Source organism: Mya arenaria, chromosome 14 (genome assembly GCF_026914265.1).
Source record: "Mya arenaria isolate MELC-2E11 chromosome 14, ASM2691426v1".
Lineage (NCBI taxonomy): Eukaryota > Metazoa > Mollusca > Bivalvia > Myida > Myidae > Mya > Mya arenaria.
In genome coordinates, this window is record NC_069135.1 from 57,483,645 (window position 1) to 57,555,733 (window position 72,089).

At 35.9% G+C, this 72,089-nt stretch overlaps 1 protein-coding gene, 2 long non-coding RNA genes and 2 other non-coding genes across 5 annotated transcripts; 4 read left to right on the forward strand and 1 right to left on the reverse strand.

Moving 5' to 3' along the window:
- Positions 1-7,133: 7,133 nt before the first annotated feature.
- On the forward strand, positions 7,134-11,572 carry LOC128218050 (uncharacterized). The gene is made up of 7 exons (XR_008258306.1): positions 7,134-7,318; positions 7,651-7,721; positions 8,113-8,201; positions 8,626-8,701; positions 9,845-9,921; positions 10,155-10,269; positions 11,472-11,572. It is a non-coding gene; the product is annotated as an uncharacterized LOC128218050 (long non-coding RNA).
- Positions 11,573-18,318: 6,746 nt separating this feature from the next.
- Trnal-caa (transfer RNA leucine (anticodon CAA)) lies at positions 18,319-18,400 on the forward strand. The gene has a single exon. It is a non-coding gene; the product is annotated as a tRNA-Leu (tRNA).
- Positions 18,401-18,540: 140 nt separating this feature from the next.
- Positions 18,541-18,622, forward strand: Trnal-uaa (transfer RNA leucine (anticodon UAA)). The gene has a single exon. It is a non-coding gene; the product is annotated as a tRNA-Leu (tRNA).
- Positions 18,623-26,638: 8,016 nt separating this feature from the next.
- On the reverse strand, positions 26,639-29,132 carry LOC128216628 (uncharacterized). Its single transcript, XR_008258104.1, has 5 exons — positions 29,005-29,132; positions 27,924-28,109; positions 27,245-27,324; positions 26,896-26,973; positions 26,639-26,763 (listed from the first exon to the last, which is right to left on the reverse strand). It is a non-coding gene; the product is annotated as an uncharacterized LOC128216628 (long non-coding RNA).
- A 1,076-nt stretch (positions 29,133-30,208) lies between these two features.
- On the forward strand, positions 30,209-44,397 carry LOC128217832 (mesoderm-specific transcript homolog protein-like). The gene is made up of 12 exons (XM_052925238.1): positions 30,209-30,286; positions 31,462-31,627; positions 32,460-32,539; positions 35,452-35,529; positions 36,526-36,656; positions 37,642-37,697; positions 39,219-39,259; positions 40,720-40,787; positions 41,658-41,759; positions 42,216-42,292; positions 42,577-42,640; positions 43,707-44,397. Exons 2-12 carry the CDS (start codon positions 31,474-31,476, stop codon positions 43,831-43,833), a joined length of 978 nt encoding a protein of 325 aa, XP_052781198.1. The 5' UTR covers positions 30,209-30,286; positions 31,462-31,473; the 3' UTR covers positions 43,834-44,397.
- Positions 44,398-72,089: the final 27,692 nt, after the last annotated feature.

The following is a 72,089-nucleotide window of genomic DNA, read 5'->3' on the forward strand; positions in this document are numbered from 1 at the left end:
TCTTTCAGTTGGGCTGGGCGAGGTAACCAAAAAGCTCGTCACCCTAAATTATTTGTACATCGTCACCTGGTTTGCTTAAATTTGTGAGTCGATTTGTCATAAAAGAGTAAAATGTATGATAAGATGCTTAGCATCTTCAAATAATTTGACATTCATCTTTTGGTTTGACAAATAATACGAGTGAAATATATGATAAACTGCTTAGCATCTTCAAATAATTTGACGTTCATCTTTTGGTTTGACAAATAATAGAGTGAAATGTATGACAAATGCTCAGTGTCATGAATCGATTTGTCACTTAGTATTTGGTTTGACAATAAATAAAGAGCATTAAATGATATATGTTCAGTGTCATTATTCGATTTTACATTCATCATTTGGAATGACAAATAATAGAGTGAAATGTATGACAAATGCTAAGTGTCACATTGGTGTGAAATAAATTATGATATGAATTATGTTTGTTTTTCAAAAAGTATTTAACAGAAATGGTATGTAAGGCTAGTGTAATTGCTTTTGATTGTCAATTGTAATCAGAATGACACAAAAAAGAGGATATTGCTTTACAATGAACGATTACAACGAAGATGATTTAAAAAAACTAAAAGATATTAAATGTAAATATATCATCATTTGCAAAGTAATTGGAGATAATGAAGTACGGTTACGAGGTTATATTTACTACCAGGGAAGCGGAAAAACCTTCACTGGCGTCAAAAGAGATGTAGGAGATAAAGCACATATCGAACCAGCGGAGGAAACACCAGTGAAGAGCAAAATGCATTGTAGCAATGGAGGATTAGTGATATTTGAAAATAGTAAATTACCTCAAAGGGAAAAGAGACAAAATGAAGTTCGCACGTCCGAGGTGAAAACAAATGTAAAATCGTTGAAGCCTAAGTTCGATGATGATAAATATGTGTGTGCTACCAAAGCTAAACAAGACTTTTTCCTTTCTGTGACAGACCTTTTAAAAGTACCATTCGTCAAGTTCGCGACACAAAAACTATACAATCGAGATGATATACAGGGAATAGTGAGTAAGAAATATGGTTCTGATGACCCGACCGAGATCTTGAAAATATTAAAGCATAAACGAGAAAAACGCATCGCTATCCGCCAAGCTAAATCACAACAGAGACAAGAACAGAGACATTCACATCTGAGATATCTTTTATCTCAGAGTGGCCTCGAGCTCCGAGACGACAGTACTCTCTGTCAGAGGTATATCAGAGGGGAAATCAAAGAACAAACTCCAGAATGGATTGTCAATCGTATGTGTCAATTGAAGTATCTGTACCAATATCTCGATATGAAAAAAGCATATAAAGAATCACGGAAGCTTAAGGCTGAACAACCTGACTATCCTCAATCAATCAGTCAACTCGCAGAGCACATTGCTCTACGCAAAGTAGGAGGTTCATACCCTGATAAATTTCCATGGCTTTGATATTATTCACAAATCTGTTGTTTTTCCATTGTTTGTGATTTTCAAACATAATAAACCAATAAACCTGATATTTCGGTTTTGTCTCATTATCAGATGATGAAGAGAGAAAAATAACACTATATATATATATGGCTTTAAACAGAACGTATCATTTGTTACAATGGAGTATTCTTTCAAACAAGTATCGATTCCAAAACATCAAGAATATGATAATTTCACTGCTCGATTAGCAACATATAGTGCTTGGTCGATCGATTTCATTGATCCAGTTGACTTGGCAAAAGCAGGATTGTTTTTTACCGGTTTTCGTGATGAAGTAACTTGTTATTTTTGCGGAAATCATTTACACTCGTGGGAGCGAGGAGAAGTCCCAGAAAATGAACATGCACGTTTTTTCCCCAATTGTAAGTTAACACATAACATGGAATCTGAAGATCTTATTAACGAAGAAGATGACGATGCATATGATCCTGATCCCTTTTACAGACAATTTTTCAGCGAGTCAGCACGACTCGAAACGTATAGAGATTGGAAATCTGTGATAAGTCAAGAAGAGTTGGCAAAAAATGGATTCATTTACCAACACACTGGGGATCGCGTTCAGTGTGTGTTTTGTCGAAAATGTTTTTCTGACTGGAAGCCAGAAGACCGAATCCCAAATGTTCATTATCGTTTCAGCCCAGAATGTCCCTTTGCTGCTGGATTTGAAACAAGAAATGTACCTCTGGTATGCATTTCAGAACAACAAAATATTGACAAAATCCTACTTGAATTTGGGTTTCGCATCGAGGATATTAGTAACGCCAAACTGGTCTTTCGCAGAACATACGGCAGTGAAAAGAGTTATGAAATCAATGACATTTGTAACATTTTGCTCGAAACGAATGTAAAGCACGAACCATCTGAAAACCATGAACAAGACACAAACCTTGATGAACGAAGACAGTGCAAAATTTGTTTTGACGGTCTCGTAGACATGGTACTTTTGCCTTGTGGGCATCTGTTTTGCTGCAGAGTGTGTGCCAACATCCTGTCAAATTGTTCCATGTGTCGGAAGAAAATCACAGGCAGAGTACAGGCTCTATTGTGATGGCATTAAATGGCTACATCGGATGGGACCAAACCACAGTCAACTGCGCGTTTACACAGAGCAAACTGGGAAGTTTTGTTTTGATGTTTGAAAAATGAAAATGGAAATGGAATGGACTTGGGGAAATAGGCTGATAGAAAAGGCCCCCCCCCTTGTTGAAAATCCCCCCCCCCTTATTTTCACCCCCGTTTTCTGTATTCCATTATTTGTGGTGGCTACAAAGAACTCATGCACACATACAAACACACAAACATACATATGACAGCCGATACAGCCGATACAGATCCAAACATGTCAAACATGTCAAACATGTCAACATGTCAAACACGTCAATATTCGTATGATAAGAGATTCGGAAAACGTTTTCGATGTTGTGAGTGGTGTGGTGGTTACAGTAACATTGACTATCTCCTACTCGTTATGAAAAACTGTGTGTTCGAACATTCCGCGTGTCCAAGCTGTTTCGATAAATACAATGGCTCTTGTCCTGCTTGTTGGTTGAACCATCCAGTTGCGTTAGCACACATTAAGGAAAGGAAACGATACTACAAGAAATTGGGTAAAATAGAAACTAACGACTGGTTATTGAGAGAGATGAGGCATGATTACCTCGCCACCATTAAGAAAAGCACAAGGGAAAAGTTCAAAAGTGACGTGTTGATGTTCGCCTTTTTGTAATGCAAAGAAGCTCTAATTGGTATAAAAGCAAAAGACTGCAAAACATTGCAAAATACTGCAAAGCCAAACTGCAAAGAGATCATGGCAAAACCAAACTGCAAAGAGATCATGACAAACAACTGCCAGTGTGACGACTGTAAGTTTTTCAGATTGAATTATTATGACTGTATCCTTTTCAGATTGAATTATTATGACTGTATCGATAACTGCCAGTGCGACGACTGTAAATTGTACAGACAGAAGATGGATTTGAATGATTCCAATGCCATGAACTGTGAGATGGATGAGCTGGCTAACACCGTAAAAACACAGAAATCAGACAACAGCAATACCTTACCGCAACAAACCGAATCGATGAGTGTTGATATGTTGGATAAGGAAATGTTCATGAATTATTATGAAATGTTCAAACCGCAGATGGATTTAAACGATTCCAGTTCCAATGCGGGAATGAAAAGAAAAGTGGAAAATGGTGAGATGGATAACATTGTAAAAAGACAGAAAATAGAATACAGCAATACCTCCCCCCAGCAAACCGAATCGATGAGAGTTGGTATGTTTGACAAGGACAATGACTGTATGGATCTTGTTTGATATTTATGCAAAAAGCTACAATGTGCTTCTATTTGAAATAAATGAACATAAAACCAATATGAAAGTGAATATCGATGAATTATTTTTTTGCTATTATAAGGTCTCCAAATTGTGCACTGGTTACAAACAATCTACAATCTACAACATGTCAAGCAAATCATCTCCTCAGCACTACTCAACTGAAGACGAAAAACTACAAGCAATGGCAGAAGACTATTTGCGAGATGCGGCAGAGTCTTGTATGGATGTGAGCATGGATGAGAAAGAATTCAGCGCAGTAAAAGTAAAAGCAGACGTTCTTACTCCACCTGCTAGCCCGATAAGGAAGAGGTTCAAGGCATGGGAAGGAAAAGATGAAGCTACAGCTGTTGTCCTTTCAGATGATGACGATATCGAGGATGGGAATTTTAGCGATGATCTTGAAAATTCTTCGCCGGCTTCCCCTTTGGATCATGATAAAGTTGCGAAAATACTTGAACAAATATACACTATTCAGGAGTCAAAATATGAGGCAGACCAGATCAGGAGGTGCGTTGAAATGTACAGAGAGATCAAGTATTGTGAGACGGAAGAAGCGAGGACAGCACTGAGACACAGTTCAAACGATTATGCTGAACCTGAGATTCTAAACGATTTTCTGTTGAAGCACATAGGCTATATGTGGGAAACGATAAAACCGTATTATATGAACAATGAACCTGGGGACTCTGAGTATCAGACTTTGGAGACATTTAGTGTGTTATGATGTTTCAAGTTTTTGTAGATAACGATTCAATTGTAAAATAAACATGAAAAAATGAAATATTCTTTGTCTTGTGTTTTCGTAAATGTGTAAACGCAGCAAATATAGACAATAGTTTATTGTGTCACCAACGGTTAAGACTTGCCATGTTACTGTTGTCAAAACATTTGAATTACATAAACTGAATGAAATTGACTTGACACTATATTAGTGAAATATTTTTGAACCTTTTAAATAAAGTATGGCTCACAACAACGGTAAAAAAAACTCAAAATGTATTTCGTATGATAAGAGACTCGGAAAACGTTTCAGAGCTTGTCATTGGTGCGGTGGCTACAGTAACATTGACTATCGCTTGCTCGTTATGAAACAATGTGCATTCGAACATTCCGCGTGTCCAAGCTGTTTTGATAAATACAACGGCTTTTGTCCCGCTTGTTGGATAAACCACCCGGCACGAAAAATGAATAGAAGAAACATTAAACGTTACTACAAAAGATTGGGTAACTCAGAAGGAAAAGATTATCTGGCCAGAATCAAGCAAAGCGCAAGAGAACAGTTTAAGCAAAACGTACTGAGATTTGCGTTTCTAAGACTTAGGATAACAAAAATTAACATAAAAAACGAATGCTTTGAAATTGCTTTTTATTGAACTTCGTAATATTCACTTGTAAGTGGCAGAAGTAAAGTAATTCATGAAAAATCTTGAGTGTTTTCGTTGAATAGTTCCATACAGGCAGCTTCGTCTAAGGATTGCAGGTTGTCTGTTTGAGATTTCAAGCGCAAAACTTCGTCTTCCAATGCCGTGTTATTTTGCTTAAGCTGATTGTTTTCCGCAGTCAGCTGTGACAGATTCAATGTCAAGCGTGTAACTTCGTCCTGCAATAGTTGACTATCGTCCGTATTCGAGTTGTGCACATGAGTTTGCTTATACCGATCGTTCTCTCTGATCAACCTAAACACCTTTTGCTGTAGTGCGCCACATTTCTTGCGATACTCGGTCGTTTCCAGTTTGTTTTGCAGAAATGTTTTTTCGATATTGTCAAGTATCGAGACGATTTCTTTGAACGTAGACTCGTGCTTGTTATCACCCATACATAGTCTCGCTACGAAGCCGGTAATTTGTAAATTAAGGTTGCTTATGTCCGTCATATTTCTATTGTGAGCGAGTTCAATGTCAGTTTTATTTTCGATTTATATCATGGAATGCGATTTACTAGTGAATTATTTTATTCTTATTATAAGGGCTGAAAATTTGTTACTTGTCATACACATTCTCAAACAATTATGTCCAGTCAAGCATCGACACAGCAAACAACGCCTTGTGAGAACACCAGTGAAAACTAGCAAAAAAGCGAATCTTGTTCTCAGCAACCCATGAATGATATCAATGAATATGAAAAAATGATGGAGATGGCAGAAGATTATTTGCGAGATGCTGAAGAACAAAAATCGAGCGAAATCGAATCCATGCAAGATGACAACCCAGACGGGGCAGTTTGTTATATGAGAAATTGCTGCGTTTGTGACGGTTACTGTTATGATAGTGATAATTTTGAAGACATTGAGACCGTAGACGAGGAAGTAAAAATTGACGAAATTGAACCAAGTATTTTTGTGAGCGAAAACAAGAATTGACATTAGTTTTCAATCCGCTCAAACATGATGATACTTCATTAAGTGCTTTCCGAATGAAAAGGTTCAAACAATTGTTTTGATGTTTTAACTTTGAATAAATGCGTTGAAATGCAATTTGATTGTTTGTTTTATCGATTGAAAAATAGAAGCATAGTAACATAGTAGCAAGCACTGTACCTAGCATTGTAGATTGCATGGTCCATGGCTTAAAATAATGCAATGAGTGGAACGAATATAGTTCATATATAAACTTATCTTTTCTTCTCATGTCATACTTGTCAAAACCTACTGATCTAGTATATATACAAATTATGGGAATCAAGAAAATCATCAAAACGTGTTTGAAGAAGTTGCTCAGAAGGTCTGATGCAAAACAGAAAAACATGGACAGTGTGCAATTGAATGCAAACATCAATATGGCAATTGAAATCCACACGTGTCCGAAACTATATCCGTGTTTGATTTGTTTCAAAAACGGAGAGGCTGAACAGAAAGCAGAACAGAGAGCCCCAAGCCATCAGTGCCCTGAACTGTACCCCTGTTTGGTGTGTTTGGTGCAAGAAGACTCGTCGAGTGTTGACAAAACTTACAAAGTTGTTGAAAAGCTCAGTAGCAGAGACTTAGAGAGAAATGAGAATCACGAAGCACTTCGCCAGTTCTTCGCCAGGCGTGGGAGGCAATTTGTGCCAAAACAGTTTTAACAATAAATTGAGTGATGAACAGACAATGATAGTAACAAAATAAAATGTATGAACTGTTCGTGTTTTATTGTGTTTATCTATAGTAATCTAGTTGGATCACTTAAGCTTCAAGAACAACTATGCTTGCACATAGTTATCAAACGAGTAATGGTCATATGGTCATATATATGTGCAAATCGCTATGCATAACTCCTCAAAGATACACAGAATGTATCGTAAAATGCTACAAAGTACGATACTTAAGCAAAATAAAACATGAAATAAAGTAAAACAATCACAGAATAATGTTACGATTTTCGGTACAAGCTATACTGAGCTGATTATTATAAGGGAAAGTGTTGTCTGTCGTATTCACTTGGATACGGTTGAACCATGTAAACAATACTCTTTGTGTGTAAAATTTGGGATATTTTCTGTGTTTGAAGGTACGACCTTGGTAGTTATAGTTTCTATAATGTGTTCGCGATTGAATCAAGCCGGGTTTATGCATATACAAGAGATATAAATGATTTTACGAGGTTTTAAACATTTCCAATTTCAGAAAATATTTCTACTTTCGATTTCGTTTTTCTGAAAATGAACAAACTTTTTTTTCCTATTGTTTAATTTCATAAAACGATACATAATACATGATTAAGATAATTTTAAATTATTTTTAATGAGTGTATTTTCTTTATTTTCGTAAAAGTTTAAAAAATAAATAAATAATGCAATTCATGGAATGATATGACGTGATATGTATGACGTCATATTGCAGAGTTCTCGCTGTGCGCTGGTCGGCCATCTTGAAAAATAAATTGTGAAGGTCGTATTTCCAGCTTTCCTGCGGTAAGTATGACATGAATGTTTAAAAGTTTTATGAGAAATTGTGTCTAAATATATGATGTATCATATTACCAACAAGTTTTGTCGATGTGTGCATTGAATTACGTAAAAACTTATGTCAAAAGAAATTGCTCCCAGCTCGTTTTAGAATGTTTCGAACATTCTCGAAGCCGATTTTAGAAACTTTAATTCTCGGCTAGATATGTTGAAAAACATAGTAAGCAGTGTTAATTCATATCTCTTGTCTTGTTTATGTCATATTTTGAATGATTTTAACTTTGTTTAGGGACCAAACTGACAGAAATAAGAAATGACAAATCATGCAAGATTGATAAATATCTTCTTCTATTTCTTTGTTTGAAAAATATGTTGAAAATTATTTTTTTTAAACCAGAGACGGCAGTTCAGATGCAGTCGTCCTGTGTGTCAGAAAGCTGGTGATCAAAATGGTTGAAGGCAGTACCCAAGAAAGTACATTTACAAGTAAGTAAAATCACTGAAAATTAATTCCATGAATTGAACTGTCATATCATAATCTCAGTGCTTAGTCTGCTTGGAATAATTTTTATAAACTGATAATTTATCTAATAACAGACACTGTGTTTGATTTATTACATTGAACTGCTATTAGATAAATTTTCAGTTTGTGTTTGATATCTACCAATGCCATAAATGCATAATTTTGTTCCTGTTGTGAATGATAAGAAATGTTGGGAACATAATACCTTCTGCATGTGAACAGTTTTTCTGTTTCTGTTTGTATGTAGGAAGTATTTTGTTTTCAGGATTATTTCAACATTGTTGATGTGGATGAAATGTGCACTTAGCCATGCTTTTAATGGAATGAAAAATGTAAAAAACTAACAAGCAATATGTGCAGTTTTGTTGATAAAATGTTTTGTTTCAGAGTTGTGAGGAGTAACCTAGCCTATATAACCTGAAGCTCACCCAATATGCAGTGTGTTCTGCTCTGTCAATAACAAGTAAGTAATTTCACCAAATTTCATCAGAAACAAATCTCAAAGTTGCAATGAACAGTAAAGTTAACTCATCTTGGTACTTTAATACTGAAACACTGAACCAACATGATTTGATTTTGCTCTTTGTACTTATTTCACATTATGGTAGCAAAATTACAGCTATGTGTCAGATTCGTGACATTTAGCATTTGTCATACATTTCACTCTTCAGTTGTCAAACCAAATGCTAAGTGTCAAATCGATTCATGATATTTAGCATGTGTCATACATTTCACTATATTATTTGTCAAACCGAAAGATGAATGTCAAATTATTTACACATGCTTAGCAGTTTATCATACATTTCACTTTTTATTTGTCAAACCAAAAGATGAATGTCAAATTATTTGAAGATGCTAAGCATCTTATCATACATTTTACTCTTTTTATGACAAATCGACTCACAAATTTAAGCAAACCAGGTGACGATGTACAAATAATTTAGGGTGACGAGCTTTTTGGTTACCTCGCCCAGCCCAACTGAAAGACTTATATATCTATAAGTGTTTTAGTTTGGTCGGGCGAGCGAGCCAAAATCTCGTCATCCCAAAATATTTGTACATCGTCACTTTGTGTGCTTAATTTGAGATTCAAATAAATCGTTCTAAATTCAATGTAAAAAAAAGTTTCATAAGGGGGGTACTCAGTGAAAAAACTACATCGCTTAAACGCAAATGCGCTTTGGTAGGTATATAGCTAAAAAACGCGAATGCGCTATGGTGAAAATCCAAAGTCAAAAATTTTGAAAAGAAAAAATTGAAAAAAAAATCATAATTTTAAGCACGTTGTTAGTGTACTGCTCTGTCATTTGTAAATCAAAACTGAGAGAATGGTTAATATGTTTTGAGACTAAGCATTTACAACTCACTGCAAATATTCTTTGGTGGTCAAAGACTTAATAGAAGTTAATTAGCCAGTGTTCATATTTAGTAAATGAAAATTAGTGAGTTGAAGCTTATATTGTTAAGTTTTATTGTATATCATCTGGCAGGGAAAACAAGATCATTTAAGATTCATGTTTTTGGTGGCAAACAAATTGAACAAGTATTGTTCTTATTTTACTCATTGATGTTTTCATTTTTCAACAGAAATGTTTTGTTTTTTCAGCTCTGTATGGCTGGTCTGACCTCAGTGGAAGTTGTTCGTTTAAATGGTTTCGGGACATTGAAGTAAAACAACACGAGGTAAAATACAAAGTGCTTATTTATTTTTTAACTTGTTTATCCAGTAGTATATGATAAACAGTTTTTGAACTTGTTCATCCAGTATTATATGGTACATACAACAATAATGTAGAATATTAAATCACTGAGTTGCGGCTTCTCTGAACAAACATCTGTTCACTTTATGTCCACAGTTTTTTGAGAAACAAACAGGGCATCTGTTTTCCCAGTTTGTAGATTTTCTCGTTTTGCAGAATGTCCCACCAAGAGTGAAGGGCTGCCTGTTTGCTTCAGATTCCCAGTCCTCCTCGCTGATGATTTCTGAAGTCCTTACGCAGTCACCCCAGTCTTCAACCTCAGTTTGTACAGGTGATAATGTTTTTGAACCATAGTTCATTGTCATGTCATTGGAGTTGTTCAGCTGCTCCAGTTCTGACTGTAACTCTGTTTTGAGTACAGCAAGTCTAGCCTCAAGAATGGCAATTCTCTTAATTTTGCGATTAAGTCTCTCCATTGTACAGATCATAAATTGCTGTAGTTTTCAAGTTTTGTAATGATATTAAGTATGCGTTACATATTAAATATGCACAAAAATAATGCATTCGATCTGCATTTCACAAGTGTAAAACATCACAAATGAATGGTATTTCAATCTACTTTTTTGTCAAACCATATGACATTATTTGTTCATGACATTTAGAAATAGTCATACAATGCAAATTCTTCTAGTACACAATCGCAAATAAATAATTCTTTCAGTTGTCAAACCAAATGCTAAGTGTCAAATCGATTCATGACACTGAGCATTTATCAACATTTCACTCTATTATTTGTCAAACCAAAAGATGAACGTCAAATTATTTACAGATGCTAAGCAGTTTATCATACATTTCACTTTATTATTTGTCAAACCAAAAGATGAATGTCAAATTATTTGAAGATGCTAAGCATCTTATCATACATTTTACTCTTTTTATGACAAATCGACTCACAAATTTAAGCAAACCAGGTGACGATGTACAAATAATTTAGGGTGACGAGCATTTTGGTTACCTCGCCCAGCCCAACTGAAAGACTTAAAGTATATCTATAAGTCTTTTAGTTTGGTCGGGCGAGCGAGCCAAAATCTCGTCATCCCAAAATATTTGTACATCGTCACTTTGTGTGCTTAATTTTGAGATTCAAATAAATCGTTCTAAATTCAATGTAAAAAAAAGTTTCATAAGGGGGGTACTCAGCGTGAAAAAACTACATCGCTTAAACGCAAATGCGCTTTGGTAAGTATATAGCTAAAAAACGAATGCGCTATGGTGAAAATCCAAAGTCAAAAATTTTGAAAAAATTGAAAAGTTGTCAAAAAAATCATAATTTTAAGCACGTTGTTAGTGTACTGCTCTGTCATTTGTAAATCAAAACTGAGAGAATGGTTAATATGTTTTGAAATTAAGCATTTATCATTTCTGTAAAAATCCAATGTTATAAATGAAACCAAAATTTACCAGAGTAAACATTAATGTGCTATTGTATGTAAGAATGTTTCGTCTTTTACACGTTTCATTTCATTTTTTCAGATGAGATGCCATACACAGGGGATCCGACAGAAGACAGCAGGCCGAATTCGTCGATCTATTTGAAATGTCATTGTTTATTTGAAAAAAGATACCTATCCACACTTGTTCGTTTTAAAATATTGTTTGTATTATATGTGCTTTGTACCGTTGCTTTGTTTCATCAGTAATTCTCCAACACTTGTTTTTCGTGTTTTACATGAACATTGAAAATTTATCATACAGTAAATCATTTCAAAAAATAAAAATCAAATGGAGAAATACTGATTTATCTGTTTGCTTTTAATGTTTGTGCTGTCTTGCTTACCCCAGTAACGCGGGTCTTGTTTGCTATTGTGAGTACTGTTGTTATTTTTTTTTGGGCCATCCAAAGTATTGTTCACGAAAGATAACACATTTTTTTCATAAAATTGGTTACATTTTGGTCTGTCGATTTTTTTCAATGAAACCACAGTCAAACGGTTTTTCACTATATTTTTTTTATGAGAAACAGCCAGACTTGGTCACGGCTGAAACCGAGGAACATTTGTGATTGAACAAAATTTTAGCAGTAATGCTGCTTGTAATTCATAAATTTATTAAGCTTTGGTCTTGTCATATTGATTACGATATTGGTTGGAACATAACTTAGTAAAATGGTAAACATTTTGATAGTGTGCACAAGAGCAAAATTTGCACTGTATTCTAAAATGTGTCATTTTTGTGAAATGCTGTTGACAAAATGATTTGTTTGCTCGTGCCAGCATGGGTCGACGAGATTCGTTTCTCACTGTCCTTTATGCGGCGGTTTAAGATGCGAACCTGTTGTTTTGTCAATGTCTATAAAGTTCAGCTTGAATGAAAATTGAAATCAATATTGCAAGATCAAGCAATTTTTAAAAAAAAATGTTAGAATGTAGATGCGTTGTGAAATGCTGTTGACAAAATGATTTGTTTGCTCGTGCCAGCATGGGTCGACGAGATTCGTTTCTCGCTGTCCTTTATGCGGCGGTTTAAGATGCAAGCCTGTTGTTTTGTCAATGTCTATAAAGTTCAGCTTGAATGAAAATTGAAATCAATATTGCAAGATCAAGCACTTTTTAAAAAAAATGTTAGAATGTAGATGCGTTGTGAAATACAAGTGAATGTACTAGGCTCATTGCATTCTTAGTTTGGTTTCGAAGTGCAAAACTTCATTCATCACAAATATTCCTCTTGAACGACCGAACATTGATATGTGGCAATGTTTTCGTTCAGCAAAATGATTTGGCAAAAGTAATTTAAAGGCTAGCATGAGTATGGAGGTGTCGTTAGACCAGCTTAGTATTGGTGTAAGGTGGTGTACAGTGCCAATACTAGGAACCGCTCATGTTCACCATGTCACGCTACAGGCAATGAAAAATAGGGAGTGGCAACCTCTTTGTATTGCCGTGGTCCGACACTCCACACAGTCTTTACAATGAGAGGGGAAATATAGGCAATCGGATGCTTCTTCCTAAGTGTGCCTTGTCGAGTAACTGCCTTTGGCGTTGCCTTTATTTTCAAATTTGTGAACAAATAAAACTAGGTTAGGACCACATAATAGGGTTACGATGAAAATTAGGTTTCCCTTTTAATGCTTGAAGATAACAGCCACTGGCGTTATACTTCAAAAAAAATGGCTCGAAATACACATATCACACAAACATTCAACATTTCAACATTTTATCTGCAACATTTTTCATTTTTCAAAAAAATACTCAGATGTACAAAAATAATGCAAAACATGAACAGCAAATTCACAAATTCTGCTGTGTTGAAATTTAAAAAATCAAACATGAGATTGTATGAAAAAGCTTCTTTTTTATTTTCAAACATGTTAAATCTCACGATCATAAGCCATATGTACAAAAATAATGCAACTCTGAATTGTAATTTCATGCTCTCAACAAAAAAATATGCATCGAAAATTGTGAAAAATTGTGAAAAATTGTGAAAATCTAGAAGTTGACGAGAGATCTCAAGATTTCAAAAAACGAACTATAGGCTTTATTTCACACAATACTTCATGAAAAAAAAATCAAATCTTCATAATGTTCATAATCTAGAAATTAACGAGGTATCTCAAGATTTCATAAAAAAATTATAGGCTTCATTTATTCAAAATTATAGGCTCATGCAACTCCTTCAAAAAAATGACAAATTTCAATAATGTGGACCCACGTCCATGAAACCTGAAAAATTGATAATTTACTGACACTGGCGTTCACACAAGATTTCACGAAAAAGTTAAAATCTTCATATCAACAATCATACATCATAAGAACTCTGAATGACAATTCTATGGTCTGAACATTCGAATATTTTGAAAATCTAGAAATTAACGTTGGATCTCAAGATTTCAAAAACGAACTATAGGTTACATTCTTCAAAAATTATAGGCTTCATAAAACTCACTCAAACACTCAGATTTCAAAACCTTCAACATTTGTGCTCTGAAACTAGCGTTCACACCGGTTTTCATGAGAAAAAAATTAAAATCTTCATATTGTTGAAAATCTAGAAATTAACGCGGGATCTCAAGATTTCAAAAAAAAATTATAGGCTTCATTTATCCAAAAAATTATAGGCTCATGCAAATCTTTCAAAAAATTATAGGCTCATGCAAATCTCTCAAAAAATTACAAATCTCACAATCATAAGCCATATGCACAAAACATGCAGCTAAGTCCATGAAACATGAAAAATTGATATCTTTCTGAGACTTGCGTTCACACAAAATTTCATGAAAAAAATCAAATCTTCATATTGTTGAAAAAATTATAGGCTCATGCAAATCTCTCAAAAAATTACAAATCTCACAATCATAAGCCATATGCACAAAAAAATGCAGCTAAGTCGATGAAACATGAAAAATTGATATCTTTCTGAGGCTGGCGTTCACACAAGATTTCATGAAAAAAATCAAATCTTCATAGTGTTGAAAATTATAGGCTTCATTTATTCAAAAAATTATAGGCTCATGCAAATCTTTCAAAAAATTATAGGCACATGCATATCTCTCAAAAAATTACAGATCTCACAATCATAAGCCATATGCACAAAAATGCAGCATCAAGTCCATGAAACATGAAAAAATGATATCTTTCGGAGGCTGGCGTTCACACAAGATTTTCATGTAAAAAATCAAATCTTCATAATGTTGAAAAAATTATAGGCTCATGCAAATCTTTCAAAAAATTATAGGCTCTTGCAAATCTCTCAAAAATTACAAATTTCACAATCATAAGCCATATGCACAAAACATGCAGCTAAGTCCATGAAACATGAAAAATTGATATCTTTCTGAGACTTGCGTTCACACAAAATTTCATGAAAAAAATCAAATCTTCATATTGTTGAAAAAATTATAGGCTCATGCAAATCTCTCAAAAAATTACAAATCTCACAATCATAAGCCATATGCACAAAAAAATGCAGCTAAGTCGATGAAACATGAAAAATTGATATCTTTCTGAGGCTGGCGTTCACACAAGATTTCATGAAAAAAATCAAATCTTCATAGTGTTGAAAATTATAGGCTTCATTTATTCAAAAAATTATAGGCTCATGCAAATCTTTCAAAAAATTATAGGCACATGCATATCTCTCAAAAAATTACAGATCTCACAATCATAAGCCATATGCACAAAAATGCAGCATCAAGTCCATGAAACATGAAAAAATGATATCTTTCGGAGGCTGGCGTTCACACAAGATTTTCATGTAAAAAATCAAATCTTCATAATGTTGAAAAAATTATAGGCTCATGCAAATCTTTCAAAAAATTATAGGCTCTTGCAAATCTCTCAAAAATTACAAATTTCACAATCATAAGCCATATGCACAAAAATGCAGCATCAAGTCCATGAAACATGAAAAATTGATATCTTTCTGAGGCTGGCGTTCACACAAGATTTTCATGAAAAAAATCAAATCTTCATAATGTTGAAAAAATTATAGGCTCATGCAAATCTCTCAAAAAATTACAAATCTCACAATCATAAGCCATATGCACAAAAAATGCAGCTAAGTCGATGAAACATGAAAAATTGATATTTTACTGAAACTGGCGTTCACACAAGATTTCATGAAAAAAATCAAATCTTCATAATGTTGAAAAATTAAAGGCTCATGCAAATCTCTCAAAAAATTACAGATCTCACAATCATAAGCTATATGCACAAAAAACACCAAGTTCATGAAACATGAAAAATTGGTATCTTACTGAAACTGGCGTTCACACAAGATTTCATGAAAAAAATAAAATCTTCATAATGTTCAAATTCAACAAATCAACATTTGCAGCAAATCTCACAGATCTCACAATCATAAGCTATATGCACAAAAAACACCAAGTTCATGAAACATGAAAAATTGGTATCTTACTGAAACTGGCGTTCACACAAGATTTCATGAAAAAAATAAAATCTTCATAATGTTCAAATTCAACAAATCAACATTTGCAGCAAATCTCACAGATCTCACAATCATAAGCTATATGCACAAAAATGCAGCATCAAGTCCATGAAACATGAAAAATTGGTATCTTACTGAAACTGGCGTTCACACAAGATTTCATGAAAAAAATAAAATCTTCATTATGATCAAATTCAACAAATCGACATTTGCAGCAAATCTCACAGATCTCACAATCATAAGCTATATGCACAAATTCCACCAAGTCCATGAAACTTGAAAAAAATGATATTTTACTGAAACTGGCGTTCACAAGATTTCATGAAAAAAATAAAATCTTCATAATGATCAAATTCAACAAATCGACATTTGCAGCAAATCTCACAGATCTCACAATCATAAGCTATATGCACAAATTCCACCAAGTCCATGAAACTTGAAAAAAATGATATTTTGCTGAAACTGATTTCACATAATCTTCATAGAAAAACTACTTCATTCACAGATTTCAAAATCTCGAGCCATTTGTACAATAATAATGCGGAATCAAGTGATAATTCTGGAACTATTTCATATGAGCGTATAAATAAAAACGGTAAAAAAAATAGTCCTAACCATTTATGCACAATTATAATGCGATGCGCATTAATTTTGGCCATCGGGTATATAAGCTCCACATTTTTCAATATTCGTCATTCCAGTAGCAAGCTCTTAGCTCAGAAGTGCTGTTAGTCTGCTGGGAGCCCAAAGTGGGTTTGAACTTCTCAGATTTCTCCTCGCACTATGAACTTGGTGCATCAGAGATACAGAGAAAATATCTGAGAGGTTTTTTGACCTTCTGGTTTGAACATGAGAACCGTATGTCGCGATACCTCATAGTTTTTCGCTCTTGAGTCTGGCCAGCTCATGTTGTCGATCACTTTGACATCGCCTGACGAATACGATCATTCTCTGTGATAGCCATTAGATCATATACAAAAAGCGATTTTGGCAAGTGATTTGTTATTTGCGTCTGGTAGCATGAGCATAGAAGTATAGCTTCGACGAGATTTGTTTCTCATTGCTCAATATGCTACGGTCTTGGATGCAATGCAATGATTTTGTCAACTTCGCAAAAACATTTTGGTAAAAGTAAAATTTGAGAGGCTACCATGAGTATGGAGGTGTCGTTAGACCAGCTTAGTATTGGTGTAAGGTGATGTACAGTACCAATACTAGGAACCGCTCATGGTCATCATGTCGCGCTACAGGCAATGAAAAATAGGGAGTGGCAACCTCGATGTATCGCTGTGGTCCGACACTCCACACAGTCTTTACAAAGAGAGAGGAAAACACAAGCAATCGGATGCTTATTCCTAAGTGTGCCTTGTCGAGTAACTGCCTTTAGCGTTGCCTCAGTTTTTTTCAAAATTCAAAATTCAAACTTCAATCGCTTCTTTGCTCAGAAGTTGCGATACATAAAAGGAAATGCTTTCTGAGATTAAAGTTAGCATTTCCTGCCTGCAAGTAAAGCGAGCAAATATGCCTCTATGTGCTTAAGAGGTGTGTTTGAAAGTGAACTCTGTAGCCTTCTCTTAGATCAAAAGAGAAATAAGTCTACGAGTTTTCGAGCCTAGCTTGTGGTTTTGGGTACTTGAAGTTGATCGCATATTTCCAATCGTTCACTGATCGATCTATGCGGCTGTAGCACTCGATTCTTGCTTCAGTATAGCCATTCATGTATCTGAGACCATAAGTTCGGCGTTGTGCCTACAACGAGTCAGCAATACCCCGTTTGTTACACCCGAGTAGTCCAGCACTCTACATTATAGGTGTAACAAATTGTAGAAGGTCGCCTGGAAGGCCTCTAATGGGTGCTGATTTTGCGTAGTGTATGACACTAGGAAAATAGGTTTCTGGCTCAGAGTTACCGTTTTCCGATCTCGCTGATGCCGTGGGTAACCTGACCAATGCCAGTCACAAGTCTGGATGAAAAACAGGGAGTGACCACATTGCATAACAAAAATACTTTTCACATTGAATGTTTGACATTATAACAATTGTAAACATTTGCTTGTGTTTGATTTCATGAAAACAATTGTGTATAATTATGTATATTGATATGTTTGCAATGTTATGAATACTATGCATGTTTGTACTTTGTTATCTGCTTACATTTTGAATAAAACATAAACTGAAATTAGAAGCATTAGTTGTATATCAGAAATTTCAATAGTTATGCAACGATTGAGTGAAACAAAATTTAAGCATCATGAAGACTTTCGTCTTTTGAAATGCTTCAAACTGGAATGTTCACTTCACTTTCACGTGAAAGCAATTTTTAAATTTCATCTCATATTTTTCAAAATCTTCAAACATAAGAAAAAAACTCATGTTTCCTTTACATTATAATTTCAAGCTCTTATAATCTTCACTTCTCAGCTCATTTGCACCAAGTACGGTGGCCGAGTGGTTAAGGCGTTGGACTCAAGTTCCAATGGACTATGTCCGCGTGGGTTCGAACCCCACCCGTACTTGCATTTAAGGCAATTGTCCATTCGACTAAGAGTAACTGCAAAGTTTTGTAAGGAATACATGAGCAATTTGGCAGATCGTATGGCCTTTGCATTATAATTTCAAGCTCTTATAATCTTCACTTCTCAGCTCATTTGTACCAAGTACGGTGGCCGAGTGGTTAAGGCGTTGGACTTAAGTTCCAATGGACTATGTCCGCGTGGGTTCGAACCCCACCCGTACTAATATATTTTGCATTTTGGCTGACATGCGATTAGTATCCAAGATATTTCGTAATTTGGCATCACCTCAGCATGAAAGAAGAAACGCGACAAGAGTTGCAACAACAAAACGATGAAAAAAACATTTGTCAAATTTGTGTTACGGACAAAAAGTGTATTGTGTTTACGCCTTGTGGCCATTTGACTTACACTCAAACACTACCAGTTCTGATTCACACAGCTATGCTGTAGACAACCGCAATACGCTAGTTAGCTCAAATTTCTAACATTGGTTAGCAAAGTTGACGAATGCAAGTTCGAGATATAATGTACATGCTTTTTGAGCATTTGAAACCAATATAAAACATACAGCGGTGACTGTACTATTCACACTTCACTAACTATGGCAAAACGATATACTGACATCGTTGGGTTTGCTGGACTACAGTACAATGATTATTTTAAAAGGTTTTGTTGGGAATGCCAATTGTGTTGTGCTGGAGTCTTTACCGTAGAACCTTGTGAACGACATGAGCTATTGAACATTTTCCCTCCAGCTGGCTACTGCCAAAACTGTTTTCGATATGTGTGGTACTGTAATGATTGTAAGGCTGATGGAACGCCACCAAAAGTGCGAATGAGAAACTATTGTTTGTCATGTTTCTTCCACCGATTTGAAAATCTTGCAATCTTGGCCGGCTAACCCTGACGTGGTTGAAGAAAGTTTTCGATTGATTGTGACAATTATCTTGCTTGTTTCACAAAATAAAAAATAAAAACTTGAAATAAATTACTTTGTTTTTGTATCTGATACCAAGACGCTCATTTTTTTCTCTGATGATTTTCAATTTTCATTTTCTCTGATGATTTTCAATTTTCATTTTCAATTTTCATTCTCAATTTTCATTCTCAATTTTCATTCTCAATTTTCATTCTCAATTTTCATTCTCAATTTTCATTCTCAATTTTCACATTCGTCATTTTCATTCGTCATTTTCAAACAATATCCTCGTGGGACTAAACGCACTCATCGCCGATATCGGGTTGTACAAAAGACAGTGCTAAGGTAAGTAATAACAGGTGTGACACACGACAATAAACAGTGCTAAGGTGAGTAGTACCAGGTGTGACATCTGACAAAATACAGAACTAAGGTAACTAATAACAGGTGTGAGATCCGACAATAAACAGTTCTAAGTTAAGTAATAACAGGTGCGACAATCGACAATAAACAGTACTAAGATAAGTAATAACAGGTGTGACATCTGACAAAATACAGTGCTAAGGAAAGTAATAACAGGTGTGACATCTGACAAAAGACAGTGCTAAGGTAAGTAATAACAGGTGTGACACCCGACAATAAACAGTGCTAAGGTGAGTAGTACCAGGTGTGACATCTGACAAAATACAGAACTAAGGTAAGTAATAACAGGTGTGAGATCCGACAATAAACAGTTCTAAGTTAAGTAATAAAAGGTGCGACAATCGACAATAAACAGTACTAAGATAAGTAATAACAGGTGTGACATCTGACAAAAGACAGTGCTAAGGTAAGTAATAACAGGAGTGACATCTGACAAAAGACAGTGCCTAGGTAAGTAATAACAGGTGTGACATCTGACAAAAGACAGTGCTAAGGTAAGTAATAACAGGTGTGACATCTGACATTCTACAGTTCTAAGTTATGGAATAACAGGTGCGACAATCGACAATAAACAGTACTAAGGTAAATAATAACAGGTGTGACATCTGACAAAAGACAGTGCTAAGGTAAGTAATAACAGGTGTGACATCTGACAAAAGACAGTGCTAAGGTAAGTAATAACAGGTGTGACATCTGACAAAAGACAGTGCTAAGGTAAGTAATAACAGGTGTGACACCCGACAATAAACAGTGCTAAGGTAAGTAATAACAGGTGTGACATCTGACAAAAGACAGTGCTAAGGTAAGTAATAACAGGTGTGACATCTGACAAAAGACAGTGCTAAGGTAAGTAATACCAGGTGTGACATCTGACAAAAGACAGTTCTAAGTTAAGTAATAACAGGTGTGACATCTGACAAAAGACAGTGCTAAGGTAAGTAATAACAGGTGTGACATCTGACAAAAGACAGTGCTAAGGTAAGTAATAACAGGTGTGACATCTGACAAAAGACAGTGCTAAGGTAAGTAATAACAGGTGTGACATCTGACAAAAGACAGTGCTAAGGTAAGTAATAACAGGTGTGACATCTGACAAAAGACAGTGCTAAGGTAAGTAATAACAGGTGTGACATCTGACAAAAGACAGTGCTAAGGTAAATAATAACAGGTGTGACATCTGACAAAAGACAGTGCTAAGGTAAGTAATAACAGGTGTGACATCTGACAAAAGACAGTGCTAAGGTAAGTAATAACAGGTGTGACATCTGACAAAAGACAGTGCTAAGGTGAGTAATAACAGGTGTGACATCTGACAAAAGACAGCACTAAGGTAAGTAATAACAGGTGCGACACCTGACAAAAGACAGTGCTAAGGTAAGTAATAACAGGTGTGACATCTGACAAAAGACAGTGCTAAGTTAAGTAATAACAGGTGTGACATCTGACAAAAGACAGTTCTAAGTTAAGTAATAACAGGTGTGACATCTGACAAAAGACAGTGCTAAGGTAAGTAATAACAGGTGTGACATCTGACAAAAGACAGTTCTAAGTTAAGTAATAACAGGTGTGACATCTGACAAAAGACAGTGCTAAGGTAAGTAATAACAGGTGTGACATCTGACAAAAGACAGTGCTAAGGTAAGTAATACCAGGTGTGACATCTGACAAAAGACAGTGCTAAGGTAAGTAATAACAGGTGTGACATCTGACAAAAGACAGTGCTAAGGTAAGTAATAACAGGTGTGACATCTGACAAAAGACAGTGCTAAGGTAAGTAATAACAGGTGTGACATCTGACATTCTACAGTTCTAAGTTATGGAATAACAGGTGCGACAATCGACAATAAACAGTACTAAGGTAAATAATAACAGGTGTGACATCTGACAAAAGACAGTGCTAAGGTAAGTAATAACAGGTGTGACATCTGATAAAAGACAGTGCTAAGGTAAGTAATAACAGGTGTGACATCTGACAAAAGACAGTGCTAAGGTAAGTAATAACAGGTGTGACACCCGACAATAAACAGTGCTAAGGTAAGTAATAACAGGTGTGACATCTGACAAAAGACAGTGCTAAGGTAAGTAATAACAGGTGTGACATCTGACAAAAGACAGTGCTAAGGTAAGTAATACCAGGTGTAAAACCTGACAAAAGACAGTGCTAAGGTAAGTAATAACAGGTGTGACATCTGACAAAAGACAGTGCTAAGGTAAGTAATAACAGGTGTGACATCTGACAAAAGACAGTGCTAAGGTAAGTAATAACAGGTGTGACATCTGACAAAAGACAGTGCTAAGTTAAGTAATAACAGGTGTGACATCTGACAAAAGACAGTGCTAAGGTAAGTAATAACAGGTGTGACATCTGACAAAAGACAGTGCTAAGGTAAGTAATAACAGGTGTGACATCTGACAAAAGACAGTGCTAAGGTAAGTAATAACAGGTGTGACATCTGACAAAAGACAGTGCTAAGGTAAGTAATAACAGGTGTGACATCTGACAAAAGACAGTGCTAAGGTAAGTAATAACAGGTGTGACATCTGACAAAAGACAGCACTAAGGTAAGTAATAACAGGTGTGACATCTGACAAAAGACAGTGCTAAGGTAAGTAATAACAGGTGTGACATCTGACAAAAGACAGTGCTAAGGTAAGTAATAACAGGTGTGACATCTGACAAAAGACAGTGCTAAAGTAAGTAATAACAGGTGTGACATCTGACAAAAGACAGTGCTAAGGTAAGTAATAACAGGTGTGACATCTGACAAAAGACAGTGCTAAGGTAAGTAATAACAGGTGTGACATCTGACAAAAGACAGTGCTAAGGTAAGTAATAACAGGTGTGACATCTGACAAAAGACAGTGCTAAGGTAAGTAATAACAGGTGTGACATCTGACAAAAGACAGTGCTAAGGTAAGTAATACCAGGTGTGACATCTGACAAAAGACAGTGCTAAGGTAAGTAATAACAGGTGTGACATCTGACAAAAGACAGTGCTAAGGTAAGTAATAACAGGTGTGACATCTGACAAAAGACAGTGCTAAGGTAAGTAATAACAGGTGTGACATCTGACAAAAGACAGTGCTAAGGTAAGTAATAACAGGTGTGACACACGACAATAAACAGTGCTAAGGTAAGTAATAACAGGTGTGACATCTGACAAAAGACAGTGCTAGGGTAAGTAATAACAGGTGTGACATCTGACAAAAGACAGTGCTAGGGTAAGTAATACCAGGTGTGACATCTGACAAAAGACAGTGCTAAGGTAAGTAATAACAGGTGTGACATCTGACAAAAGACAGTGCTAGGGTAAGTAATAACAGGTGTGACATCTGACAAAAGACAGTGCTAAGGTAAGTAATACCAGGTGTGACATCTGACAAAAGACAGTGCTAAGGTAAGTAATACCAGGTGTGACATCTGACAAAAGACAGTGCTAAGGTAAGTAATAACAGGTGTGACATCTGACAAAAGACAGTGCTAGGGTAAGTAATAACAGGTGTGACATCTGATAAAAGACAGTGCTAAGGTAAGTAATAACAGGTGTGACATCTGACAAAAGACAGTGCTAAGGTGAGTAATAACAGGTGTGACATCTGACAAAAGACAGTGCTAAGGTGAGTAATAACAGGTGTGACATCTGACAAAAGACAGTGCTAAGGTAAGTAATAACAGGTGTGACATCTGACAAAAGACAGTGCTAAGGTAAGTAATAACAGGTGTGACATCTGACAAAAGACAGTGCTAAGGTAAGTAATAACAGGTGTGACATCTGACAAAAGACAGTGCTAAGTTAAGTAATAACAGGTGTGACATCTGACAAAAGACAGTGCTAAGGTAAGTAATAACAGGTGTGACATCTGACAAAAGACAGTGCTAAGGTAAGTAATAACAGGTGTGACATCTGACAAAAGACAGTTCTAAGTTAAGTAATAACAGGTGTGACATCTGACAAAAGACAGTGCTAAGGTAAGTAATAACAGGTGTGACATCTGACAAAAGACAGCACTAAGGTAAGTAATAACAGGTGTGACATCTGACAAAAGACAGTGCTAAGGTAAGTAATAACAGGTGTGACATCTGACAAAAGACAGTTCTAAGTTAAGTAATAACAGGTGTGACATCTGACAAAAGACAGTGCTAAGGTAAGTAATAACAGGTGTGACATCTGACAAAAGACAGCACTAAGGTAAGTAATAACAGGTGTGACACCCGACAATAAACAGTGCTAAGGTAAGTAATAACAGGTGTGACATCTGACAAAAGACAGTGCTAAAGTAAGTAATAACAGGTGTGACATCTGACAAAAGACAGCACTAAGGTAAGTAATAACAGGTGCGACACCCGACAATAAACAGTGCTAAGGTAAGTAATAACAGGTGTGACATCTGACAATAAACAGCACTAAGGTAAGTAATAACAGGTGTGACATCTGACAAAAGACAGTGCTAAGGTAAGTAATAACAGGTGTGACACCCGACAATAAACAGTGCTAAGGTAAGTAATAACAGGTGTGACATCTGACAATAAACAGCACTAAGGTAAGTAATAACAGGTGTGACATCTGACAAAAGAGAGTGCTAAGGTAGGTAATAACAGGTGTGACATCTGACAGAAGACAGTGCTAAGGTAAGTAATAACAGGTGCGACAATCGACAATAAACAGTACTAAGGTAAGTAATAACAGGTGTGACATCTGACAAAAGACAGTGCTAAGGTAAGTAATAACAGGTGCGACAATCGACAATAAACAGTACTAAGGTAAGTAATAACAGGTGTGACATCTGATAAAAGACAGTGCTAAGTTAAGTAATAACAGGTGCGACAATCGACAATAAACAGTACTAAGGTAAGTTATAACAGGTGTGACATCTGACAAAAGACAGTGCTAAGGTAAGTAATAACAGGTGTGACATCTGACAAAAGACAATAACAGGTGTGACATCTGACAAAAGACAGTGCTAAGGTAAGTAATAACAGGTGTGACATCTGACAAAAGACAGTGCTAAGGTAAGTAATAACAGGTGTGACATCTGACAAAAGACAGTGCTAAGGTAAGTAATAACAGGTGTGACACCCGACAATAAACAGTACTAAGGTGAGTAGTACCAGGTGTGACATCTGACAATAGACAGTGCTAAGGTAAGTAATAACAGGTGTGACATCCGACAATAGACAGTTCTAAGTTAAGTAATAACAGGTGCGACAATCGACAATAGACATTGCTTAGTGAAGCAATAACAGGGGTGACATCCGACAATTCACAGTATGACAGGGATGACATCAGACAATACATAGTATAAAGGTTAGCAATGTGAGGTGGGACATCCGACAATACACACTATGTCAGGTGTGACATCCGACAATACACAGTACTAAGGTTAAGAACACTAGCTGTGCCATTCGACAATATACAGTGCTAAGGTAAGCAATACAAGGTGTGACATCCGACAATAGACGGTGCTAAGGTAAGTAATACCAGGTGTGACATCCGACAATAATTATTACTAAGGTAAATAATAATATGCGTGACATATGACAATAGACAGTACTAAGGTAAGTAATACCAGATGTCGCATCGGACAATATACAGTACTAAGGTTAGTAATAACAGGTGTGACATCCGACAAAAGACATTGCTTAGGATAGCAATAACAGGGTTGACATCCGACAATTCACAGTATGACAGGGATGACATCCGACAATAAACAATACTAAGGTTAGCAATGTAAGGTGGGACATCCGACAACACACAATATGACAGGTGTGACATCCGACAATACACAGTATGACATCAATGACATCCGACAATACACAGTATGACAGCAATGACATCCGACAATACACAGTACTAAGGTTAGCAATGTAAGGTGGGACATCCGACAACACACAGTATGACAGGTGTGACATCCGACAATACACAGTATGACATCAATGACATCCGACAATACACAGTATGACAGCAATGACATCCGACAATACACAGTACTAAGGTTAGCAATGTGAGGTGGGACATCCGACAACACACAATATGACAGGTGTGACATCCGACAATACACAGTATGACATCAATGACATCCGACAATACACAGTATGACAGCAATGACATCCGACAATACACAGTACTAAGGTTAGCAATGTCAGGGGAGACATCCGCAATACACACTTTGACGGGTGTGACATCCGAGAATACACAGTATGACAGGTGTGACATCCGGCAATATACACTATGACAGGTGTGACATCCGACAATACACAGTATGACAGCAATGACATTCGAAAAAACACAGTACTATGGTTAGCAATGTCAAATAAAAAAAAAAAAAACAATAAGTAAGAAGGACAGAGTGTGCGAAGTGAACGACCCCTTCTTTTTAAGATTTTACAAAACGTGTTGAAACTGACTTAGATTATGTAAAAGTTAGAAGACATGAAGTAAAATCTTAATAATATATAATTGACGGATTGGGCGTAAAGAACGAGCCAATCTTAATCATTTTGATTGCATTTCAGGGCATCTTACTGTCTTAGGTCACAACCTCATTCTCTGACACATTGTCAACGCAAAGTCTGACACAGGCAATTAAATCGGATGAGTGGCAGAAGGCGGACCTTCATACGCCTGCGAATGGTGAAATTCTTAACGATTAACCCTAGTACTGAATTATCGCCTTTCTGCAATTCCATTGGCTGAGAATAACGGTTGTATTCTTAAACCAGTTTTCAGCAGACGGGGTACCAAATTATGACGTCATATCTATAAAGATTCTTAAAGACTAAGCGAAGTACTTATTTAAGATCGTTAGTCGACTCCCTTGGCTGAAAAGTAAGGTTATAAGGTAATAAAGCTATGTTATACAACAGTTTCATTTCTACTTAATCATCCTACCTGTGAAGCAATTCCAAGGCCACGGTGTCACCATAGTCATGAGACATCACGTGTGCGCGTGATATAGAAAGTGACGTCAGCAGAGCCTCGTGAATGTCCGCCTGTTCCGTAATCAGGTAGTCGTGGTCGAGCTGTAAACAAGGAATGTGGAATAAACTGGCTTTAGTGTTAAAAATAAACGCAAAATTCATTAAATTCAAAAATCAAGCATTTTTAACATCAAAACTTTATGCTATCAATAAAACTTTCCATTCGCCACAAACCGGTTTGTCTGAGAATCCATATCCTAACATATCCAGCATAATGATTTTGCTGAACTGCGATTTCATGCGACCAAGAATCTGAAAAAAAACAGCATATATATATTATTTTCACTTAAAAAGGGAAATATCTGATAGGTTAAATCGAAGAAAAGAACATTAAACTTATTCTTGAGACTGCCCCTCGAGAAAAAAAAATTATTGTAAGGATTTTGTATGTCTATTACAATTATGACCCCAGGGCTTTTGACAAATTTCGCTGCCCCAGGACTGGAATTTGCAGTTTGTCTAAATCTCATGGCGTGCCCCCGTCCCTCCCCCGGGGCAAAACATGTATAGGTGTATGATAAACCTTGCTCCAATCATGGCTGGAGGTGGGAAATCAATGGATCAACACAAGGGTGCTTCCATCGCTTGGTACTCCTTCCTCAACTGTAAACAAAATGGTTTCTCTTAGAAGAAAATTGACATAAATTTATATAAATACATTTTTACCATTAAAGATGCACTCTTACTCCCAAATAAGATTTACCAAAATTAATAAAATTGTTTTAATATTCCAAAAAGAATGAATAAATGTCGGACACACTAAGGAGACTATAGCAGACCACAGTAAATCTTTTAGCATTCACCAATCATTTAATATTTTTGCACTTTCTGCTATTAAATACACGGTTACAATCTTTTCCATAAATGCATTATTTAGTAAGTAGTTAAAGGTTTATCAGTAACAAATGATGTTTGTTATACTTGTGTAAATATTGATTTTGAATAAGAGTGTCACTTTAAGCATCTATATTCGCTAATAGAAAAAGATCGAAAGTATAAATCAATTTGTGTGATTGAATTGTATACTCGTTATTTTGCTTTTGTTCTATAACAAATCAAAATTTAATACGCCATAATACATTTTTAGGGTTTTTTTTATGCCGAGGTTTGTTTCATTGATAATCAGTATATAAATGTTATATCATTTAATTTTTTGCACATTAAAAACTTTAAAGAAATAATAAAAGAAAAACAGTACTAACCTATATAAAATATATCAAATTCCTTATATTTGAAGATATTGCCTTTCTTTTGCCAGTTGAGCAGCGTCGATGAAAGTGGCGGTGGTGGTATGTTGAGGAAATATACGGTGGCGGCGGTGACAACCACAATCCATGCAATGGTTTGGTACCCCATCTCAGTGACTAACTGATTATATTCACGCGTGCCTGATATTTAAAACAAGATAGTCCGATGTAAAAGAGTTTTTATAGTTGATTTCATTAAAACAATGCAAAAGTCGGACTATTTAGGGCCTACCAGAGTGTAAAACATGGTTTGAAATACCAACACATAAACTGTTCTAAAACGTTTTCTTTTTCACTTAGTTTTGGGGTTCAACATTTAACAAACATAAATCAAACATTGTTTGCAACATGTGTAGGTGTAATAATAAAAGGAGCTGTGCAAATTTTACGAAAAAGGATTTGTCAATTATTGGTTAAAAAAACAATCACATTTTTTCAGAAAGTCTTTCTACAATATGAATTGTTCTTTTTTATATGTCAAAATATTTGAAAATATCTAATCAACAATTCATTGTTTATTTACGGTGATAGCTTCTATTTTATGATAGGAAATTGCATTGTCGTTACCAGGAAGTAAATTTCATTTACTACTGTATTGAATATATTTCTTATTTAACCTCAAAAGTAAATAAAACATTAACTTTTGAAACATTTCAATTTCTAGCCTCCACCACCCATTTTTAAAACATATGGAAGGCCCCTTAAATTCATGTCTATAATGTGCATTCACTTAAAGGGAAGTCAAATAAAAAAACATAAATATGTGTAGGTTAAAACATTGATAATATAAAAAAGGTAGCGTACATGACAATTTCGATACGTGTAAAGTCGACTAAAAAGTCAATTCACAAAATGATAATAACTTCATGTTGTTCAGTTAGGTCAATATATAAATACATGATGCAGAAGCAAAAAGTATCACTATAAGTATGTGACGAACACTGTGTTTCCTTGTGTAATTTAATTTCAAAAACCTGTGAGATTATGAACATATTAGTAATGTTATTATTGGTGAAAAAAAAAACGTTTGACTTACCTTTCTAATTTCACAGTTAATATGTTGTTTAATATCCTTTGGAGACAAATATTACCTCGTCCCTTCTTTTAACCTTAACGCCCTACTTTTTGACTCGTTATGTGAGGAAAATCTCAATATTGTATTTGTCTTTTGCATTTGAGTTGGTACAAAGTGTTTAAAATGTGTTAAATGCGTAAAATCAAGTGTATTATTAACAAAAAACATGCAAATATCAAGAGGCACTTATGACACAGATATATTTTGAATTATTTGTAAAGAATGTTATGTATAATCATAATATGATTTTGCATTTAAGCGTTTTCATAAGTTTTGAAATATTATTTATCGGAATTAAGAAAATTCGCAAAGAAAGCTACCAAGAACGTCTTTATTGAGTGTACTTTCGTGAACTGTAAATTCAAACTGAAATGTTGACTCTGTCTGGTAACATAATAGTCAGGTATTTTATTTTTAGTACTATATATTCGATATCATAATATAATGTTAACGCGGGAGAGTTAATGTCAACTGAGGCATTTGGATGGATAACAATGCCATTTTACCTGACGTACCTAACGTACGTAACTAAATGTTGTCATTGTAAAATATGCATGTACAAGGTATTAGCCAATCCGCACTTTTACACTTTTTATCGGGATATATTGTTATGATACCCTCGCATGGCTCTCAAAATGGACACTTGTTATTATCGAGTCGAAACGGACGCTTATAAAACAAGTTATATTCAAGCGCTTCAATGTTTTCATACGAGATCAGCTGTCAAACGATGCATTCCGATGCAAGGCATTAGTATAAGCTAGGGATAGGAACGAATATCCGAGTATCCGGATATCCGGTTATCACGCAAGTATTCGGATACCAAAATGGGTATTCGAATATTCGTTAAGAATTACTTGCAACAATGATAATACCAGACATCGTCGACACTTCACTAAGAATGTACACTCCATGCAACTACACTCAATATAAGACATGCTGCCTTCTTTACAATTTTCCACAATAATGAATAATTAATAAGTCTAACTTGATAATTTATATATGCAAAAGTCATTTTTATATCCGATTCATTACATCATAATGCATTCCTTAACTCTTCAACCTTTGTCTAAGTCATGCATTTTTCATTCGAAACACTGAATTTGTACCAACCGAAATGCAAAGAATAATCCAATATTGAAATTAGGATCCCGGGTCCCGACAAATATAACTTTCCCTATGAGTCAAAAAGTAGTACGTTAAACTTAAGTTTAAAAGTGGGGACGTAAAAATATTTCCAAAGGTATGTTGTAGTCTTTTTTCACCTAATGATGCAATCATTTATTATGTTTCCATATTTACGTTCGTTGATCAATGTTAATAACAAGGAAGCAGAGTACTTGTCAAAAATGAATGATACTTTGGCACACATGTCTACTTCAGTACTTATACTGCACACAATTCATGCATGTACAATGTCAGTAAACTAAACCATGAGTCATGAACATTAAGTCAATTGATTACTTAAATATAATCAAAATGCATTTTAAATGTATTTAGTAGTAATAACAATTGTCGTTTTACGTAACCTTATTCACATGTATTCAGGGGTGGATCTAGGCCAACGTTTTTAGAGGTGGCGCAACTTAGGGATGTACATGTAACCTTTTGACTTGCACCCCTACCATGGATCCAAACCGAAAGTTGTTTTAAGTGTTGTCGGGGAAGGGGGGGGGGGTGTGCATGTTGGTACTCTCTACTGACGATTTTAACAACTTTTAGTCCGATGCTTTTGGGGCATATTTTATTTTTATCTTAGTGAATATTGACTAATTTAGGGGATGCGGGCGTGGGGGGTACCGGTATCGCTGGATCCGCTAGTGATATTTTGTTTACATGTCATGTGTTTTATCTTCCCTGTTTGTATAAGGCCAGAAACAATTACGTGGTTAGGTTTACATACTGTGCAAAAAAAAACATTTTGGGAAGGAATTTAAGTCCTTATTACTGTATTATAATTTTTAATGAGGCTTCATGAAAGAACGGTATTGTCGTCATTTGGATATGGGTTTTTAAAATACATATTAAACACAGAATAAAAAGGGGATATTTGTTATTTTAATTTTAACCAAATGACTTTGAAAACGGTAGCCTATTTTGAAGGAATTGGCTCGATATCCAAGCGAGAGTGCTTACAAAGAGAAAAACAAATCGGTCCCTTACATCCAATTCGAGCCAATGAGGATATCGAGCCAAGCGATATCGAGCCAACGGGTTTCGACTGTACATACGAGGGTGTTTTCGATAATAATGGCCTAGGAATTCTGGATGATAACCTCATTTGCACATTCTGAAATATGTTATGTTTAGGTACTTTAAACCATATCTTGCACTTTGAATTACCGTGTGTGAAAACAAGTACATTAATATTTATAAATTGACTGTGTTTGAAATAACATTTTTCGTGAATATAATCAGTTAGTCGCTGGGATGGGGTACCAAAACATTGCATGGATTGTGGTTGTCACCGCCGCCACCGTATATTTCCTCAACATTCCACCACCGCCACTTTCATCGACGCTGCTCAACTGGCAAAAGAAAGGGGATATCTTCAAATATAAGGGATTTGATATATTTTTTATAGGTAGGTACCCTTTTTAATTAAGTACTTAATTTGCAACGAATAACAATTATAAAACATTTACATAACTATTCTAAATGAAATTAGACAGATGATAAAAATAATATTTAAGTTTGCATGTTTATCAAATCATATGAAATATTATCCCTTATGAACTTATTGATAAGACAAAACAATCGATTGTAAGATTGAATCATATGAATCATACATACATTATTTATGAATCATACATACATTATTTATGAATCATACATACACTATTTATGAATCATTCATACATTATTTATGAATCATACATACATTATTTATGAATCATACATACATTATTTATGAATCATATTTATGAATCATACATACACTATTTATGAATCATTCATACATTATTTATGAATCATACATACATTATTTATGAATCATACATACATTATTTATGAATCATACTTACATTATTTATGAATCATACATACATTATTTATGAATCATTCATACATTATTTATGAATCATTCATACATTATTTATGAATCATACATACATTATTTATAAATCATACATACATTATTTATGAATCATACATACATTATTTATGAATCAACATACATTATTTATGAATCATACATACATTATTTATGAATCATACATACATTATTTATGAATCTACATACATTATTTATGAATCATACATACATTATTTATGAATCAACATACATTATTTATGAATCAACATACACTATTTATGAATCAGACATACATTATTTATGAATCAACATACATTATTGCCGCATTGAATAAAAAAATGCAAAGTCAATGTTATTTGAGGAAAAAAATATTTTTCAGTTGAGGAAGGAATACCAAGCGATGGAAGCACCCTTGTGTTGATCCATGGATTTCCCACCTCCAGCCATGATTGGAGCAAGGTTTATCATACATCTTTCAATGTTTTGCCCCGGGGGAGAGGGGTGGGGGCACACCCAGGAGATTTAGACAAACTGCAAATTTTGTTGTCGAAATTCCAACTCTTGGGCAGCGAAAATTTCGAAAATATATTGGCCATTATATTGATAGTTGCATCATGAAGTTATAACATAAATCTGTATATGCAAAATATAAAGCAAATTACCAGTAGTGCAGAATCGATAAGTAAGCTTGGCCGTATTCATAATGCATCTTTAGTCTTTTTCTAACTGAAGTCGATATCTTAAAATATCCCTTGTCAAATTAAAAAAAATGTATAAATGTTTTTAACATTTAAAAATGTTTTTTTTTTAATTAGGTCAATGCAAATATTATATTTCAAAAATTATTGAGATTTTAAGCATGGCAAATAAAATACCTAAATTAGGAAAGTGATTTACAACAGTAAATGACTTAAGATGCTTCATACCAGCCCAGTACTTATCCAACTTATATTCCAAATTAGGTCAACCATTAATTAGAATGATTTCCATCAAATTGCTTTCTATGGCTTACCAAAGTAAGGCAAGCTGCATAAATATTCGACGGCTACAGCTGTAGTTTTATTGATGGAACTATAATATACATTGTAGCTTTAAATAGAACGACACCAGTCCCAATTAACGCCTGTAGCTATACATAGAGATGCAGCGATACAATACAGAATTATACAGGGTAACTGTATTTTAGGCACCCAAAGTAGGTATGCCACTGTTTTCATATTGCATTACTTTTAAGCCACTTGGTAAGCCATACTGCTGTAGCTATGTTTCATTGGCCACTCTTGTCATATTGTACTTTTTGAGCCTCTTGGTACGTCATACAAATGAAGCTATGTTTTATTGGCCACTGTTCTCATACAGTACTTTTGAGCGACTTGATAACCCATACAGCTGTAGGTATGTTTGATTGGCCACTGTTGTCATGCTTTACTTTGTGAGCTACTTCATACCCCATACAGCTGTAGCTATGTTTGATTGGCAAGTGTTTTCATATTGTATTTTGTGAGCTACTTCATACCCCATACAGCTGTAGATGTGTTTGCTTGGCCACTGTTTTCATATTGTATTTTGTACGCCACCTGATACCCCATACAGCTAGAAGCTATGTTATATTGGCCACTGTTGTCATACAGTACGTTTGAGGCACTTGATACCCCATACAGCTAGAAGCTATGTTATATTGGCCACTGTTGTCATACAGTACGTTTGAGGCACTTGATACCCAATACAGCTAGAAGCTATGTTCTATTGGCCACTCTTGCCATACAGTACGTTTGAGCCACTTGATACTCCATACAGCTAGAAACTATGTTATATTGGCCACTGTTGTCATACAGTACGTTTGAGGCACTTGATACCCCATACAGCTAGAAGCTATGTTATATTGGCCACTGTTGTCATACAGTACGTTTGAGCCACTTGATACCCCATACAGCTAGAAGCTATGTTATATTGGCCACTCTTGTCATACAGTACGTTTGAGGCACCTGATACCCAATACAGCTAGAAGCTATGTTATATTGGCCACTCTTGTCATACAGTACGTTTGAGCCACTTGATACCCCATACAGCTAGAAGCTATGTTATATTGGCCACTGTTGTCATACAGTACGTTTGAGCCACCTGATACCCCATACAGCTAGAAGCTATGTTATATTGGCCACTGTTGTCATACAGTACGTTTGAGGCACCTGATACCTCATACAGCTAGAAGCTATGTTATATTGGTCACTGTTGTCATATTGTATCTTTTGAGCCATCTGATACCCCATACACTTAGAAGCTATGTTTCATTGGCCACTGTTGTCATATTGTTTCTTCTGGGCCATTTGATACCCTATACAGCTAGAAGCTGTTTCATTGGCCACGTTGTCATACAATACGTTTGAGGCACTTGATACCCCATACAGCTAGAAGCTATGTTTCATTGGCCACTGTTGTCATACAGTACGTTTGAGCCACCTGATACCCCATACAGCTCTAGCTATGTTTGATTGGCCACTGTTGTCATATTGTTTCTTCTGGGCCATCTGATACCCCATACAGCTAGAAGCTATGTTTCATTGGCCACTGTTGTCATATTGTATCTTTAAAGCCATCTGATACCCCATACAGCTAGAAGCTATGTTTCATTGGCCACTGTTGTCATATTGTATCTTTTGAGCCATCTGATACCCCATACAGCTAGAAGCTGTTTCATTGGCCACTGTTGTCATATTGTATCTTTTGAGCCACCTGATACCCCATACAGCTAGAAACTATGTTATATTGGCCACTGTTGTCATACAGTACTTTTGAGACACTTCATACCCCATACAGCTTTGTTTGATTGGCCACTGTTTTCATATTGTATTTTGTGAGGTTCTTGATACCCCACACAGCTGTAGCTATGCTTGATTGGCCACTGTTTTCACATTGTTACTCTTGGTCCACTTGAAAGCCCATACAGCTGTAGCTATGTTTGGTTGGCCACTGTTGTGATATAGCAACATTTACTGTCATATGTTCTAGCTCAAGGTTTCTTTATTTACCAACTGTACGCATGAAAATGATTCAAACTTCATTTGATGTCACTTATGATACACACAAGACGCCGGCCATCATGTTGTTTCGTTTTATCAGAGGTAGTCCAATGCACACGTGTTGTATGAGTTGCTAGCTTAAATATGTTGTATTCATATTTTTTTGTAATTCAGATAGTACCTAGCAGATATTCCCATTCTAAATGCAAATAATATTAGGACAATACGATCAGCCCAAAACAATATTTTGTCTAGATTAAAGTTGATTTTTGCGTGTTACACGATTTTCTCAATCTTGCAATAGGAAAGTTCATTCATTAAATAAATGTATGTGCTTTGTTGTTGTTTCAGATTCTTGGTGGTATGAAATCACAGTTCAGCAAAATCATTATGCTGGATATGTTGGGATATGGATTCTCAGATAAGCCGGTATGTCGTTCACAAATGGTTTTTTAGCTCGGCTTTTTGAAGAATAAGGAGGGCTGTACTTCTCCTTGGCATCTGCGTCGGCGTCTGGTTTTAAGTTTAAGGACAAGTTGGCATTTTTACTTATTATCCAATACCCTACATTCATTTTACTCCAAACTTCACACAGTAATTCAGGACCATCACACAATGAGATAACATAACTGTTTTACCCTAAATACAAATCATAGTCCCTGATTGACTTTGACTTCATACCTCACACAATTGTTAAAGGCCATCATACAATTAGGTTTCATAACTCCATCTTATCTTGATAAAAATATGACTCTTTAATGACCTATCGGAAATCGAAAGTTTGGATAAAGTTTTAGGACATCTTTAGGTTTTAGCTGAGATTTCAAATACCATTAATTCAATAAACCTCATACTTCACACAGTTGTTCACGGTCATTACACAATTAGGTAACTCCATATTGTCTTCAATACAATTTATTTCCCTTGATTGTTTTCTTTTGATAATTTTTATCTTCTTATGGTTTTTGGCAGGCACATCTAACATCACAAATGCATTGGAGTGACGTTTAGTCGAGCGCGTTGTACTATGACAGCTCTTGCATTAATATCGTTAAGTTTTGATAAAAGAACATCATGAGCTATACTTGGTAAGACAGATTGGGTTGAAATAAACTGATTTAATTAGTCGAGTGTTATCATCAACACATATAAACTAATATATATAAGAAAATCTATCTACATGGTATTTTCACTACCAGGTATGAAAAAGTTAGTCATAATGCGCCAAATCTGTGAAAAGTGATAGGCCCAGGCCTACAAGGCCTATATGTAGCTACGCCACTGCGATACCCTTAATAACTTTTTTAACTTTACCAAAGTTCTGAACAATCGGGCCGGTTTATTTTCCATGAGCCACTTATATAACCAGACAAGAGAAAAGTTAAACTTATAAGTACAATTTTAATCCAAATGACTTCTTAACAGCTTGACCACGACTACCTAATTACGGAACAGGCGGACATTCACGAGGCTCTGCTGACGTCACTTTCCATACCACGCGCACACGTGATGTCACATGACTACGGCGACACCGTGGCCTTGGAACTGCTTCATAGGTTAGAGAACTTAGAGAGTAAAATCAACCTGTGTTGTAAATGATGAAAACGATAGTGACATTAGAAGTAGCCGATGAAACAGTTTCAATATCCGATGGAACCGTTTTGATATCAGATAAAACCGTTTCGATATCCAATGTACCGGTTCCGATATCCGATATAACCGTTCGACATCCGCTAGGATCGTTTCGATAGCAGAAAGAAACGTTTATATCTGATAGAACCGTTTCATTATCAGAAAGGACTTTTCGATATTATATATTACCTTATAGATATCAAATAGAACCGTTTCAATATCAAGTAGAGCCTGCTTCGATATCAGATAGAACCATTTTAATTTCAGATAGTACCCTTTCGATACCAGATAAAACCGTTTCAATATCAGATAGAACCTTTTTACTTTTACACGCATCCCTCCTTGTATTGATTACGTTTGTAAGGTTTCATGTCAAAACAATATTTGTTTCAATGTCGAATGCCGTATGAACAACATACACCGTAACATAATTATTCCAGTCAGGAAAATACACGAAAACAACAGAGGTAAAATATATTATTTAGTTTGGCTAAATAAATTGTAAGCATACATTTTGGAACCCTTAACATTATCTTTAATTTGTTAATTTACAATATCTTTAGTGTCAAAATGAATCTCCTGTCCTGCGAAATGGGTTCCAAAATGTATCTGAGGTTAAATTATGCTTACATATAAATAATGCTTATCCGTACCATGATAGTTAGTAATGTATTCATCGAAAGGACAGTTGAAACATTTAGTGGACCTGCTTTTAAGTGGGTCCCAAAATGTAGTTAACTGTGCTACGACGAACACATTACTAACTACTTCTAGACGTAATGCTTTTTACCAGCTTTTCTTTATAAAGTGTAAAGTACTTCCGAGATTTCATATATGTATATATATTAAATATTACATTTTTTAAATCCCTTTAAATTTGTATAACATACGACATGCGTCTGTTTTCAGGTTCGACAACAAAGAATCAAAATTTCAGCTTGAATCATTGTGCATGTTGAATGGCGGTAAGTCCGAACTTTGTTTGAGTTTGAACCGATGCTAAATCTTCGGAACTCCTCGGCAACTTTCCATCGAAAACAACCTCGAGTGTATGCCGGTACATCAGTAGAAGTTGTCCGTAAATTTTTGAATTATATCATTAATTAAATGTAGTGTTTTAGCTTGTATTTATTGATCAAAGTATAAATTGATTGCAAGTGAAGTGTTTTATTGCAGACATAATTAACATTCCCAAGAGTTAAGTCATTAAGTTTAAATGCTAAAAGAAATTACTACGCGATCTACTTGCAGCGGACTTATACATACCGATTTCTGAGTTTGTTAACCGTCCATATACAACCGAGATTATTTTCGATAAAATGGCCGAGGAGCTCCGAATGATGCTGGATTAACTGTTACACTCGTTTTATTTACTTATATGTCAATGCTTAACATACTGAACGTTTACTATGGACCGATTGTTGAAGGGTCGTATTTTTAAAGCAACTTAGTGAATACATTCAACTTAGTGAATTTTTCGTGATTTTTGACAACGATTATTTTAAATGACCTCTACTTTAATCATTTTTTTTCATATGTATATATTGTCAAGGCCATTTTCTTGTTTATTTTCATATTTTTGGTATACAAAAAGTGTTAGTTTTCTTTCAATCCAATTAAGAAAAAGTGAAAATTTCCATCAAGTTGAACAAAATTCACTCTAAGATGGTTTATGAATACAACCCAAGAACTTAACTTTAGTTTACAACGTTGTTAACGGCATCGTTGTTATATTATACTGCAATCTTTAAATAACATCACAATTCCTGTTAGCTGTCAAATCGGTTTTGCTGTGGAAAATTCACCGATACACTTATGATTTGCGGTATACATAACAAGATTTGAGACAACTTTTTCAGCTTTAATATTACTTGTTGTATTTATATATATGAGCAATTCATCAAATATTTCACCTTAAAAGTTAACAACGATGGCGTTTATCAAGTTGTTAACTTTAACAAAGTTTTTAACGATCGGGTCTATATCTGCTTCTGCTACACTGTACATTCATTTGTTAGTTTAAATTTAATGCAAAACAATTTGATTTGATAATATTTTATCGCATGAAATACATTTGACAATGAGAATATCAATGCAAATTTTAACACAAAACAATTTCATGACTGCCTTACGTACCAGGACATAAGAGGGGGCGTAACTAAGGGCGTATCCTTTGACTTGCACCCCGCCCTCGTAGCCGACATTATTTATTTTTTTATTTTTATTATTTTATTATTTTATTTATTTATTTTTATTTTATTTTTTTATTTTTGTATTTTTTTTTTTATTTTTTTTTTTTGGGGGGGGGTGTTCCCCCATGAACTTTTCAGACAATATCATGTCCGAAATGGTGCATTTTAAGCGTATTTGCCTTTGTACTTTTTTCTATTTAATTGAAATAAACTTATCCGCTAGTGCATCCTTAAATGTATAACTACAAGTGTTTTGCAAACATGCGCAATTCACCATTGCTATTTCTTTTTCAGGCGTGTTTCCGGGGACACATTCCCCTTTAATAGGCCAAACGGTACGTTTCTTTTGTGAATTCTGAAATTCTAGAAATTATTTCCAAATCATTATTTATATATACGTTCTAAAGCGGCCATAAACGGTAATTGCTAGAATATTAAGTAAAGTTAAAACGTTTTGTACCTATTCAGGGGCGTAGCTAGGCCTTAAAAAATGTAGGTCCGAAATGGTTCTATCTGAGTTTGGGGACTTGTATATGTGCATTACACGCACTTAATTATATTTTCAATTATTACATTAAAATTAAGCACGTTGTTTAAATAAACACCAAACTTTGGTTAAAAAACAACAACAATTTTTTGAGTTGTTCAAAGTGTTCAGGTAGCTGTTAGTTTTTATTGCATTTTGGGGTTATTTTTTTCTTTCATTTTTCAAAGGTGTAGGCCCAGGCCCAGGCCTACAAGGCCTATATGTAGCTACGCCACTGCTATTTGAAGATTGTTTTCGTTGAATGCGTTAATGCATTAATTCTGACATAAGAACGATAGCCATATAACACTGAGCTCGTATGTATTAACCGTGCGATAGATAAGTTACAACGATATTTCAATATACGCCTGCTTCTTATTACAAGGAATGTGACACAACGATCAACTCACAACCCTCTCGCTCATGATTCAAATAAAATAGAACTCCAGCTTTGCGTTTGTTGATCATAATTTCAATAACGCGGATAGTGGATGAGTAACTATATCATATAGAATATAACCTACATTTTCATCCTCGGCACCCCAGCGTATTCATAACCTATATGGATACGCTTGGGTGCCGAGGATGTACATTTTAAGCCAATGAAATTGCAGATAGGCAATCATTAAGTAAGAATTTCGCCTTTCGCGGGCTTTTAATAATTAGCCTTCTGCCACTCATCCGATACACACTCCCTGTGTCAGATTTGGTGTTGTCAATGTATCAGCCAATGAGGTTGTATTCAAAGTCAGTTACGCTAAGCTCACTCCGCCCATTCTTATTAATTAAGAATTTGCGTCAAGTCATCTGAATATAACTTACACCAGTCCGTGCAAATGGTTTTGTTAAAACGAGGCTTAGGTGACATACTTATAGTTCATTAAAAAAATATATGTTTAAAGATATTTAATTGGAAAATCGCGCGAAATTTAAGCCAGGTGACGTCATACTGGAAATTACGTCATTGATTTTTCTTCTCAGCACCGTGTGCGTTTACTTCCGTTTTTTAAAGTGAAACGGGCTGAGCTGAGAGAAACCGTGAACTTATATATTCACAATATTACGATAAAAATCCTGCCTTAAGCTGATTTAACGAAAAGCATGACATAAAAAGAGGAACCTCACCAGAAACGCTTATAACTGGACCATTTGCATGAACTGGCGTATTGTAGTATTGTAGTATGTTACGTAAAATACGAAATGGCACAAATCGGCCACCATACATTTGTATGTTCTTCTCGTATAATGGCATTTATGTTCTTATTGCAGCTTCTTTTGATGCCTGTTCTTGGGTCCGTACTGAGCCATTTTACCTTCTACCGGATTTATGAAAGGAGGTAAGGCTAGAACATGCCGTTGTAAATGTTTCTTATCCCATTCGGAACTCCTCGACCACTCTTATCGAAAACAACCTCGGATGTGTATGGACGGTCTTACAATATCAGAAATCGGAACACTCTGAGTCCGCTGCATGTCGATCGCGTAGTAATTCAATTCAGCAGTTAAACGTAAAGACTTAACTCTTGGGAATCTTAATTATGTTTGCAATAATACACTTCATTGGCAATCAATTTAAACTTAGATCAGCAAATACAGGCTAAAAAACTACAGTTAATTAATGATACAATTCAAAATTTTACGAACTACTTCTACAAATGGAACGGCATACATCCGAGGTTGTTTTCGATAAAAATGGCCGAAAAGCTCCGAATGTCAAGATATTCGAATGAACACATGATGCACATCTTGCCAGAGGCAATACGCACATGTGCAACAAGATAATTACTTTGGGTTTAATATTTGTCCGGTTTTGTCCCTTGATAGAATGAATACTTATTGCAACAAATTTCATTTGACTGTAACTTTCAAGATGTTCACATGAAACTGTGTATATATATTGTCGTGAGAAAGTGCACCTGTTAAGCAAAGAACGTAACTCTGGTTTTAATAATTGTCAAGTTATGTTTCCTAATAGTCTGAAAGAGTATTGCAACAAGTGTGACATGGTTGGAACTATTCAAGATATTCATTTGGAACTTTGTATTCATATTATACTGAGTATGTGGACCTGTTTTACAAGAACAACAACTTTTGCTGTAATAAGTTTCGAGTAATGCCCCATAGTGACTAAAAAGAACAGTCGAACTTTGTCGTTCGCTTCGCTGCGCTTTTGTTTTGTTACGCAAAGTATTTGCTTGTATTTTCAGCATGTCAAAGGTATTCGGAGCAGACACCCAGCCAACTTCTGATGAAATGATGGATTTCTACGCAATAGTCCAGCGGAAAAATGGCAACATCGTTAATTCAAGGTTTGACCTCGGGAGAGAGACAGAGAGACAAACAGAGAGTTTAATCAACATCGTTAATTCAAGGTTTCATTGAGAGAGAGAGAGAGAGAGAGAGAGAGAGAGAGAGAGAGAGAGAGAGAGAGAGAGAGAGGGGGGGGGGGGGGGTCAGTCAACATTGTTAATTCAAGGTTTGACCTTGAGAGAGAGAGAGCGAGAGAGAGATAATGAGAGACAGGGAAGTAGAGAAAGAGACAGAGACAGAGAGTTTATTCACTGTTTATTGTAAAAAATGACCATTACAAAATATTTCAAAGGCAATATAAAATAACAGTTCGATGAAAAGAACAAAGGCAGGTAGGGATATCGGAAACAAACATATTTGTATCGCCTATAGAGCATGACTAAATTGAGTCAGTTTGTTTTATTATTGTTTTGCCTAAATGCGTGTGTTTTTCAACAAAACGTTCTTTGTTTCAGGTTAATAAAATATATCACCCAACGAGCAGAAAACAAGGACAGATGGGTCGGGGCACTCGTGAAGACGAAACTTCCAGGTGATAAACTTCACATATTTTTTTATTGATTATACTTAACAACCATCTATTTTTGGCAAACTGATATCAAAGTTTATAGGAACAAAAAAATCATAGTTTAATGCATCAAAACTGGGTGGAGTTTAAAAAGGAAATATTGAGATCCTGGACAAGGCCGTATGCAATTTGGCGGCCATTTTCCAAGATGGCCGCAATTCGCCAATATTGACTAGAAACACAATGCTTCTATTTGTCCTTCTCAACAAACTATTTTAATTACTTACTAATGAATATTTTTACTTCAGTTCACATGATATATGGGCCATCTGATCCAGTTAACAGTGGATACGCCTTCGTTGATCATTACAAGTAAAAACCGTTTTATTATTCGAAAACTTTTATTGTGTTATATAACCGATTTATTATTAATTAGTTTTATTCACATTTAAGGCGCACAATAAAGGCTGACGTATTTTTTTAAAATAATTTTAAAGCATTTTTATGTTAAACTCATTTGAATTTAATGATAAACACACAAAACGCATATGATTTTGGTGCAGATAACAAAATATTAGCCTTACTAAATGAGGTTTTGGAATTCATAGCTACGCACCCACAAATTTCACAGTTAGAAAAGGCGCCAAACAATCGCTAATATTTTTATCTGTATATGAATATTATGCATTTATTTATCATTAAAGTCAGATATAAAAAAGTGTAATCAACCTATATGGTGCGCCTTTAAAACAAGAGCAAATATTTAATCTTATTTAACCTTCATTTTCATAGCATTTATTGTAACTTAATAATTCCAGTTAAAAATATATGCGACCTACATATTGCACTCTGCCCAGGAATTCATATCCCTTAAAATTCAATGCAAAATTTACAAGTTGTTATGTTTCCTTGAAAAACGAATGTGTATTAACGAAAATAAAACATACCCTTATCGAAGGCAGAGCGCAAGACCCATTTTTTCAATTTTTGTACTGAGCCAGGGGCCGATGTCTAATTTTGAATTCTTCAGAGAGTAGTACCATCTAAGAGTATAACTACGTTTTATTTCCACATGAAAGCAGTGCCATCTATGAGCATTACTGCGATCTATTTTTATTTCAACATGAAAGTAGTTCCATCCGCGGGTATAACTGTGATCTACGCTTTCATTTTGCAGGAAGGCAGTGACATATCCGAGTATTACTGTGGTCTACTTTTTATTTTTAACAGGAAAGTAGTGCCATTCCCGATTATAACTAGGGTCTACTTCTTATTCTAACTTGAAAGTATTACCATCCGGGATAATTACTGAGATCTACTTTTTTATTTTCACAGGAAAATAGTGCTATCCGCGGTATAACTATGATCTACGCTTTCATTTTGCAGGAAAGTAGTGCCATCCGCGGATATAACTGTGATCTACGCTTTCATTTTGCAGGAAAGTAGTGCCATCCCCGAGTATTACTGTACTAGACGCAGCGATTGGACACTACCCGCAGTGGGAGGATCCGAATGCCGTCTTCGAATCATACAAGTCCTTCTTACAGTCCATCAAAAAGACTTAAATTCTCACTTCAGGTCCATCATAAACCTTGGAATCATTCCACCAGTGCATAAAATGTCTTGAAATTAATCCACCAGACCATTTAGGATAATTGAAATCATTATATCAGTCCATCAAAACGCATTGAAATAAAATTTAATAAATCAATCAGTCCATCAAAAAGCATTGAATAATTCCCTCCAGTCCATCAAACGCATTGAAATCACCTAACCAGTCCATTTAGACGCGTTAAAATCAATCCACAAGTTCATTAAAGATGCACTATTACTCCCAACTAAGTTTTACCATGTTTAATACAATTGTTTTAATTTACCCAAAAGGATTAATTAATGTCAAAAGAATGGTTCCTATGAAGGATACTGTGTTTAATTTGAAAGAACGGTGCAGAAAACACGGCAATCTACCTTATGAATCAATACTAGATCGCAGTAAATCTTTTAGCATTCACCAATCATTTAATATTTTTGCGTTTTCAGCTTTTGAATACACGGTAATAAACTTGTTACCAGTAATAAATATTTAATATTTTCATGTATGCATCATCTAGTAATAAGAAGATTTATTACTCAGAATTTATGTTTTTTATACATGTGTATGAATTGATTTTAAATGAGAGTGTCATTTTAAGAATCATTGTCCAAGAAAACGCATCGCGATCAACCAACCAGTCCATTAAACAATATTGTATATTCCCCTTAAGTCCATCAAAATGCCTTGAACATTTTGTCATGCTCATTTGGAGGCATTTCCATATTTACCTTATCCTAAAAATTATATTGGTCTCCAGTTAGCATGTTCCTAAAATGCACAAAATAAAGAACCCCACCCACCCCAATTTAATTTGTCAATTGTTATTTTTTAATTCTTCACGACAGGAATCATTGAAACATCTCGACATTCTTACTTTAGTTTCCAATATTTAGTTTATTTGTTAGGTGACCAAGATTTCACTGAGGTAAAATACTTTGTCTCCTATACTATTTCAAGCATTGTAATATTGCCATATTTTACAGTCTTTGAAGGACCTAATAAAAACATTTTAAATTATTTTCGGTAAAAATAAGTGTTTAATTTTCACACAAAATCCTTTCAATTGATATCGATATAATATGACGTCACCAGGCATCTGTAAGTCACATCTGTTTGGGCCGAATACCTTTCTAAGGTTGTCTTATAAACCAGAAGAGAAAATAAATGTACAGTCGAAAACCGTTGGCTTGGTATCCCAGGGACCGGACGAAATACTTCGATCCTCGCGAAAATCGAGCCAAGCGCGCATCTTTACAAAGAGTAAAACAAAATTGGTTGTCAACGTTCAGTTCCAGCCAACGAGGAAATCGAGCCAAGCGACATCGAGCGAACGGGTTTCGACTGTATGATTTATAAAATATTTCCTACGAATGGTATAAACCTGAAATATATACCAAGAAGAGGAAGTTTTGCCGTTTAAACATTATTTAGGTTATAGGACAAATTCCATTAGCGGATCCAAGGGGAGTGGACCAGGCGCCCCACCCGCCTAAAATCGTCAAAGTTAACTTCTTATTTAAATATAGGAGGTAAAGAGTAAAGAAATACGTCAAAAATGCTCCATTTCGGGCTAGAACTTGTGAACATTTTCTAGGGGCTGTCCTCCCAACCCCTTCAACACTTTAAACCAAATTAATATTGGTTCTGAGGAAGGGGCGCAAGTCAAACGGTTACGAAATATCCAATCCTGGATTCACCCCAGCTTTCCACTTTAAGAAATGTCTGACGCTTTTCATTACTCAAAATATTCGCAGACTCTAATGAGTTTTACAATATTTAATTTAGTATCAAAGAATGGAAATTGTTACAATGCTTGACAATTTTGCAACTGCGTTTCGACGGTTAATGGAGACCGCAGTGAAACTGTATAATTGTTATATGTTTTAATTTTATTTTACAAAAAAATACTTGTCGAGCAATATAATAATCCTATATTTTGATATGGTATATACGACCTTGCATACTGTGTATGTTTCTTTCAATAATAAAATATGTTTAAACCATATGACGAGCGTGATTTAATGCCTTTTACACTGGTGTCGACTTGAACTAAACCATATTAGTATTACATTCAAATGAAAATAACAACCCGGTATGTACATTCGCGCCAAACACTAAGATTGTTATTGTTATTCTTTTCTTTACTAAATTATGAATTGTTTAGTAATGCAAACTTAGATAACATATTCGTTAATGTTGTTGTGAATGTCTCTGTATTAACCAGCACGTATGTGGGGAACGCTGAATAACTAACTAAATAATACATTCCTTAGTGTTGTTGTGAATGTCTCTATATTAACCAGCACGTATGTGGGGAACGCTGAATAACTCACTAAATAATACATTCCTTAGTGTTGTTGTGAATGTCTCGATATTAACCAGCACGCATGTGCGGAACACTGAATAACTCACTAAATAATACATTCCTTAGTGTTGTTGTGAATGTCTCGACATTAACCAGCACGCATGTAAGGAGCGCTGAATAACTCACTAAATAATACATTCCTTAGTGTTGTTGTGAATGTCTCTATATTAACCAGCACGTATGTAAGGAGCGCTGAATAACTCACTAAATAATACATTCCTTAGTGTTGTTGTGAATGTTTCTATATTAACCAGCACGTATGTAAGGAGCGCTGAATAACTCACTAAATAATACATTCCTTAGTGTTGTTGTGAATGTTTCTATATTAACCAGCACGCATGTAAGGAGCGCTGAATAACTCACCAAATAATACATTCCTCAGTGTTGTTGTGAATGTCTCTATATTAACCAGCACGTATGTGGGGAACGCTGAATAACTCACTAAATAATACATTCCTTGGTGTTGTTGTGAATGTCTCGATATTAACCAGCACGCATGTACGGAGCGCTGAATAACTCACTAAATAATACATTCCTTGGTGTTGTTGTGAATGTTTCTATATTAACCAGCCCGCATGTGAGGAACGCTGAATAACTCACTAAATAATACATTCCTTAGTGTTGTTGTGAATGTCTCTGTATTAAACAGCACGCATGTGCGGAACGCTGAATAACTCACCAAATAATACATTCCTTAGTGTTGTTGTGAATGTTTCTATATTAACCAGCACGTATGTAAGGAGCGCTGAATAACTCACCAAATAATACATTCCTCAGTGTTGTTGTGAATGTCTCTATATTAACCAGCACGTATGTGAGGAACGCTGAATAACTCACCAAATAATACATTTCTTAGTGTTGTTGTGAATGTTTCTATATTAACCAGCACGTATGTAAGGAGCGCTGAATAACTCACCAAATAATACATTCCTTGGTGTTGTTGTGAATGTCTCTATATTAACCAGCACGTATGTGGGGAACGCTGAATAACTCACTAAATAATACATTCCTTGGTGTTGTTGTGAATGTCTCGATATTAACCAGCACGCATGTACGGAGCGCTGAATAACTCACTAAATAATACATTCCTTGGTGTTGTTGTGAATGTTTCTATATTAACCAGCCCGCATGTGAGGAACGCTGAATAACTCACTAAATAATACATTCCTTAGTGTTGTTGTGAATGTCTCTGTATTAAACAGCACGCATGTGCGGAAGGCTGAATAACTCACCAAATAATACATTCCTTAGTGTTGTTGTGAATGTTTCTATATTAACCAGCACGTATGTAAGGAGCGCTGAATAACTCACCAAATAATACATTCCTTGGTGTTGTTGTGAATGTCTCTATATTAACCAGCACGTATGTGGGGAACGCTGAATAACTCACTAAATAATACATTCCTTGGTGTTGTTGTGAATGTCTCGATATTAACCAGCACGCATGTACGGAGCGCTGAATAACTCACTAAATAATACATTCCTTGGTGTTGTTGTGAATGTCTCTATATTAACCAGCACGTATGTGGGGAACGCTGAATAACTCACTAAATAATACATTCCTTGGTGTTGTTGTGAATGTCTCGATATTAACCAGCACGCATGTACGGAGCGCTGAATAACTCACTAAATAATACATTCCTTGGTGTTGTTGTGAATGTCTCGATATTAACCAGCACGCATGTGAGGAACGCTGAATAACTCACTAAATAATACATTCCTTGGTGTTGTTGTGAATGTCTCTATATTAACCAGCACGCATGTGAGGAACGCTGAATAACTCACTAAATAATACACTCCTTAGTGTTGTTGTGAATGTCTCGATATTAACCAGCACGCATGTGAGGAACGCTGAATAACTCACTAAATAAAACATTCCTTAGTGTTGTTGTGAATGTCTCTATATTAACCAGCACGTATGTGGGGAACGCTGAATAACTCACTAAATAATACATTCCTTGGTGTTGTTGTGAATGTCTCGATATTAACCAGCACGCATGTGAGGAACGCTGAATAACTCACTAAATAATACATTTCTTAGTGTTGTTGTGAATGTCTCTATATTAACCAGCACGTATGTTAGGAACGCTGAATAACTCACTAAATAATACATTCCTTGGTGTTGTTGTGAATGTCTCTATATTAACCAGCACGCATGTGGGGAACGCTGAATAACTCACTAAATAATACATTCCTTAGTGTTGTTGTGAATGTCTCGATATTAACCAGCACGCATGTGCGGAACGCTGAATAACTCACTAAATAATACATTCCTTAGTGTTGTTGTGAATGTCTCGATATTAACCAGCACGCATGTGCGGAACGCTGAATAACTCACTAAATAATACATTTCTTAGTGTTGATGTGAATGTCTCTATATTAACCAGCACGTATGTTAGGAACGCTGAATAACTCACTAAATAATCATTCCTTAGTGTTGTTGTGAATGTCTCTATATTAACCAGCACGCATGTGCGGAACGCTGAATAACTCCCTAAATAATACATTCCTTAGTGTTGTTGTGAATGTCTCTATATTAACCAGCACGTATGTTAGGAACGCTGAATAACTCACTAAACAATACATTCCTTAGTGTTGTTGTGAATGTCTCTATATTAACCAGCACGTATGTGAGGAACGCTGAATAACTCACTAAATAATACATTCCTTAGTGTTGTTGTGAATGTCTCTATATTAACCAGCACGTATGTGGGGAATGCTGAATAACTCACTAAATAATACATTCCTTAGTGTTGTTGTGAATGTCTCTATATTAACCAGCACGTATGTGGGGAACGCTGAATAACTCACTAAATAATACATTCCTTAGTGTTGTTGTGAATGTCTCGACATTAACCAGCACGCATGTGCGGAACGCTGAATAACTCACTAAATAATACATTCCTAAGTGTTGTTGTGAATGTCTCGACATTAACCAGCACGCATGTGCGGAACGCTGAATAACTCACTAAATAATACATTCCTTAGTGTTGTTGTGAATGTCTCTATATTAACCAGCACGCATGTGGGGAACACTGAATAACTCACTAAATAATACATTCCTTAGTGTTGTTGTGAATGTCTCGACATTAACCAGCACGCATGTGCGGAACGCTGAATAACTCACTAAATAATACATTCCTAAGTGTTGTTGTGAATGTCTCGATATTAACCAGGACGCATGTAAGGAGCGCTGAATAACTCACTAAATAATACATTCCTTAGTGTTTTTGTGAATGTCTCTATATTAACCAGCACGCATGTGGGGAACGCTGAATAACTCACTAAATAATACATTCCTTAGTGTTGTTGTGAATGTCTCTATATTAACCAGCACGCATGTGAGGAACGCTGAATAACTCACTAAATAATACATTCCTTAGTGTTGTTGTGAATGTCTCGGTTTTAACCAGCACGCATGTGAGGAACGCTGAATAACTCACTAAATAATACATTCCTTGGTGTTGTTGTGAATGTCTCGGTTTTAACCAGCACGCATGTGAGGAACGCTGAATAACACACTAAATAATACATTCCTTAGTGTTGTTGTGTATGTCTCGGTTTTAACCAGCACGTATGTGGGGAACGCTGAATAACTCACTAAATAATACATTCCTTAGTGTTGTTGTGTATGTCTCGGTTTTAACCAGCACGCATGTGAGGAACGCTGAATAACTCACTAAATAATACATTCCTTAGTGTTGTTGTGTATGTCTCGGTTTTAACCAGCACGCATGTGAGGAACGCTGAATAACTCACTAAATAATACATTCCTTAGTGTTGTTGTGAATGTCTCGGTTTTAACCAGCACGTATGTGAGGAACGCTGAATAACTCACTAAATAATACATTCCTTAGTGTTGTTGTGAATGTCTCGGTTTTAAACAGCACGTATGTGGGGAACGCTGAATAACACACTAAATAATACATTCCTTAGTGTTGTTGTGAATGTCTCGGTTTTAACCAGCACGTATGTGAGGAACGCTGAATAACTCACTAAATAATACATTCCTTAGTGTTGTTGTGAATGTCTCGGTTTTAACCAGCACGTATGTGGGGAACGCTGAATAACACACTAAATAATACATTCCTTAGTGTTGTTGTGAATGTCTCGACATTAACCAGCACGCATGTGCGGAACACTGAATAACTCACTAAATAATACATTCCTTAGTGTTGTTGTGAATGTCTCGGTTTTAACCAGCACATATGTGGGGAACGCTGAATAACTCACTAAATAATACATTCCTTAGTGTTGTTGTGAATGTCTCGGTTTTAACCAGCACGTATGTGAGGAACACTGAATAACTCACTAAATAATACATTCCTTAGTGTTGTTGTGAATGTCTCGGTTTTAACCAGCACGTATGTGAGGAACACTGAATAACTCACTAAATAATACATTCCTTAGTGTTGTTGTGAATGTCTCGGTTTTAACCAGCACGTATGTGGGGAACGCTGAATAACTCACTAAATAATACATTCCTTAGTGTTGTTGTGAATGTCTCGACATTAACCAGCACGTATGTGCGGAACGCTGAATAACTCACTAAATAATACATTCCTTAGTGTTGTTGTGAATGTCTCGGTTTTAAACAGCACGTATATGAGGAACACTGAATAACTCACTAAATAATACATTCCTTAGTGTTGTTGTGAATGTCTCGACATTAAACAGCACGCATGTGCGGAACGCTGAATAACTCACTAAATAATACATTTCTTAGTGTTGTTGTGAATGTCTCTATATTAACCAGCACGCATGTGCGGAACGCTGAATAACTGACCAAATAAAAAAAATGACTCAATGAACATAAATTCGCCGTTGTTTTTTAGACAGAGACTTTCTAGGTTATTGAAATGGGCTCCGTACGGCGATCCCGTTCAAGGACACATGAGCGTAAACTCTAAGGTATAGTATAAAACGGGTTTAACTTTTTTATACAGACTTCGTATACAAATATTTCTTGTAACTTGCTTAAGTATTACTTTATTTTTTAAATAAATCACTATTACTGGTCCCTGATCATAATCATGAGGACCATTAATTGTGACTCGACATTCTTTAGGTTGAAAACAACATTCATTTGCAAATAAATACCCCATCGGTCAGGGGTGTGGTTTTTTACAACAGATAAAATGTTATAAGTTACGGGATGAGTTAGTGCCCCGATATGGGTAAAGGAAACCATATCCGGTGAAAGCAAAATGAAGCTCGTAACCGAATATGGTTTCCTGCGCTCCATATATCCCATATAGTTTAAACATATCTATTTTCAACGATTGAGAAACAAGTTATTACAACATTGTATTAATCACTGTCGTTGGCCCGATTTTACGTAAGAGTGTGGTCATGTGTTGTCGGGGAAACCGGAGGAAACCCACTTGTCCGGCTTGGTGACCACGAACCAAACTCACATGCGCCGGAGCCGGGAATCGAACCTTGGACGCCTAGGTGAGAAGCGAGTGCGCTAACCACTGCGCTAACCGGATAACCTGGTGACCACGAACCAAACTCACATGCGCCTGTCACATATCCCAAATCGGGTCACCTACTAACCCCTCAACGTATATATCACGTCGACAACCCGTTTACATGTTTCATTTATTCATCGGAATCAGAAAATAAACGCCATTAAATATTGGGTCATCGCGTGACCATTCTTCGACCAATGGCGTTACGTTATTTATGTTCGCGGCGTGATATAATCTAATAATGTGCACTTCCATGAAAAAGTGATAGATTTTATTAAGTAAAAATTAGTTAAATTAGAAATTAACATGGCGTGAAGAAAAACTTTGTTCCGACTAGTCATTTGAAGGGTTTGTTTGTAAGAGGTAGTCTAAGTAATCAATTTGATTTTACAACCATGTGCTATTTTTGGTTGTGTATGTAAGCGTATTTATACTCGCACTCGCGCAAGGCACATTCGGCGAGTGCTCCGATGTAATTCTTAGTCATTTTAAGTGATTGGAGCATAGTGCATAGACAAAATGTAACCCTGGTTAGAGCTACCCTGGTTAACGTGCACCAGTGAATAGCACTGTCACAAGGGACCCGAATTTAACGTCAGTACGACAATTATTATTTTGGTGGTCCAACGGGAAATCAAACCTGCGACCCCTGGATTGACAGTCAAGTGTGTTACAATAGACCACGGACCATGTGCTACTTTTATTAACGAAATATCCTTTCATTGGTCATCTGACATTCGGAGCTGCTCGGTCATTTTTCTCGACAACAACCTCGGATGTATATGGACGGTTTACATACTCAGAAATCGGTATGTTTAAGTCCGCTGCAAGTAGATCGCGTAATTTAGCAGTTAATCTTGATGACTTAAGTCTTGGGAATCTTAAGTATGTTTGCAATAATTAATACACTTTACTGGCAATCAATTTAAACTAAGATCAATAAATACAAGCTAGATCACTGCATTTAATTAATGATATAATTCAAAAATTTACGACTTACTAAAAGCATACATCCGAAGTTGTTTTCGAGAAAAATGGCCGAGGAGTTCCGAATGGTTCATTTTAATGGTAGAACGGCAATCAGCGTCTTGTTAAGGGGTTGTTTACAGGCAGTGGCGTACCTAGGCATACGCTAGTACCCCCGAACATACAACTCAATATACGTAGCGATATCAAAAACAATTATCGAAGACTGATTGAGTGTATATCTGAACAATTTAGGAAGTAACTCAAAAAGTGTCCGTGGAATCCAATATAAATTAATGGCTAGATATTCATACAGATGTTCTTAAATGGGGGCGAAGGAGGGGGGGGGGTACATTTTATTTTTTTGTTTTTCGTTAATGACATTTTCATCGTTGACTATGTGTTCATGCTCTTTCTTATCGCATAAGGGACGGATTGATACGCATAAACAAGCCATAGTTCAACATTTTTATTTGAGTCAATAAACTTTAAGGGGAGGCAGAAAAAGGGAGGACTGGCGGGGATGAAAGTCTAGCAATTAATTTATAGTCGCCTTAAATGGTTAAAGTTTATTTTTGTTTAGCTGATTGTTGGCGATCAGAATGCTTGAAAATATGTTTTTGATAACTGTATTCTTTTTAACTTATGAATGAGTCTCTCAAGTAGTAGGGGCATACAATTCAACATGCTTCCAGGGGCGTAACTAGCCCTCTATTCATGTGGATTTATAATTGTGCTATGGGATTTCTGGGGCATGTCCCCTCGGAACAAAAGAAAACAATTGTGCAATCTGGTGCACTCTGGGCGTTCTGAGGTGCTTTATTTAGTACTGGAAAGTGGACAGTTATAGGATTATGGAATTAAGTATGCATACTGCAATATTGGCAGATTTTATTTCTTTATATTTTGTCAGAATCATGTGGATTCAGCCGCGTACTCGCGTATAGGCAGCTACGCGCCTGGTTTCAGGTACGCCCATAATTGGTAAACGTGTGCTTCATTCCATCTTTGCTTATTTATTGTATGTTTTTTCTTTCTATTTTTCAACTGCGCATGCGCGGAACCGGAGCACGGAAACATGACGCATGTTTACTTCAGCAGACAACCCGTGCACGTGAACGATTCGCTCGTTCTTGAACTCACAAACCGACACAAAAACGACTTCTAACTCCATTGTTAGGCATTTAATAAAATAAAAATTGTTTGTTTCAAGTAAGATAGCAATATACCCTGTGATAACCAAAAGTAAATATTTCACTCGAGGCTTGCATGCGTGAATAATATATAGTTTTTGAGCTCAATCGGTGAAATATATTACGATCTTACACTGAAACAAACAGTTATCCTCTATTTCGTTGATGAAACCCTCTCAACAATTTTCTCATGCATTTATGATCAACTTAAAACTGTTTATACACAATTTAGTGTTTACTCTAAATGTTCGCAAATTAAGTCAGTTTACTTTGAAATTAAACTCTATTTTTGAAATTTCAATTTTCAAATTAAAGTTTGTTTTTAACTGCGGAAAGTAGTTGAATAAATGGGAATGGACTGTCCCGTACATCTTGAATATAGGGCGTGGCTATACCCGTACACTAAACGTGTACATACCCCGTACACGAATACGTAAACGGAGCACCACGTGTACGGACTTTACATCCAAACCCCGAACTTGTAAATATATGGAGATATTAATTGATGGAAGAACGGACTCCATACATACAACGTGCATACGATCGATATACGGACCCCATACACGTAGCATGTACAGGATGGATAAAGGGACCCCATGCATGCAACGTGTAAGCTATGGAAATACGGACCCCGTGCATGCAACGTGTAAGCTATGGAAATACGGACCCCGTGCATGCAACGTGTAAGCTATGGAGAGACGGACCCGTGCATGCTACGTGTAAGCTATGGAAATACGGACCCCGTGCATGCAACGTGTAAGCTATGGAAATACGGTCCACGTGCATTCAACGTGTAAGCAATGGAAATACGGACCCGATGCATGCTACCTGTAAGCTATGGAAAGACGGACCCCATGCATGCAACGTGTAAGCAATGGAAATACGGACCCCATGCATGCTACCTGTAAGCTATGGAAAGACGGACTCCATGCATGCAACGTGTAAGCTATGGAAACACGGACTCCATGCATGCAACGTGTAAGCAATGGAAAGACGGTCCACGTGCATGCAACGTGTAAGATATGGAAATACGGAACCCATGCATACAACGTGTAAGCAATGGAAAAACGGACACCGTGCATGCAACGTGTAAGCTATGGGGAGAAGGACCCCGTGCATGCAACGTGTAAGGTATAAGAAGACGGATCCCGTGTATCAACGTGTAAGCTATGGAAATACGGACCCCGTGCATGCAACGTATAAGCTATGGAAACACGGACTCCATGCATGCAACGGGTAAGCTTAGGAAATACGGACCCCATGCATGCAACGTGTAAGCTATGGAAGTACGGACCACATGCATGCAATGTGTAAGCTATGGAAACACGGACCCCGTGCATGCAACGTGTAAGTTTCGGAAAGACGGACCCCATGCATGCTACGTGTAAGCTATGGGCAGTCGGACCCCGTGTATGCAACGTATGATCTATTGAAACACGGACCCCATGCATGCAACGTGTAAGCTATGGAAAGGCAGATCCCGCGCATGCAACGTGTAAGATATGGAAATACGGACCCCGTGCATGCTAAAAGTGAGCTTTGGAAAGACGGACCCGATGCATGCAACGTGTAAGCTATAGGAAGATGGACCCCATGCATGCAACTTGTAAGCTATGGAAAGACGGATCCCATTCATGCAACGTGTTAGCTATGGAAATACGGACACCGTGCATGCTATGTGTGAGCTATGGTAAGACGGACCCCATGCATCCTACGTGTAAGGTATGGGAAGACGGACTCCGTGTTGGCAACGTGTAAGATATGGAAAAACGGACCCCGTGCATGCAACGTGTAAGCTATAGAAGTACGGACCATATGCATGCAACATGTAAGCTATAGAAATATGGACCCCATGCATGCAACGTGTAAGCTATGGGGAGAAGGACTCCGTGCATCAACGTGTAAGCTTTGGAAATAAGGACCCCGTGAATGCAACGTTTGAGCTATGGAAATACGGACCCCGTGCATGCAACGTGTGAGCTATGGAAATACGGACCCCGTGCATGCAACGTGTAAGCTATGGATACACGGACCCCGTGCATGCAACGTGTAAGCTATGGAAAAACGGATCCCGTGCACGCAACGTGTGAGCTATGGGAATACGGACCCCGTGCATACAACGTGTAAGCTATGGAAACACGGACTCCATGCATGCAACGGGTAAGCTATGGAAATTCGAACTCCGTGCATGCAACGTGTTAGCATTGGAAATACGGACCCCTTGCATGCAATGTGTTAGCTATGTAAATACGGACCCCGTGCTTGCAACGGTTGAGCTATGGAAATACCGACCCCTTGCATGCTACGTGTGATCTTTGAAAAGACGGACCCGATGCATGCACCATGTAAGATATGGGAAAACGGACCTCGTGCAACGTGTAAGCTATGGAAATAAGAACCCCGTGCATGCTACTTGTGAGTTACGGATAGACGGACCCCGTGCATACAATGTGTAAGCTACGGAAAGACAGACTCCGTGCATGCAACGTGTAAACTATGGAAATACGGACCCCGTGCATGCTACGTGTGGGCTATGGAAATACGGACCCCGTGCATTCAACGTGTAAGCTATGGAAACCCAGACCCCGCGCAAGCTACGTCTGAGCTATGGAAATACGGACCCCGTGCATGCAACGTGTAAGCTATGGAAATACAGACCCCATGCATGCAACGTGTAAGCTATGGGGAGATGGACCCCGTGCATCAACGTGTAAGCTATGGAAATACGGACACCATGCATGCAACGTGTAGCTATGGAAAGACGGACACCATGCATGCAACGTGTAAGCTATGGAAATACAGACCCCATGCATGCAACTTGTAATGTTATGGGAAGACGGACCCCGTGCATGCAACGTGTAAGATATGGAAACACGGACCCCGTGCATGCAACGTGTAAGCTATGGAAACACGGACCCCGTGCATGCAACGTGTATGGTATAGAAATACGGACCCCGTGCATGTTACCTGTAAGCTATGGAAATACGGACCCCATGCATGCAACGTGTAAGCTATGGAAATACGGACCCCGTGCATGCAACGTGTGAGATACGGAAGGACGGACCCCGTGCATGCAACGTGTAAGCTACGGAAATACGGACCCTATGCATGCAACGTCTAAGCTATGGAAATACGGACCCCATGCATGGTACGTGTGAGCTATGAAAATACGGAACCCGTTCATGCAACGTGTAAGCTTCGACAACACGGACCCCGTGCATGCTACGTGTGAGCTATGGAAATACGGACCCCGTGCATGCAACGTGTAAGCTATGGAATAACAGACCCCATGCATGCAACGTGTAAGCTATCGGCAGACGGACCCCGTGCATGCAACGTGTGAGATATGGAAAGACGGACCCCATGCATGCAACGTGTAAGCTATGGAAAGACGGACCCAGTGCATGCAACGTGTAAGCTATGGAAAGACGGACCCCATGCATGCAACGTGTAAGGTACGGAAATACGGACCCCATGCATGCTACCTGTAAGCTATGGAAAGACGGACCCCATGCATGCAACGGGTAAGCTATTGAAATACGGACCCCGTGCATGCAACGTGTGAACAATGGAAACACGGATTCCTTACATGGAACGTGTAAGCTATGGAAATACGGACCCCGTGCATGCAACGTGTAAGCTATGGAAACACGGACCTCGTGCATGCTACGTGTGAGCTATGGAAATACGGACCTCGTGCATGCTACGTGTAAGATATGGAAATACGGACCCCATGCATGCAACGTGTGAGCTTTGGAAAGACGGACCCGATGCATGCAACGTGTAAGCTATGGGAAGACGGACCCCATGCATGCAACGTTGAAGCTATGGGGATACGGACCTCACCCATGCAACATGTAAGCTATGGAAATAAGAACCCCGTGCATGCTACGTATAGACGGACCCCGTGCATGCAACGTGTAAGCTACGGAAAAACGGACCCCGTGCATGCAACGTGTAAGCTATGGAAATACGGACCTTTGCATGCTACGTGTGAGCTATGGAAATACGGACCCAGTGCATGCAACGTGTAAGCTATGGAAACACGGACCCCGTGCATGCTACGTGTGAGCTATGGAAATACGGACCCCGTGCATTCAATGTGTATGGTATAGAAATACGGACCCCGTGCATGCAACGTGTAAGCTATTGAAATACAAACCCCGTGGTATTTTACCTGTGAGCTATGGAAAGGCGGACCCCGTACATGCAACGCGTAAGCTATGGAAATACGGACCCCGTGCATGCAACGTGTGAGCTATGGAAATACGGACCCCGTGCATGCAACGGTTGAGCTATGGAAAGACGGACCCCGTACATGCAACGTGTAAGCTATTGGAAATCGGACCCCGTACATGCAACGTGTAAGCTATGGGATGACGGACCCCTTACATGCAACGTGTAAGCTACTGAAATACGGATGCCGTGCATGCTGCGTGTAAGCTATGGAAATACAGACCCCGTGCATACTACGTGTAAGCTATGGAAATACGGACCCTGTGCATGTAACATGTAAGCTATGAAAATACGGACCCCGTATATGCGCCGTGTAAGCCGTGGAAATACGGACCCGTTCACGTAACGCGTACGTGGTGGATATACATAATCAGTCCACGTTAGAACCCGTACACCTAACGTGTATTGGACTGATTTACGGAACCCGTACATGCATCGTGTACGGGATAGATAAATGTAATCCGTCCAGACAACGTGTAAGCTATAGAAATACGGACCCTGTAACGTGTACGGGGAGGATATACGGATTGTAAACAGACTCTGAACACGTTGGTGCAATATTATTATTTTATAAATGCAGTATTATGTTTAATTCATTCGATAATAATTACCAAAACAAACAATAAACATAATTTGTGTAAAGACGTTTTTGTGCGTGTTAATGGCCACGTAGCTATTAATTAAAAATATGCTATTATTTTACTAAAAACGTATCGCATTATATTTGTTAATGTTTTGATCATATTGTCTAATGCGTTCAACATAATTCTGCATTTAATATAAAATATAATTGTTATTGTTTTTACTTTAAAGAAACTCTGCATAATTAATGCACCTATGTTCATCTAGGTGTCCAGTGAAAATAGTTAACATATAACTGGCTCTCTTGTAGTTGTAGTAAAAGTATTGAAGCTTTTTAAAGGCAGATGTATTATATATTTTATTTTAACACTAAATAAAGAATAATCTAAATATATATATATGCGAGTATACATGCACACTAACAACATATTGAATATACGGGAATAACATTATACAATAAACAATCATTAAGTTGAATAACATGTTCACGATAAATATTATAACTATGTAGCTAAAAGCAAATAAAATACGTCAACTATAAAGGTATACGTACGTTTAAGCAAATATGATTCTTGTATTATAAACATGTACATTTTCCATCCGTACTTATGTTTACGAGAAAGGTAAAAGTAAAAATCAATCAGTTATAATTAGACAGCTTTACCCCAAAAATGAAAAAGTTTGAAGAGGAGCATAGGGTAACAGAGAATACCCTGAAATCTGAGATATTAGATCTCAAATGCCGCAGTATGCGTGACAATTTATTGTTCCACAAAATTCCTGAGGAAAAAAATTAAATCTGCGAGCAAAAGATACTACAGTTTATTCAAGAAAAGCTTAAAATAGACAATGCTTCAGAAGTAATACGCCTGCAGAGAGCGCATCGGATCGGTCCCTACCAAGGCGATAAGACCCGGCCGATTGTGGCCAAGTTCTCCGACTTCCCTGATCGTGAGAAAGTTCGTCGGGCGGCGAAGGAACTAAAGGGAACACAGTACGGGATCTCGGAACAGTTTCCTAAGCAGGTTGTGGAGCAGCGCCGGAAACTGGTTCCCATCATGCTCCAGGCCCGGAAGGACGGCAAAGAGGCTTTTATTAAGGTCGATAAGCTGTTTATCAACAACCATCTCTACCGCGGACCCTGTTAGGAAGTGTGTGAGAATGTTTTTAAGTGCCTCTCCTGGAACATAGAAGGACTCACTCCTCAGAAAAAGTCGTCGAAAGATTTTGTTGATCTCATCTGTGAGTATGACATAATATGCCTGAGTGAGTCGTGGACAAATAAGAACTCAATTATTGACATAAAAGGATATTCAAACCCTATTAATTCTTACCGTAAATACCAACATCGAAGAGCGAAACGGTCAAGTGGAGGCCTTATTGTATATATTAAAGATAATATTAGAAATGGAGTTAAACTTGTACAAAATTCAACAGACTGCATTATTTGGGTTAAACTAGATAAGAATTTTTTCCATATTGATGATGATGTATATATTTGCTTTACTTATATTGCTCCGGAGTCATCGCCGGTCCACAATATGTATAGTGTTGATGTTTTCACACAGCTAGAACAAGATATTATATTGTTTAGTCAGCGTGGGAAAATATTTTTGTCAGGTGACTTTAATAGCCGTACTGGTAGTAAAGGCGATTTCATTCAATTTGATCGTAGTATTGATGTCAATGACGTAATTACTATAGATACTCCCACGCCTCGCACCTCGCGAGATATGACTTCTAATCGTTTTGGCGATTTTTTACTTGACCTTTGTAAGGCAACCAATCTGCGAATAGTTAACGGTCGATGGCCGGGAGACCGTGGGAATTTTACCTGTATGACCCATAACGGGGCTAGTGTCGTTGATTATTTATTGACACATCATGATAATTTCAATCTGCTTGACAATTTTTCAGTGGGTGATTTTAATACGTTTTCGAATCATGCACCATTGACGTTTTCATTCAAGGTAAATACAGTACACAGGGATCCGAGTAGCAGCAATACTAAAAATAAATATTATAAATTTGATATAAAGTATAAAGACGCTTTTGTGAGTGATATTTCAAATAATATAGACAATTTGATATTTGATTTAAATTCTGAAATTAGCGGGGAGGGGGATGTAGATAGATTGACTTCGATTTTTACTAAATATATATGTGATAAAGGAAAAGTATTTTCAAAAAATTTCTCAAACACCAGTCTTTTATTTCCAAGAAGGAAAAGTTAAACAGGATTGGTTTGATGCTGAATGTAAACGCAAATATGACGTGTATAAAAACGCTGTATGCCAATTTAACCTTACATTTTCGGATACTGATCGAATTTCGCTGTATGTGGCAAAAAAAGATTATAAGTATCAGTGTCGGAGGTCAAAAAATTCATTCAACTTTACACGCAGTCGTAAAATGAACGATTTAAGAAGGAAGTCTCCGAGGGAGTTTTGGAAAATATTTAAAAACGGGAAAAAAGCAAATAATGGTGATACTATTTCTAATGAGGAATTTCAAACTTTCTTCAGTAATCTTATGTCAGGTGGTGATTTCAGAGGCGAGGAAGAATATAATGATTTTATTGGGGAATTTGATTCTGGTTTAGACCATAACTCTACTTTCGAGTCATTAGATGTGCCTATTTCAGATGATGAAATTTTGAAAGGTATCAAGAAGAAGTTAGGTTCGAATAAGGCACCCTCTATTGACAACGTTTTATATGAGTATTTAAAGGTATCAGTACCACACATTATTAGACCATTGAATTCCTTTTTTAATCATATATTGAACACGAAATCGTTCCCTCGATCATGGGCAACTGGTGTTGTTATTCCAATCTACAAAAAGGGAAACCAATCAGACCCTAACAATTACAGGGGGATAACTCTTACTAGCTGTTTTTCAAAATTATTTACTATCGTACTAAATGAAAGGCTGAACTTGTGGGCTGAAGAAAATAGTATTTTCACAGATGCTCAGTTTGGTTTTAAAAATAAGTATAGTACGGTTGATCCTGTCTTTATTTTGCACTCGTTGATTCAAAAACAGTTTGAAAGAAAAAAGAAGCTGTTTTGCTGTTTTATTGATTATAAAAAAGCTTATGATTGCATTGATAGAAGTAGGCTTTGGTATAAGTTTATAAAATTGGGAATCGACGGTAAAATTTTGTCCATTGTTCGATCTATGTATAGCGAGGTGAAATTTTGTGTAAAACACCTGGGAACATTGTCAGATTTTTTCAACAGTAACCTTGGCTTATTTCAAGGGGAGATAACCTCTCCGATATTTTTCTCACTTTTCTTGAACGATATTGAAATGCATTTGCAAGAAAATATAAATGACGGCATTACTGTCGACCAAATTTCAATATATCTACTGTTATTAGCAGACGATGCTGTTATTGTTTCAGAGACAAAGGATGGTTTGCAGAACTCTTTAAATAGTTTATATTCATATTGTCGCAAATGGAACCTCACGGTTAACATTGATAAAACTAAGGTTATGGTGTTTAGGAAAGGTGGTAGGTTGGGCAATAATGATAAATGGTTGTATAATAATCAGGAAGTTGAAATTGTTGGTTCTTTTAATTATCTAGGTGTTGTTTTTACCAGTGGCGGTTCTTTTATTCAAGCTGCAAAAACACTTGCAGGAAAGGGGTTGCGATCACTGCACGCACTTATGGGGCTGGTTCGTAATATTAAAGTTCCAATTAATATCATGTTTATCATGTGTTATCTGTTTTAAACTACGGCTCTGAAGTGTGGGGCTATATGAATGCGGAAGTCTCAGAGAGAGTACATAAGAAATTTTGTAAATGGGTGATAAATGTTAAACAATCCACTAACACTTTGGCCTTGTATGGAGAGTTGTGTAGGTTCCCATTGTACATAGAACGTCATATTAGAATGGTGAAATACTTTTTAAAGCTCCACTCAGTAAAGCAAGAAAACTGTATTTTAAATGCTATATTACTTGATCAAATTTATAATGTAGATAACAACGTGTCAACCAAGAGCTGGGTGTCAAGAGTTCGTGACATCCTTCAATCATCTGGCCTTAATGAAGTATGGCTTTATCCTGGTTCTGTGAAAATGGAATGTTTTGTGCCTGTGCTTCGGAGTAGACTTCGAGATATTTATATTAGTAATTGGAGATCTGGGTTAGATTTATCCTCTGCTCTAGATGTATATCGTGAAATTAAAACTAGTTTCGAACAATCAGCGTATCTCAGTCTGGTAGAAAATACAAAATATAGAAATGTTTTGGCTAAATTACGTCTTTCTTCGCATAAATTAAATATAGAGATAGGTCGACATAATAAAATTCCTAGACATGAAAGAAAATGTACATTGTGTATTTTAAATGATATTGAGGACGAATTCCATTTTGTTCTTAAATGCCCTGTGTATGCAGACCTTAGACGCCAGTATATTCCTAAGTACTTTTATACTCATATTAGTTTGATGAAATATATTTTATTGTTGCAAAGTAGTAATAAAATACTCATTAGAAAATTAGCAATGTTTTGTGACAAGGCGTTCAAACTTCGTGATTCGTTGATATAAAGTATGTGTCATGGATGTTTTCTATCTTATTTTTGATAGGGTAAAAACTCATATTGGGTTAATGTATTGTCCTTATGTTTTGTTATTTCAGTACATGTTCGCATCATTTTCCTGGTCCTTACGATGTAATCAAATATACTTTCATTACCCATTATACGCAGTCATATGCGGCTATATACATAACCAATGCATGATTACTGTTGATCAATCTTAAATAATGTCCGACAGTATGTAATATTCAATTAAAAATTATATCATATGATATTAATTTATTCTCACATGTATATCCCAGAAACAATCAAATCAAATGTATTTAGCGTATAATATGCTATGTGTTAAAATTGTTGCATGCCATATATATATGTGTAAATGGAGAGTTGGGTAGGTTCCCATTATACATAGAACGATCGCATAATAGCAAAAAATACATATATATATATATATATATATGTATTTTTTGCTATTATGACGATAAGCTTGTTATGCTTAAGTCTAATAAATATTCTGTTCTGTTCTGTTCTGTATAATAATTGTATTTTTGCCACTTGTAATTGGATCTATTATTTATCGTACATAAAGGACGAGAAGCGTGTCTTTATTTCCGCCGACAATCAGAGAGGAAGTACGGCTGCTGAAGAACAGAGCTCTAGGTCCGAACAATCCGTCTTGTTGCCTTGCCAGTGTGGCCAACTTCGTCTTCTCGTCCTTGTCAACCTGCAGCACTGTGTCGGAGTGAAAGCAGGAGACGAACCCGTACGTGTTTGGTATCAAAATTCTTAAAATGTGATCAATCTCTATATTAAAATTGAATATAACATGGGGTTTTAAACAAAACATGAAGTTTAAGTTGAAATGTGTCGGAAACTAAAGAGATTGGTAAGCCCCTCCCCCAATCGATCCGGCAGACCTTTCTTTTTTAAATCTTCTCTCTGATTGGCTGAGGGCAATATTCTGGCATATTGCGATTTAAATAGGTAGTCACGCCCACAAAGTTATACATTCGAGGCATATCCTGTCCCCTTTTATGGCCCTTGTGACACCCTAGGCACAATAAAATCACATCTTGTGTATATTGTGTACATCCTAAATATACAAATTTGAGTTAAATTTCATATCTTTAAATGTTAAAGAAATATCAAGAAATAATCAATATATTTTCGCAAACAATACAAATTGAATGTTTAGCAGTAAAATAAACATATTCATTTTTGTCATAAAAAAGGAAACCAAAATTAATGAGTTTCCGTTTAAACGTGAGATGGCAATGCAGTATACACCAGAGCCCCGAAATTAAACTTTGTTGAATCCGGTTAAATCAAAATACTTCTACATGTTATTTCCAATTTAGTTCAACTAAAAACAAAAGGTTAATGAACATAAAGACTTCCAAACAAATAGTTACTGATTCATAAGAGAATGATTTTTCTATTTCATAATATGTTTTTGCAAGCAGTTGAAAATTCGACGTATACAGAATTCATGTTTTACGATCATTTTATTTCTTTGTATTAAGCCGATACAAGAAAATTAATATACTCTATATAAAATGATGTTTTCTATCCCAATAATATATGTAATCGCATGGATTGTGTACAAATTTAGGGTGTTAACTCTATGATTCTACGAGGATACAGAACAGAACAGAACAGAAATTTTATTCGACTTAAGCATAAAAAGCTCATCGTCACAACAATATGTATAGAAACAATGCATGGCATGTGACAAATATAACATAAGCTCTATTAATAAATCAATCATAAGTTTGATATAGATATTGTGAGAGTGTGTATAACAATAACAAGAATATCATCGATATTAAGGCATAATATGAAAAGGTAATGATTTCGGTGTTATAAAAATCTATATGAATTTCTCTCTATATATAAATATTTCTCAACGTTGATTAATACAGCCGCAAGGTCCAAGCTGCGTGATACATACAACTTTGTGGCTACTGTTTAAGGATATGAATATTACAAAATAAAAAAGACAACAAAAACAACAACAACAATAACAGCAAAATGAAAAACACGCACACAAAAGGAAAAAGAATATGTACATATCGTATGTCCTAAGGATCTACAGATTTATGTTTAAACACTACCGTTTATGATACAATCAAAATACCAAAGAAACATAGCAAAAATTTATACTATATTAAGGAATCACGTAATACTGCTGACTAAAGATCATCCACACTAACAACACATCATTCAAAGAAAATATATAATTGTACAATTAAATTCAATTAAATGTCCGTCATTGTCAGAATCTGTGAATAGAAAGGTGTTTAAACATAATTACATGTATGTATAATAACTTTCAAATAAAACATTCAATTTGTTTGTTTATTTGCTATAAACATGTAATTTGTTTCTCAGCAATATGTATTGTATAATATAAAATAGATAATTGATGCACTTAATTTGTTATATACCATTATTACAGTTTGTTGTAAAAATATCAATCATCTTTTAATACATTAATCTATTAATTGGTCTGTTGATATCATTGTTCTGTTCATTAAAGTTAATTATTAAATAACACCTGCACACCATTGAATATTTTTTGTTTGTTTTTCTTTTATTTGCTTTAAAGTATTTCTCAAAAAGTATCATTTTTTCAATTGTTATTGAATATTTTCTAAAAACATTCTGTATCACATTGTCTTGATTGAGTGTTTTAGGTATAATATTTGTGTCCGGATGTTCAAATATCCAATGTTTTTTTTCATGTGAAAATGTCAAGTAACGTTGTGTATTTCAATTACTGCATGACACTTGAGACTCGTAAGGGTTACTCAGATTAGGAGGGGCCTAACATATCCCCAAAACAACGAATGTCTATTAGTGTCAGACGTCAACACCTTCTATCAACACACACCATCCTCTCTATAAAACCTAAATATTTTCTAACTCAAAACTACTATGATCTGGAATTTCTAGGTTAAAATTGCATTTTGCATTTCAAAGCTAACTTGTAATATTTTTACGTTTCGGTTTGTGAATCAAAACCATGGCCGCATTCAAGAGAAATCACAACAAGTAAGGTTTATTTTATGCTGATATAAGATATGATTTAGAAATCGTTCTGATATATTTTATCAAATTTATTGTCTATATGTTGACCGAAGATCTCTGCCAAAAGTTTGCAACCAGATTGGAACATATTATCAGTTTGAAACGGTTGAGTTATATTTATTAATTATAAATTATTATTAAAACGTCGTTAATTATTCATATAATGTATCACATCGTTTAATTAATTCATCCAAAATAACATTATACAAAAATAGTACAAAATATCATCATTTCGAGCTAGTGTAATATTTAGCCCATGACAGTGTTGGATTCGAAACTATGACTCTTCGGGAATGTTTGAAATAGACTAGAAGCTACTAAGATTTGAATTTCTGAAAAAATATGATTATTTAGCTATTTAGTTAATGGCTGCGAACCTCTGTTTTCACACGATTTTATTTCCTAACTATTTTATTTAAAATTAAAATTAAATTATGAAATAACATGCGTTTCTCTATAATTTTGAAAAGAGATTCAATTTGGTTTGTCTGTCGGGGCGGCGGTTTTGCACATTAATGTCTCCTGAAGACATTAATAAAAATAAAAGAAAATGCATGTTTTGTTTGAATTCTAGCTAAATATCTTAATCTCAAATTCTGAAATAGCATGAATTTTCTTTAATCTTGTAAAGAGAATGAATTTGGTTTGTCTGCCAGGGACTGCAATGCCGGGTTTTGCAGACATAAGTGTCTTGAAGATATAAAAGAAAACCCAAAGAAATAGCCTGATTTGTTTGAATTCTTGCTAAATAATACAAATGTATATTCAATCTTTAATATATTTTGAAATAGCATACATTTTTCTATAATTTTGAAAAAAATATTCAATTTTGTCTTCTTGGGACGGCAATGCTGGGTTTTGCAGACATAAGAGTTAAGACATAAAAATAAAATAATGCATAATTTGTTTGAAATCTAGCTGAATATTATACCCAGTATTTATGCATACATTTGTCTATAATGCATACCTTTCTCTATAATTTTGAAAAGAGATTCAATCTGATTTGTCTGCCGGGCGGCAAAACTGGGTTTTGTAGATACATATGTCTTGAAGACATTTATAAAGATAAAAAAATGCATGATTAGTTTTAATTCTAGCTAAATATTATACATTTTCTTTAATTCTAACACGACAAGTAAATAGCCTATATACACATAGTAGAAAACTAAAGTCAGGTTATTCTGCAATATACCACGGGCGTTCATGACGTCAATCCTTTTTGATCCAGGCGCATAAAAAAGTAGTTACCATTATTCTAACATTGTTCTTTAAAGATATATCGTGTTAGAATCGAAATAACAAGTTCCGAATTGTGATTTATCGTAGAATAACCCGACGTTTTCGGTCTTATGCATAAGAACTCATACCTCATTGTTATTCTACGATAAACCACGCTTCGGAACGAATTATTTCTTAAATTCTAAAAAGCATGTTTTTTTCTTTAACTTCGACAAATGATTAAAGACACATGTAGGAAGACTTTCTCAAAAACCAAAGAAAACGCACAATTCCAGCTAAATTTAAATGTTTATTAATTCAGAAGTTTGGTATAGTTGTCTTTGATTTGCACTGTATTGTAATGTAAGAATTTGAACGGGTCAGTTTTTCAAATTTCACCAAACTCGAATTCAGGCAAAAGTCAGTGATATTCGAACACACGCTTATTGTGAAACCAAGTCAAAATAGGTAATAGTAGATATTGAACACTCTTCAAAAAGGAGAATCACTAACATTATGGTACTTAATGACCTATAAATCACCAAATATCACAGAAAATGATCATGTGTCTTCTAAGAGAGATTTTTCATCTGCCAGGTCAACACTAAGGACTATATTCTTGATTTACCGCTCAAATATGAGTATGAATATGAGTAATGAGGTTTGTTTATATTTCTACAAATGCAAAAACCTCATTGAAATTGCTACAAAAATGTCAAGCATAGGTCTACAATGACATAAAAACAGAAACTGACTTAAAGAGAACATGATAATGCCACTAAAACTGGGGAAACATTGGGTAGTCTTTCTTCCCGCCAATGTCTGATATCTATTTAGTACTTTTTAACCTATATAGAAAATCTTGATAGCAATCATACACCTATTTTTGTGAGAGTTCTATCGCACACACCGTATATCCGTTTTTTTTTTCAACGTACGGGATGTAAAAATAATTATGTAAAAACTTATTTCGGGAAATAAGCATCCTTTTTCTCTGGACGGCCTCACTACCGAATAACTGAATTTAATCTTGTAACTTCTTGGGGTTTTGGTGTTATAAATCCTTATAGCTGTGTTCCTTCTTAAGACTTATTTTAATAATATTTTACACCGCCTGTGTGTTTGCTAAAAACGACTGCGCACGTGATCAATTAAAAACTGTGCATGCAACTGTAAGTTTTCTAACATGACTGAAGTGATACATGCTCATAACGTCTTTTTAACTAATTCGTGCGCAATATTATAGCGCTGGTGAATTAGTAGTAATTCATGCATGTTCATTTATTATAAAGAACAAAATACATAAATACATATTTTTGATTTTAACTAACGTTTCCACTGTAAAAGATTTTCTTCACTGGGTGCTCGTCCAGATATATCTCCATACTGTAGAGTACAGAACAATGATAGATAACATAATACAATTTGTAGACATTGTTTTACAGCCTCCAGAGGGCGACCATTTAAGATTCGCCGGATCTCAGAGCGAGGTCTTAGTTTTCCAGAAACACTGGTTAAGTAAACTGCATCCGGTTTCATATAAATGTGTTATTAATCCGAATTACATGCAAACAATACATTTCAAATTTTGTTTGTCTGCTAGTGGCGTCGATTTCCATTTGCTTAGAAACAAAATACATGATTATTTTTAACATGGACAAACATTTACAATGAAAGATTATTCCAATGCGAAGTCTTAGTATTTCAACAGCCAGATTAGAGTTATTCACCTTTATCAGTATGTTATTCCCAGTTTTACTTGCATAATTAGTAACGATCAATCGATTACCAAACTTACACAATGATTATGAACAGAATCCATAGGACAAATTCGGAAAAATAAACAGATTATAGATTATGCCCTTTTTAGCACTAAACATCTAAATATATGCTGGGCGTAATTACTATAATAATAATAATTGAAAAATGTTTATGGAATGGGGTCAGTAATTCAGTAAAAAATGTGCTTCCATGGTATAGTCGAAAGAAGTTCGTAATAAATAGATCCTTATTTTCACATTGTTTGCGTAAATTCATGTTGAACGTTTTCACTGCTACAATACATCCGGCATGAAATGAGGTAGTATCCATGAGACACTTTGTATGACAAATTCTGCAAATCGAAACCGGAAGTAGGTGTTTACTGCTCGGACAAAGCAATTATGCGCCATATTTAGGGAAGCAGACCATAACTGACTGGCATTTCACTAGGCACAATTCAACCCCACTTTTTTCTCTCTTTTTTCAATACTATTATGAAAGAACGGAAAATAGGTGTAGGAAAAGGTGATGTTCTAGAATAAATAATGAATAAATATGAATTACAGAGGAACAATAAAAATGCGCAAACATGACGTCAGCACCCGTTTCTCTATTGTGAGATCGGAATACATTTCACTGGTGAAGACTATAATTTATATTTTCACTCGTGGCACTATATTTCACTCGACTAATTTCGATCTTACACTAAATGAAACAAATAGAGCATCATATTTTTAGAAGATTATGTATATAATTAAAACTGTAGGTCTTTAGGTTCCGACGCACATTTTATTTAAGAAATAATTTATAGCAAAACTATTCAATGCTTACTGGTGAAATACTGTGTCTTACCAGTAAGATGTGGTCCTTATCACTCAAAGTTATCACTGTTGATCTACTTGTACAGTGTGCATGAATTCCAAACGATTAAATGATCTGGTGCATAGCTCGATTCCAATTCAATTATTAGAATTAATTAGAATTCCATATCATTATACAGAAAGAAATTAGATGAAATGGAACGATACGTCTCACGTCGTGTATATATACTCGTTTCTGTTTCACGTACTGAGCTAAAATTTGTAGCATATCTCAACGTATTTATTCATAAAGTAAAGATTTTTTGTCAGAATAATTTACACATTCCACTCGCGCCATGAGCTTCTGAGAATTTTCCCACTAGCTCAGTGAAATATATCTCATAACATATTATCTACGTGTATAGCTTAACAAAACTGACATTACGTACAGTATACATATATTCTCTACGTGTATAGCTTATTCTAACAAAACTGATATTACGTACAGTATAAATGTAATAAAGCCTTGATGTCGACGTCATTTATAAGATACGTTGACCAATACAGAATATTAAATGAGTTTTATTTGTTGGATTTGTTAAACAAGTTGAATAAAATGATGAAACGCGAGGCTCTTGAACTAGTTAAAAAGAAATGATAATATGCACGACATAGGCTTAACATCTTATCATTGTATTCAGCTCGTTTAATAAATTCAGTTGGAAATGACACTCATGTAATATTTTCTATTTACAAGTCTGTGTTTGAATGCATATTAACAATATCATATCTAATCTTCGCCAAACTGTATACAATGCTTATCGGCAGAACCTCTAAACCAACAGTTACTAGTATGCATTATCAATGTTGTGTACACAGAAGTGTTCCTTCACTAGTTTTTACCCTTTCTTTTCAGGAAACACATGTGTGTCTCTTGCGGTGAAGTACGGGGTAAGTTTCATACCCATGTTGTATCTTGTAGGGGAGTGCGTAAGGAAAGTGCGAGTGATCTGTTGAGTGAGGAGAATGCGAGGATTGATTCGTTACGACAGACAAGCTTTAGTGTGAAAGAACTTAAGTCCGAATACGGTAGGGACTGGCCGCGTTTTGCCTACTCGTATGTTAAAATAGGCGTCCCAGTAAGAGTTGACAATAAGAAGGCTGTGTCTTCAATTGAAGATTTAATGTCTTATGTAGAAAGGAACAACCTAGGAAAATTTAATCGTACGGTTCAAGGTGTTCTTAACTTTCAGTGGAACGCTGAATCATTTGCCCAAGAAGTGTCAAATGAAACGCTAGGTAGCAGCGAGACATTGCTTTCACCCTGTGTGAATCGTGAGCAAAATATTCAGTAGCAAGTGTCCGGCATAGAATTGAATGAAACCGCAAACGTGCTTTCCCGCGGTTAGGTCATTGAGCAAGGTCAAGGGAATGATCAGTACGTGTCCGGTGAGCATCAGAATTTCGGTTCTCCGGAAAGTATGCAAAATTAAACGACGCAAAGTGCATCCGTTTCTACTTTATCTCAACAGCAAGTGTCTGCTAACGATTTAAATGTTTCAAATGTGAACGCGCACGATTATTCCGATAGTCAGGACTATGTATTAACTGCTAGACCCCTTGAAATGGGAAACAAGCTTGAAACGTCCGTTGATATAGGTGAACTTATAGATCATACGGTAACTGATAACAAAACAGAGCTTGACTCACCAACTTAAAAACGAAAACGCGTCATAAAATCATCTCCAGAATCCGACACATCACCTAGGTCATTGGTTCGAATGTCAGATGCGTCTCCTCCTTTGGTCACACGGTCAAAGTCTGGCAGAATTAAACAAACACAAGTTATAAAGACAGAAAAATGACGGTCTCTTGAGCGGGGACGATGATTTTATTGAACTCTCATATAAACCAGAGAAAAAAGTAGGACTTAAGGCACGTATTGAAAAAAATGAAGACAAAGCTAGCTAAGAAAATGAACTCAAGTACA

What these genes read in the sequence shown, in the direction of transcription:
- LOC128217832 (XM_052925238.1), top strand. Translation starts at nt 31,474, where the DNA reads ATGGGGTACCAAAACATTGCATGGATTGTGGTTGTCACCGCCGCCACC. An exon ending in TACCGGATTTATGAAAGGAG is followed by an intron (nt 40,788 to 41,657) that starts GTAAGGCTAGAA and finishes TTGTATTTTCAG; the next exon opens with CATGTCAAAGGTATTCGGAG. An exon ending in CGTGAAGACGAAACTTCCAG is followed by an intron (nt 42,293 to 42,576) that starts GTGATAAACTTC and finishes TTTTTACTTCAG; the next exon opens with TTCACATGATATATGGGCCA.